Raw genomic sequence first — 60,948 nt, forward strand, 5'->3', positions numbered from 1 at the left:
GAGGCTGAGGCAGGAGAACTGCTTGAAACCAGGAGGCAGAGGTTGCAGTGAGCCAGAATTGCACCCTGCACCCCAGCCTGGGTGACAGAGTGAGACTCCATCTCCAAAAAAAAAAAAAAAAAAAAAAAAAAAGTTGTCTCAGTTCATAGCAGCTTGTTTCTAACTATTGAAAGCTGGAAACAACCCACAACCCAAACGTTCGAGTGAATGGATAAACAAAGTTTCACACATCCCTACAATGACTGCAACTCAGCAATAAAAAGAAGTCAGCTATGCTATATACAGCAACATGGATGAATCTCAAAATAATTATGCCAAATAAAAACAGCCAGACATAAAAAGAGTGCATACTATATGATTCCATTTATGTAAAACTACTCTATGGTGACAGCAGATCAGTGGTCGCTTGAGTAGGGGTTCTAGGATGCAAAGAGAGGATTACAAAGGAGTGTGGGGGAACTGTGGGGTAATAGATGTGTTCTACCTTGATTATGGTAATGGCTTCATGGATGTGTATAGGTCATGTGAATCTAATTGTATGCTTATAAAAATATACAGCATATTGCATGTCAATTATTTCTCTAAGGCTGTTTAAGAAACACGAGACACTACATCTTTGTGTTGGAACAGCTAAAATTAAAAAAACCTAACAACACTAAGTATTGGTGAGCATGTGAGCAACTGGAGCTCTCATAGCTTATTCACGGGGATGCTATGTAATACAGACATTTTGCAAAAGTTTCGCAGTTCCTTATAAAAGTAAACATACACTTACCCCACAACAGCAATCCCAGTACAAGGGAAATAAAAACAATTCACCCAAAAATCTCTATGCAAATGTTTATGGCAGCTTTGTTCAAAATTCGAATATTGGTAGATAACCCAAATATCCTTCAACTAGTAAATGGAAAACAAATTGTGGTATATCCACAGCATACTCAGCAACAAAAGGGAATGAACTGTTGATCTACTCAGCAACATGGATGAAGCTCAAAAGCATTATGCTAAATGAAAGAAGCCACATTCGGAAGGCTACATGCTCTGTTATTCCATGTATACAACATTCTAGAAAAAGCAAAACTATAGGGACAGAAAATAGGTCAGCATTTGCCAAAGTCTGGGGTTGGTGGGAATGGATTGCTACAAAATGCCATGAGGGAATTTTAGGGGATGATGGAATGGTTGTATATTTTGATTGCAGTGGTGGTGGTGATGGTTATAAAACTATGCGTTTGTCAAAATTTGTATAACTGTACACTAAAAGAGGTGAATTTTACTATTTGACTATTTTCTAAGTCACCTCAGAGGTAAAAATGATACCTTGTGGCTTGCAAGGGTTATGTACCATAAAATTAGTTCAAAAGATCTAATTTGATAAGGTATTAGATGAGAGCTTTCAAAACAATATCAACTTTTCTCTGCAATATATAGACTTGCATAAATATGCATAACTGTTACCTTGTGTTAAAATGAATCTAACCTTGGAAGTGTTATCTGAACAAATGGGTCAGGCAAGATACCCAGACTCCAAACACGATCCCCATGTCTTGTGAAAATAACTTCGAAAATGAAACTTGTAATTCTTGATCAATTGTTATGTTGGATGTAACTGACATTTCTATATTCTTAAAAGGTATAAATATTTGTAGGACTTCAATGTCAAATCAGTCAGAGATGTGGTACTTCCAGCTGTCATACACATGGCTGAACGATTAAACACTTATGACTGTCAGATTTTTAAACAAATATCTGGGTGTCTTAACCTAGGTCCTCTAGCAAGCAGAGCCCAAGGCAAGGATTAAAGCACTGGTATTTTATTTTATTTATTATTTATTTTTATTATACTTTAAGTTCTAGGGTACATGTGCACAACATGCAGGTTTCTTACATATGTAACAGCCCAAATGTCCATCAATGATAGACTGGATTAAGAAAATGTGGCACATATACACCATGGAATACTATGCAGCCATAAAAAAGGATGAGTTCATGTCCTTTCTAGGAACACAGATGAAGCTGGAAACCATCATTCTGAGCAAACTATCACAAGGACAGAAAAACAAACACTGCATGTTCTCACTCACAGGTGGGAATTGAACAATGAGAACACTTGGACACAGGGCGGAGAACATCATACACCAGGGCCTGTCATGGGGTGGGGGGATGGGGGAGGGATAGCATTAGGAGAAATACCTAATGTAAATGACGAGTTAATGGGTGCAGCACACCAACATAGCACATGTAAGCACTGGTATTTTATTTGGGATATGTAAGAACAGAGAGGTGAGGGCGAGGAAAAAGGTAAGTGAGGCAAGGAACAATGCATAGCAATGTGATGTAATGCATTACCTCACCGCAGGCTTCACAGTGAGCCAGGAAGACACACGCAGTGTTTGCCAGTGCATTTACTTAGCCAAACACATTTGCCAGACAACCTGTGTGTCTTCTCTGGAAGGCATGCAAGGCAAAACCATGGCCGAGAGGAGTTCACAGGAGGGAGACAGGAGGGGGAGTTTGCCTGCCAGGCTCCCTCCTGTCCTCTGCATTTCACTAATCAAGGCCCTCCAGAGGGAGCTGGCTCCTCCATACTTCTGGATCATTGCCTTAAACCTGTCAGCAGAAGCTCAAGGAGTTGATGGGGTTGATGGAATCTGAGACAGTGCTCTAGAATCTGTGTTTCATACAGGATGAGATATAAATGAAACAAATGCTAAATAATGACACAAGGTACCTTGCGAGAGAGGAATCATCCACCTGGAAGGGTAGGCTGTTTGTGAATAATGTAGGGTGGGAGAGAAGGCTTTACTACGGAGATGGGCTTAAAGAATGTGAAGGATGTGCTCACAGAGGCCATAGGAGAGAAATTATAGCCAGGAGAACAACCTGAAAGACAAAGGACATGGTGGCATAAGCGCATATAACACAATGTACTCAGGAAATGGCTGGCATCCTGAGATATGGAGTGGCATACAGTACAGGGCTTTGTAAACTCAGCTTGGAGTCCGATCACAGAAAGCCTTGACAAGGAACTGAAAATGGGTTCTGAAGGCCAGAAACCATTCAAGATTCCCAAAGGGAAAAACACAAATCAGCTTGTTTTCAGGACATAATTCTGGGGCATTTGCTAGAATTACATCGGAAAGGAGGTTCATACAGCATACTAGAAGGGGCCTCCCTTCCATAGTAGAAGTGTTTGTGGTGAACAAAAATTAAAATTTCAAAGATGGTAACTGTCAGAGTGGAGAAAAATAAAACTTAAATGTGTGCAGCAGGAGGAAAGTAAACAAAAACCAAGCTGACTAACCACCTTATTACAAGGCCACCATGACAAGACTAGAGCGTCCATCATCAACTTTTAGTGCCTCAATGTTAAGTATGGACAAATGAGCAGTAAATATGGTCATCGGGTATTTCAACAACACTTCTAAGAGCAGAGACAGAGGTATAAACAAATAGGGGATGGGGAAGAAAGAAAAAAAAATGTTGACTCAAGGAACAGAAGAAATGTAGAAATAATTGACATTAGAGAGATAATGAATTCATTTTCTTTTTTTATTATTATACTTTAGGCTTTAGGGTACATGTGCACAATGTGCAGGTTTGTTACATATGTATCCATGTGCCATGTTGTTTTGCTGCACCCATTAACTCGTCATTTAGCATTAGGTATATCTCCTAATGCTGTCCCTCCCCCCTCCCCCCACCCCACAACAGTTCCCGGAGTGTGATGTTCCCCTTCCTGTGTCCATGAGTTCTCATTGTTCAGTTCCCACCTATAAGTGAGAAGATGCGGTGTTTGGTTTTTTGTCCTTGCGATAGTTTACTGAGAATGATGGTTTCCAGTTTCATCCATGTCCCTACAAAGGACATGAACTCATCATTTTTTGTGGCTGCATAGTATTCCATGGTGTATATGTGCCACATTTTCTTAATCCAGTCTATCATTGTTGGACATTTGGGTTGGTTCCAAGTCTTTGCTATTGTGAATAGTGCCACAATAAACATACGTGTGCATGTGTCTTTATAGCAGCATGATTTATAGTCCTTTGGGTATATACCCAGTAATGGGATGGCTGGGTCAAATGGTATTTCTAGTTCTAGATCCCTGAGGAATTGCCACACTGACTTCCACAATGGTTGAACTAGTTTACAGTCATGAATTCATTTTCTAATAGCATTTTTTCCAGAAAAAAACGAGCTAGCTCTTGGAAATTAAAATCATAGAGCAGAAAAAATATATATAGCAGAAAATGTTGATAGTCAAAAGAAAGGTAGAAAATAAAGCTGAGAAAATCATCCTAAATTTTAAAAAAAGGCAAAAGGTTAAAAATGGAAAACAAGAGAAAAAAAAAAAAACTTAGAGGTACATTTCAGAAAATCCCACATTCAACTAATAAAACTCCCCCCCCGCCGCAAAGAAATGTGATTAAAATCGAAATATCCCAGAACTGAAGCACATAACTTGCCAGATTGAAAAAGCTCACTAAGTATTTAGTATTATGAATTAAAAAGCACCCACAATGGCTGGGGTCGGTGACTCACACCTATGATTTCAGCACTTTAGGAGGCCGAGGCGGACAGATCACTTGAGGTCAGGAGTTTGAGACCAGCCTGGCCAATGTGGTGAAACCCCGTCTCTACCAAAAATACAAAAATTAGTCAGGCGTGGTGGCATGTGCCTGTAGTCCCAGCTACTTGAGAGGTTGAGACAAGAGAATCGCTTGAACCTGGGAGACGAGGTTGCAGTGAGCCGAGATCATGCTACTATACTCCAGCCTGGGCGACAGAGTGAGACTGTATCAAAAAAAAAAAAAAAAAAGCACCCACTAAGGCATAACATGAAATTTCAAAACACCTGAGATAAAGATCCTAAAGCTGCCAGAGAGGAAAATTACAGGTCACAAATAAAAGCTCTGCAGTCAGGATAGCATAGGATTTCAACAGCAGAGATGAAATCTAGAACAACAATGAATAAATGCATTTAAAACTGCTTACCTACAATTCCACGATCAAACTATCAAAGGAGTGAAAGAGTAAAATAAACCCATTTCACTCAGGCAAAGGTCTTGAAAAGTTTATATCCCAATGACCTTGCCTGGGAAGCTGAAAGATATACTCCACCAAACAGGAAAGTAAACCAAAAAGCGGCAGCTATGGGATCCAAGAGACAGGAGAGGAAGAAATGACCAGGGTGAAGGTAAAGAGAAATCCCAGGGCAAAAGCTATGCCTGAGGTCTAGAGAATAACCAAGGTGCAGTGGCTCACGCCTGTAATCCCAGCACTTTGGGAGGCCAAGGCGGGCATATGACTTGAGGTCAGGAGTTCGAGATCAGCCTGGCCAACATGGTGAAACCCACTCTCTACCAAAAATAAAAAAATTAGTTGGGTGTGATGGTGCATGCCTGTAATCCTAGCTACTCAGGAGGCTGAGGTGGGAGGATCACTTGAACTCAGGAGGCAGAGGCTACAGTGAGCCAAGATCTCACCACTGAACTCAAGCCTGGGCAACAGAGTGAGACCTTGTCTTCAAAAAAAAAAAAAGAATAACCAAGGTGCCTGTTCTGGGCTGAGTTGTGTCATTCCAAAAGTCATGTTAAAGTTCTAACCACAGTATCTCAGTATGTGACTGTATTTGGAAATGGGCCTTTAAAGAGGTAAATAAGTAAAAGTGAAGTCACTAGGGTGGGCCCCAATCCAATATGACCAGCGTTCTTTTTCTTTTTTTTTTCTTTTAACATTCCAATTAGCATCTTTTTAAGGTAAGGAAATTTAGACATAAAGGGAAGACCATGTGAAGACACAGGAAGACGGCCATTTATAAGACAAGAAGAGAGGCCTCTGAAGAAACCAACCCTGCCGACACCTTGCTCTTTCCATCTCCAGAATTGTGAGAAAATTAATTTCTCTTATTTAAGCCACCCAGTCTGTGGTACTTTGCTATGGCAGCCCTAGTAAACGAATATAGCACCGAACCCAGAACAGGGGAACCAGGAAAGATTAAGAAAAAAAAAAAGAATCTGATGTATATACAAGATTACATTATGCTATCAGAGATTTGGGGGATGAATTCATCATCAATCCATAGGAAAAGGGGCAAACAAATGAAGTAAAAGTGAAGGGGGAAAAGTGGTCTGAGAAACACAATCATGGTACACTATGGCTCATGATGAATATTTAGCTAATAAATAACATGAACTTAGAACGCTGACTTAACCAAAGGTTGAGAAACAACTGTGGTGTGCTGTGGGTGGATATTATGAAAGAGCTAAATTCTTATCTACCACAGGAGGAAATCAACAGGTAATAACACAAATGGAAAAATCAAGAAGTGGTGATATAAGCACATTATTTAAATATGGAGGCAAATGACAATAAATAATGCAAAAATACTTAAAGTGGCTGCCTTTGGGAAATGATAACCAGGAGTAAGGTGGAAGACCGCCCCTTTTCATGATAATCTCAGTGGAGCTATTTGAATTGTAAACAACTCATAGGTGTTTATGAATAATAAAAGAATTTTAAAACCTAAACAGACCACTAAAGACCTTTTTATTATTTTTAAATTCTATATATATATATATTATTTTGAGACAGAGTCTCACTCCGTGGCCCAGGCTGGAGTGTAGTGGGGTGATCTCGGCTCACTGCAACCTCCGCCTCCCGGGTTCAAGCGATTCTCCTGCCTCAGCCTCCCAAGTAGCTGGGATTAGAGGTGAGCGCCATCACACCCAGCTAATTTTTCTATTTTTAGTAGAGATGGGGTTTTGCCATGTTGGGCAGGCTGGTCTCCAACTCCTGAGCTCAGGTGATCTTGGCCTCCCAAAGTGTTGGGATTACAGGCATAAACCACTGCGTCCGGCCTAAAGATATTTTTAAACAAAGAGTTGCTGGTCCTCTTAGCCAGACACAGAACAAGCGTGTTAAATAAATAAGACATGAAACATCTAATGGTGACAAGATTTTTTAACAGGCCATGTTAACTGAAATGAGGAGGACACAGAGGGGACAATAGGGTCAGGAAACTTTTTTGAAGGTGTAGTGTTTATATGATGGCACTTCTGCTGACAATGTCCTCCTCAGAAGTTGCCTGCCCAGGGGCTCTTTAAAACAGACTAGCTGGATTTCCATGTCTGCCCCTGCTTGTTCTTTTTGCCTCGCCAGTTGTCTTGCTCTGATTTCTTCCCAAGTGGGCTTCATGATGTATTCATGATGAGCCTTCATGACATACTCTACAAGACTAGCCTTTTAGCAAGAACTTTTATATCTCTGTTAAATGTGGCAAGCAGAGAAAAATTGTATAGCCATCACTTAGATGAAATATAGCAATGTGACCAAGCCTATGTTATAAAAATCATGTAGGTTTTACTTATTTTCCTTTCTCTTTGTCCTTAACTTCCTCCAGGCAGGATTGCTTGCACATAGTCCTTTTGGTAGAGGGTAGTCATTAATAAGTGATTAACTTCATATCCTAATCCCCAGGGGCAGCTTGCAAGATTAATGAACCTGTTTTTCTTGTAAAGAACAATGATCCCTGGGTCATGCTGACCTCCTTGATGGCACCCAGAAGTTTGACTGGCCAAGGGATGCAAGCAGCTTTGATAATCAGGGGATCTCACTTCCCATATACCTACCTTACTCATAAAAGCCACCGGTTACGTGCAAAGGGAGGCTGAATTTGAGAATTTGCCTCTCCCACCCTCATGCTTTGGTCAAATTGAATAAACCTTTCTCTGCTCTGAAGCACTGATGTGTCAGTGTTTGGCTTACTGCACATCAGGTACTTGAACCCAACTTTTGGGGTTCTGCAACAGATTTTGGCAACCATGCCAGGGCTAGCATGGCAGTAGGCCCCAGTCAGGTTAGGCGAATGAGTGCCACAGCAGCTGCCCAAGTGTGTTGGTCAGGGGGCCCCTAAAGTCGCTCTTCTAGGTCAGCATAGGCTGCTGTTGGTACTCCAGAAGCTTAGAGCAGAGAAACATCTCAGACTGCTATCTGGACTTCCGGTTTTTGTCTGAAGGGTAAGTCACTGCAGTGCACACAGCCATCTCACTCTCTCTGCTTGCATTGTGAAGCGGGCCCTTTTGGGGGAGTAATAGAATGGTAGACTATGCCCATTTGCTTGTTTGCTTTCCTGTAGGGAGTTTGGTTTTCTGTTTGTGATTTTGTTTTGTTTTGTTGTTGTTGTTGTTTGGTTTGGGGGATGTGTGTGTGTGTGTGTGTGTGCGGTGTGTGTGTTATGTGAAAAGACTGAACAGGGTAAATTTGGAATTGATCCCAGAGAGTTGCATCATTGGCTGCATTCTCCAGAATTGGGCCATTTTCAGCTATGAGCCCATGAAGAAAAATAAATTTTTTTTAATTGTAATGCTGCTTGGCCTCAATATGCCTTAGAATTTGGGAAAAAATGGCTGACAAACAGTTCTTTAAGTTATGCTACTATAATACAACTGGAACTATACTGTAAGAGCAGAGAAAATAGGATGCAATCCTACATGTCCAGGCTTTTATACTCTTGTATCAGAATGAACCTACTCAAAAGAGGTGTAATTTGATGCTGCAAAAGGAAAAACAGCCCAAACCTAAGGTTTTAGACTCCCACCATTAGATGGGGAAGACAGGGCACTGCTTGGTGCTTTGAATCCCCTGAATACTCATCCTGATCCTCTGCCCCCCAGTCAGCTATGGCTCCAGCACCTCCACCTCCTTATGGGATTGTCTGGAGCAGGAGGGGAACACTCCCAAACCTGTCCTCCCCATGGAATTAGGACAGGTTGTGGTCTCCCCTTCCTGCAACTGACAGGAAACCCAGTTTGGCCTGGGACCCACTGGTCCCTTAGTAGGGCAGTTTCCTCTGTGTCAATTCTCCACTGCAGGACTTGAATGGACAACAGGTTGGCACGATGTGGTTACATTTCCTTTTCCCACTTTGGAGCTGTTCAGGTGGAAAAACAGTAATCCCCCCTATCCCAACCCAAGCAAATGGCTGGGCTATTCTTGTCTATATCTACCCTACAAGGGCAGATACTCACTTTGCTAAAGTGCTGCTCACAGCAGAAGAAAGGCATGTAGTCACAGAAAGGCTAGGCAAGAAGCAAGGCCGGGTGCGGTGGCTCACGCTTGTAATCCCAGCACTTTGGGAGGCCGAGGCGGGCGGATCACGAGGTCAGGAGATCGAGACCACGGTGAAACCCCGTCTCTACTAAAAATACAAAAAAATTAGCCGGGCGTGGTGGTGGGCGCCTGTAGTCCCAGCTACTCGGAGAGGCTGAGGCAGGAGAATGGCGTGAACCCGGGAGGCGGAGCTTGCAGTGAGCCGAGATTGCGCCACTGCACTCCAGCCTGGGCGACAGAGCGAGACTCCGTCTCAAAAAAAAAAAAAAAAAAAAAAAAAAGAAGCAAACCGGCTCCATCTGGAGGTGGGAAACAATCACCCCTGGCCAATAGACTCAGTCCCTAACGCAGAGACCAGTTGGGATGTAAATGATGGGGCCTTTCCCACTTAGGGCACTATGAGAACTGCATCCTTTTTTTTTTTTTTTTTTTTTTTTTTTTGAGACGGAGTCTCGCTCTGTCACCCAGGCTGGAGTGCAGTGGCGCAGTCTCGGCTCACTGCAAGCTCCGCCTCCCGAGTTCACGCCATTCTCCTGCCTCAGCCTCTCCGAGTAGCTGGGACTACAGGCGCCCGCCACCACGCCCGGCTAATTTTTTGTATTTTTAGTAGAGACGGGGTTTCACCGTGGTCTCGATCTCCTGACCTCGTGATCCGCCCGCCTCGGCCTCCCAAAGTGCTGGGATTACAAGCGTGAGCCACCGCGCCCGGCCGAGAACTGCATCCTTGAAGGTTTGAAGAAAGGGGTTACTCAGGTTAAGAGCCTCAATAAGGTACAGGAAGTACAGCGGCAAGCATATGAGGACCCTTTGTAATTCCTAGAAAGACTCCATCAGACGTGGAAAGTAGGTTGACGCTAACTAACCCTGAGGCACCGGACAATCAGAGAATGGTCAATGTGACCTTTATCAGCCACAGTGCCCTGATATTCAAAGAAAACTGCAAAAGGTAAATGGGATCCTTGGGTTGCCAATCTCACATTTAGTGGACTTAGCTTTTAAAGTATGCTATGCTCAGGATGAGGCTCAGGAAAGTGCAAATTGAAGCAACAAGTAACTCGCTGGTGGCTGTGCTTGACTACCAACCTAGGGGAAAAGGAAGAAATCAAAGAGCGGTTCACACCCCCTTCAGAAAAAACAATGTGCCTATTGTAATAAGGAGGGACTAGGGACTAGGGACTTTCCAATTATTGCTCCACTTTGACCAGTTAAACATTTCCCCTACCCTTCTTCCCATTCACTCTATAAAAGTCTCCCCACACGCTCCTTCAAAGGAGCCCTGAATCATTCTGGCTTGGAGCGCCAGATTCATGAATCATCGTCTGCTCAAATAAACTCTTTAAAATGTTAACGTGTCAGAGTTTACCTCTTAACAGTTCCTATTCTATTTTTTTCAGCTTGGTAAAATTAGAGTTCATACTAGAGGAATCTAGTGATTAGTCTTCTCCAAAGAGGTTTTTCATCAGTGGAAACCCTCCCAGCCCTTCTCCATTATCAGTGCCCTTTCTCTTTTTACATTCATGGGTTGTTGGTCTAGGCTCACAGAGATTGGTCTAGGCCACAGAGGTGGCCTGTGGGCCAAAAAATCCAGCCATTTAGTATGGCTGGGAGCTATGAATAAACTTTTTATACTTTTAAACAGTTGTTATAAAAACAACAGAAATGACAAAGAAGAATATGTGACCCACAAAGCCTAAAATATTTCCTATCTGGTCCTTTACAGAAACTGTTTTCTGATCCCTAGTTTAGGAGAACCCCCCAGCAGGCCTGTTCTGTAGGCAGAGACCCTGGATGACCATCAACCCAGCCCCACTGTAGGCACCATGGCCATACAGGCACCACTGTTGCACACCTGCTCCATGGAGAGAGGGCAGAGGAGGGGAGAAGGGAACAAAAATTGAGTAAAGCCAAATTTGGTTTTACAAATGAATAAATATTGACAAACACCCTAAGCCCAGATGTGGCTGGAACAGAGCATACCACAACACCACCATGCATGGCTGGCACAAACATCCAGGCCCTGGAGTCCTCTCTTCCCTCACAGCCTGCCCCATCAGCAGTGCTTTCTCCAGTCTGTACATCTGGGCTCTCTCAGCAAATTGTAATGTCTTGCCTCTCACTGGGTGCTACAGAATCCCTCCTCAGGAAGAAGAGGCAGTGCTCCTCAGAGACCCCTTTTCATCAAGGAGGGCTAAGCATTGGGCTGAGGGCAGCAAGAGTCAGAGACCCTCCGATGGGTCTAAGATAATCAGGGGTCCTCAGCTGTCTGAAGGCCGCCCTGGAGTGCTGCGTCTTTGTTGGCAATGTGGACTGTTTCCAGAAGAGCTGTCTCCCTCAGGGTCATTGCTCCTGTCAGTCTCTGGGCACCACCTTCCACGCAGGGGGCACATTGGGAGAGTAGAGGTGAAGTGGCCATCCCTCCTCAGTGGTGCCCATTCTCTTCCTTCTCGCCCTCCATCCAGCTGGCCCTGACCCATGATCAGTCTCTGCATTTCAGTGACTCCCAAGCACACTGTGGCTTCCACTTTCCACATTCTGCAGCCTCTTCATGAGAACAATCAACCATTCATGTTCCATATTCACCATAAGCAAAGCAAGAAAGAGAGCCCTTGCCTTTCATGAGATTCTTGGTAGTCCTCTGGGAAATCTGCCTCCCCACACAGTCTCTCTGCATGTGCCCAGGGCCACCACATCTTCTCAGGGATACACTCACATGGCCAGGTCCTGGAATTGCCTTACATTGGCAGCTGGTTCTTGGAAACCCCATGGAATGTGTCACACCAACTTCCTCCAAACCCTACCAAGCAGAACTCAGGGATTTTAGCACTTTCTGTAAATCTCTGCCTTGGTTGACCATCCCTGAATTGACTGGTTTGTGCCTTAACTGGGGTTAAGTGAAGAAAGTCCAGTCAGAGCAGAGCATGGTTTGAGTTCATTGGACACAGAAAATGTGTCCAAGCTTCCTTCTACCCCAGCTGACAAAGGCAGCCTGCCTCAGTCAGCTCAAGCTGAGTTTCGGGGTTGGCTTGCAGTGAGTCTTATGTGGATGAATGAGAAGGCTCCTGAAGATCCGTATTTGTGAAGATAGGGGTCCTGGGTGAGGATCGCATGGGAGTCCCAGAAATCCAGACATCATCAGACCCTCCCAGCCTTCTTCCCAAAGAGTTCTGAGGAGCACTCCCAACAACGGGAGCCTGTGCATGGTAAAGGGCCTGCCTCCCTTTAAAGCTTGTAGGGGAAGTATGCCCAGCTCTCCAGGCCAAGGGAGGTCCCAGGCCACCATAGCTCTCATGCTCCCAAGGCAGGAGTTTTTCCTCCACCCACCTTCCCACCTGGAAGCACCTCCTGGAAAGTGGTGTACATATTGTGGTCCCAGGAATAAGCAGGTGGGCCCACTATTGTATATGTGGGCCATGATGGCAAGGACCATAAAGTAAATGCAGGTGTAGTTTTCAGATGGTGACCTGAACATGGCCTCCAGCCAGAAGATAAAGATCAAGAAGGGTTATGCATGGCTGATGGACAGCTCTCCACATGTAAGTTCATCCCCAGTGTGCAGCTGGATTGCTGTGGGCTTTTGGGTCATTGGGCCTCCAGGAGCAGTCATTAGTGATGTCCACTCACAGAGTTCAGCCCTAGGTACAAAGTTTAGCAGAAAAAGGTGGACTAACTAACTAGGGTTTGGTCCACCCCTTGGTTTAAAACTCCAGAGTCCAGCATGTCCCTAACCAGAAGGCCACTGGCTGCTCCCCTAAGCTCCAAACTGATGGAGAACATCCCCGACCACCACCAGTACCCACCATGGAAATTAGGGAACAATACAGGTGCAGGGAGAGGCAGACCAGGCGGGCTTCCAACAGAAGACTCAGTGTAGAATCAGCTGCAACAGCCAAATAAAAGTTCAGATGCCCTCCCCAGCAACTCACGTGGACATGAGCCCAAGAAACTAGCACAAAACATCTCCAGTCATGCCCCTTGAGGTCCCAGGGAGCTGGAATTTGGGGGAATGTCAGGTCACACCCTAGTTGTAATCAAGCAGGAAACTGCAATCAGTCACAGCACTTTGTCATAACTACACGCCAGGCTGAATGTCCAAAGGTTGTTTGCACAAGAAAAACCTTAGGAGCATCCTGCTAGGGGCTGGTGTGCCAGGCAGACATCATTGTGAAATCACACAGTGCGCAAGCAACCTGTGGCATCCTGTATTTGGGTTTGGGTTGCCAGAAGCAGATCCTGGTATGAGGGTTTCTGTGCAAGGGATTTATTTAAAAAGTTTTCCTAGGAGAGAATTATCAGGGTGTGGTGAGGCAGGCTGGAGAGGAAGTAGCCAAGCAAGGGTATGGACTTAGCACAGTCCTAGGTGCAGCCTGATCCTCAGGGGGCAATGCAGGGATTGTCCCTACTTAAATCAGGGAACTGAGCTTTCCTAGGGCATCTCACAGTCACTCCCTCTGAGAGGCCCCAGGGCAATGTCAGCTCCCATACTTGTGTTCTCTGAGCCTGTGCTCTCTAAGCCTCTGGGCAAAGCCACTTAGTCCCCAAGGTCCAGGCTCATAGAAGAAAGGGTAGGGGATGAGGTGAGGACTGGCAGTGGGGATCCAAGGGCATCTGGGCGGAGCACTAGGAACTCAGCTTCATTACCAGGGAGCATCAGTGAGGATGAACCCACTTTTGAATCCCACATGAAAAACCCACCACTGTGTGAGTGCCACCAAGAACCTTGAGCTCTGTGTGGTTGAAAAGCTTCCTTCTGAAGTTGGAGCTGAGTAGTCGTTGAATACAGGGTGCACATGGGGGCTGAGGATGGCGATGAACTACAGTGGTGGCACATGTGGGATTGATTGATCTGCCAGCTCAGCATTGATCTGTGAGCTCTGCCCTGGTCTTTGCCAGCCAAGCTGGAGGGCTTTCAGCCTTAAGGGGAAGTCCCCCTTCTTATCCCACCACACCCTGCTGCCCTGATATGGAGTGTGGCTACTTAGGTAGGAAACCCTAGAATTTGAGATACAACATTCTAGCCCCTTTCCATGGAGCAGGTGGTATGGGTCCAAGCCAGGGAGGTCCTAGGACAGGGTGTTTCCTACTCAGGGCAGCAGGCCCTCCTGTAATTGAGAGACCTGGAGTCAGAGTCGAAAGTCACAGAAACGAAGATGGAACCTGAGACCCAGAAGCTGGAAAAGACACTCTGGGGAGGGCCCGAGGCATGTCTCATGACTAAAACACAACACTGAAGGCATAGGGGATGCGGAAGGAACAGGAAGAACAGGAAAAGTAAACAACCAGGAAGGATTCCTGGGAAAATGCCTGACCACTGAGCTATGATGATGACAAAACTCATAGACAGACTTGCTCCACTTAAACTAAAGGGACAAAATAATGTTTGTTTTTTGGGTATATTAAATGGATCTTTACTTAATTTCTGAAAGAAAGCTGAAAATATAAAACTGTTATACTTTTCCACCTGACATTGAATATTATAATGAAATCTCCGTGATATATCAATGATAGATAGATAGATGATAGATAATAGATATAGATATAGATATATACAGACAAAGAACTGTTTTTCAGTGTATTTAGCTATGTAAGTACACCTTGATGCCTGCACGCCATGGGATTTCACAGAGATGTCTGCCTGGCAATCAGCCCCCAGCAGGATGCTCCTGTCTTCCAAGGGTTTGCCTTGGCAAGAAGCCTTTGGACATTCAGCCCGGTGTGCGATTATGCCAAAGTCAATCTAAAGCTGAAAAACTACTTGGAAATAATAAAGCAATCTGAACACAAGGCTTTACATAGTGTGCCTGAGAAGGTCTGTGATCAAAAGCCTTGAATTTCAGCCTTGTTTCTGGAATGTTGTCATAAATGTTAGTTGACAATCTATAGAAATGGAAGTCTTTCATTTCCCAGGCACAGGCACCTGACTCATGCTTCTCATGCACACTTAAACCTCCGTCAACCCATCCAAAGGTATTTCACTTTAAATATATTTCTGATTAAGAGATGGGGGTTCAGGCTGGGCGCAGTGGCTCATGCCTGTAATCCTAGCACTTTGGGAGGCCGAGGCAAGCGGATCACTTGAAGCCAGGAGTTCAAGACCAGCAATGGCCAACATGGTGAAACCCCATCTCTACTAAAAGAAAAATAAAAAAAATTAGCTGTCTGTGGTGGTGGGCACCTGTAATCCCAGCTACTTGGGAGGCTGAGGCAGGAGAATCGCTTGAACCTGGGAGGCAGAGGTTGCAGTGAGCCGAAATAGCGCCACTGTGCTCCAGCCTGGGTGACAGAGCGAGACCCCAGCTCAAAAAAAAAAAAGAGACATGGGGGTTCATTGTTTAAAAAAAAGAAAAAGAGAGAGAGAGAGATATGGAATATTATAAGCTTCCAACTTAGTGGGAGATGGAAATAAGAAAACACTGTAAGGATCCTTCCAACCTTGAGCCTATGAACTTGAAATGCAAATGTGAATAGATCATCTTCTCCCTTCAAAAGCTCCAAATGGAAACTCTGTGATTTGCTCCCACATCTAATTCTCCAGTTCCAAATATTCTGCAGGATTATTATGTTTTCAACTGCCTAGCAGATCTTCCCATCTCCACAAGTAATAACCCTCCATAGTACCTCAGTGTTGGAAATGTTTAAAATGACCCTCTTCGTGCTGCTGCTCCTTCTCCTCCTTAACCATTTATTCCTTGTAATTTCTAATTTCCAATTGCTGTTTATGAAAACAGTATTTTATTGGGTATCTTTCCCCTTGATGTCCAGTAACTTAAATACTATGATATAAAAGTAATAATACTTAAGCATTATAATTTAAAAGCAATACATCTTCTGTTACTTGATGGGGATGAGAGAAGGAAGAAAACAAGGACTTTGCTTAATATACATTTATATACACACATTCATAAAAAAATACTCATGACAATTACAGCCTTCATTTCTGTAAACGGTTATGTGGTCATACCTGATATTTATAACTACCTTCTTCCACTACCCATTCCATATTCCTATGCTTCCTACAAACACCTCAGCTAGTCATGCACCATTACCTGGTGAGGTTACCCAAGCCTTCATCCTGAAGGGTCTGGACCATAAGTAGTCCTGCCCGAATTCAACTGTAGTTTTCCATTGAACTTAATCACAAGGCATGGTATACAAACACTCAAAGTTATCTCCTGGATTCCAGACATACTCTTGCTGGTTTCTATTGTGGAGCATGGGGGCCATGGACATTTGGGACACTTCTTCATGTAACTTACTTGTGCCTTTAGGGCCTGCTCAAGCCCAATCATGTATACATCACTTCCATTTCATGGTGAGTTGCTGCTCTGCACGCCCAAGTTTATGGCTTTGTGGATTAGATAATAGTTCATGATGGGCATCTCAGGTCATATGGTAACTTGGGTGTCCATGGTTAAGCATTCAGTCTCTACCTAGGCCCAGTAGCAGGCCAAGAGCCGTCTCTCAAAAGGAAAGTAGTTATCTGTGGAAGATAGCATTGGCTTGCTCCAAAATCTTGAAGACCTGTGCTGAGATTCACCTGCCAAAGATTCCACACAGCATCCCTGTCTGCCACTGACACCTCAAGCACCATTGGATCTGCTGGGTCATGTGGCACAAATGGCAGAACAGCTTGTGCAGCAGCCTGGACTTATTGCAGAGACTTCCACTCTTCTGGGTCCTTCTTAAACATAATGAATTTTCAGATTGCTCAGCAAATGGGCTGATGTAAGACACACAAAGAGGAAGATGATGCCTCCAAATTCCCAAGAGGCCTACTGAGCATTGTGCCTCATTTTTGGTAGTAGAAGGGAAAAGATGCAAGAACTTACCCTTCACATGAGAAGGGATATTTCAACATGCCCCATACCACTGGACCCTTAGAAATTTCACGGAAGCAGAAGGCCCCTGAATTTTAGTCAACTTATTTCCTACCCTCCGACACTCAAATGTTGTACCAATAAGCCCAGAGTGGTTGCTACTTCTCGCTCACTAGGTCCAATCAGCATAATGTCATCAATAAACAGAACAGTGTAATATCTCATGGAAGAGAAAGGTAATCACATCTCTGTGAACTAAATTATGACATAGAGCTGGAGAACTGATAGACCCCCAAGGAACAATAGTGAGGCGTGTTGCTGGTCTTGCCAGCTAAAAGCAAACTTTCTTATGAGCGTTATGGACAGGCATGGAGAAAAATGAATTTACCAGATAAATAGCTACATGTCAGTTCTCAGGGATGTGTTAATTTGCTCAAGCAATGAAACCACATCCGGTGTAGCAGCTGTAATTAGAGTCACCACCTGGTTAAACTTATGATAATTCACTGTCATTCTTTAAGATTCATCTGTCTTCTGCATGGGCCAAACAGGAGAGTTGCATGGGGATGTGGTGGGAGTCATGATCCCTGCATCTCTCAAATCCTTGATGGTGGCACTAATCTCTGCAGCCCCTCTAGAAATGTGGATTTGTTTTTGATTTACCATTTTCCTAGGTAAAGGCAGATCTAGTGGCTGCCACTTGGCTTTTTCCACCTTAATAGCCCTCACTCCACAAGTCAAGGGAATAATGTGAGAATTCTGCCAACTGCTGAGTATGTCTAGGCCAATTGTACATTTCAGAACTGGGGAAATACCCACAGGATGGGTTTAGGAACACACTGGATCCACTGTGAGAAGGACCTGAGCTGAATTCCATGGCTCATCTGACCGCCATAAGCCGCTACTCTGACTGTGGTGGGCCACGGTGGAATTTTGGATCTCTGGAACTTGGTGTCAGTTCAGGGCCCACGTGTTTAGTAGTGCCCCAAGGGTCTGATTATTTTCTTTTCTTCAGTGCATAGTCACCCTGGTAAAAGATAATAAGTCCTTTTGAGGAAGGCTGGAAGAAAGATTATAAATTTTGGTGGTGTACTGAGGCCCATCCTCAAAGAAAGCACAAACAAAAATTAAAAATAAGTAAATGGAGCTTCATCAAAATTACAGACTTCAGACTTCAAAAGATACCATCAAGAAAGTTAAAAAAAACTATAGAATAGAAGAAAATATTCATTAATCCTCTATCTGACAAGGGACTTCAGCATAAAATATATAAAGAACTCTTACAACTCAAAATAAAAATGGACAAACAGCCAAATTTTTAAATGGGCAAACTTATATCAATCCTTCACATTTCTTTGATTTATGAAAGAAAAAATGTTGCAACATATAGAAGATCAGAGGAAGGAAAGGAGGAAGCAGAAGCTAGAAAAATCTAGATTGTCTTCATGAGCCAGAGGATGGCAGAAGCTGGCCCAAGTCTGGAGCTGGCTGAAGATGAGGCCAATCTCTTTGCAGCAAAGCCCCCGAAGCATGTGGATCGTATGGATGGATTTTTTCACTTTCTGCCTTGTCATTTAGTCTAAGAACTGAGACTCAGATGAGAGCTGAGTAAAAGGTCTCAGTCAGGCCACATGAACCACCTCCACCTCCACTAATTCAAGGAAGAAGAGGTGCAAAACCCATGCCCACCTGTGTAAGTGCTGCTGCAGGTTTGATAGAAAATCATGCTCAGTCACCAGCTATAGGCAATACATGTGTCTCTGTGAGCTCCACCCGCACACCTCCTCCACCACCTCTTCCATCTCCCCTGTCAATGTCTTCATTAGGAGCTTCAGTGACTTCAACTGCTCTCCACCAAGACCTCTCCCACCTCTGCCTCCACCTCCAAACACTGCCTTAGGAACTCCAGCAGTACCACCTCCTCCAGCTCCTTTCCACATTTTCCCCAGCTGTCTTCACCCAGCTCCTCCTCCAGCTGCTCCTCTACACATCCCTCTCTGCCGGGAACTAGTGCTGTCCCAGTTCATCCAGCCCACAAGACATCAAGGCTACCTCCAGCCCCACACTACCTTCTCTGGCTCCACTTGGTATTCAACCATCATCATCTGTCACAGTTGCAGTCCTGCTCATCCTCCCTCTGGCTATATCCAACTTCACCTACTGCTGTCCCAAGTCCCCAAGCTCCATGAGTGACCCCATCTCCTCCAACACAAGTTCCGTCTGCTTATGAGCCAAAGCGTCATCTCCCAGCCGTACCCATAGTCTGGGTTGCCAAGAGTGTACTTCTGGAAGCAGTAAGGAAAGGTGTTCACTTACACAAAGTAGAAGAGCAGGGTGAAAAGAGAGTTCACCATGAAGACATTGAAAATGATGTTGCCACCATCCTGTCTTGCCATACTGCTGTGGAATCTAGTGATTCAGAAAATGTTTCCAAATTTGATGAGGTAGACTGGTTGGAGAAATATGCATTGATAAATATTTAAAATTCAAGGTAAGTGACCTTTGTGGTGCTTGTTCTTTGAAAATGTTTGCTCATTCTAGTGTTTTACTTTATTTCCCTTATGATAAATAACTTTTCCTCCATAAATTTTTATTTCTAAGAAAAATATTTCAAACTAAATGCTTTACAGTGGTACATTTTCTTCCCCTAACAAAATCCAATTTGGTCAGATAAACTACTAAGCGTTGAGCGTGGACATCTGTTAGAGTAGCAGATTCAGTTTTTGGACACATTTTAATTGTACACTTCATGAATTTTAATTTAAAGAAAGCCACCGAGATTGAAAAGATTGAAATCTTGAGGGCGGCTATATCTGTTAATGAGCATTTGTCCATTTCATGATATTATAAAAGAATAAACTGCCTTGATTACAGAATCATTGAAAAAGTACATTTAGCTTGTAGTGTTGAACTCTCATATAGGAATCTTGAATTTTTTAAATATTATTTTGTTTTTAAATACTTAGCTCTTAGTTGAATGTTTTGTAGTACCCCCTTCCTCCTTATATACTGTGTAGTATGATGTTGCTAGCCCATAACAGTTAAAAATTTTCCACATTAAATGCTCTGGCTTAAACATACATATAATTATATAACTGTTAAAAATGATTTTTGTAATGGGCAAAGAACTTGAGTAGACATTTTTTCCAAAGAAGATATAAAAATGGCCAAAAGATACTCAGCTTAATGAGTCGTTAAGGAAGGCAAATTAAAACCACCATGAGACGCCACCTCCTACTCACTGGGATGGCTATGATAAAAAAGGAAGATGATAACAATCATTGGTGGAGGTGTAGAGAAATTTTATCCCTCATACACTGGGGGTAGGAATGTAAAATGATGCAACTACTTGGGAAAATAGTCTGGCAGTTCCCCAAAAAGTTCAATAGCGTCACATTTGACCCAGTAATTCCACTTCTAGGTATATACTCAAAAGAAATGAAAAGATCTGTCCACACAAAAGCTTATACATGAATGTCTATAGTGGCATTACTCCCAAAGCTAAAAGAAGGAAACAACCCAAATGTCCATCAACTGAAGGATACACAAAATGTAGTATATTCCTGGAACAGAATACTATTCAGCCATAAAAAGGAATGAAGTGTGAGACAGGCTACAACATGGATGAACCTTGAAAAGATAATCAAATTAAAATGTAAGACTGAGAATATTATGAAAGAAGCCTGTCACAAAAGGCCACATACTGTGTGATTGCATTTATATGAGATCTCCAGGCTAGGGAAATCTACAGGGATATAAAGTAGAATTAAGATTGCTGAGGGCTGGGAGCAGGAGGCTGGAGGATGGCATCTAAAGGGCACCGCATTTTGGGAGGGTGATGAAAATGTTCTAAAATTAATTGTGGCACAACTCTGTGAATATGCCAAAAGAAACACTGAATTGTACATTTTAAACGAGTGGGTGAATTGTATGGTGTGTGAACTATATCTAAATAAAGTTGTTACAAAAAGAAAAAATGATCAGCAATATGGAGACTTCAAGATGACATTGGCAACTCACATGAGGAGAATGATCACAAAGAAGCCAGAGGTGCAGGGAGGAAAAAGTTTACTGAAAGTGACTTTTATGTCAAGTTCAAGAGTTTCCTCTTTATTCTATACAGCAGAGTGGGCAAGCCAAAGCTCACTGCCTGTTTTTGTAAATAAAGTTTTATTGGAACACAGTCCCAACGATCTGTGTAATGTTGTCTGTGGCTGCTGTCACAAATCAGCGGCCGACTTGAGTAGCTGCAACTGACACCATGTGATTGACAAAGCTTGAAGCAGTCACCACTTGGCCTCTTACAAAGAAAACTTGCTGACCCCTGCTATGCACAGGGTGAAGCCCCTGGGATGTTTAGGAAGGTCTCTCTGCTGGCTACTTGGAGGGTGGTTTGATGGAGAACAAGGAGAGCACACCTGCTCTAGTACCATATTCTTTCTTCTCACAGGCCCCCAAAACTCCATCAGTCTCTTTCTCTTCCCCAGAGCTGTCAGCTCCTGCTGGAACCTCCTGTCTCTCTCTCTGCTGGGGACTCCACAAAGGGAAGCATGGCCCAGCATTCCACTTCCCCCAGCCCCTAAGACTGGGGTTGCAGACCCTTTCCTTTTGAGATTTTTGTATCTCATCACTATAAGGAAATAAAGAGGGAAGAAGCAAAATCCACAAGTGCTAAATTCCATAAATCATATAAAGCTCTTATAAAGCTCTTATTTCTTTGTTTTCTTAGTTCCTAATGCAGTGCCTGGTGATCAATGAATGGTGAATGAATGAATGAATGAATGAATGAATGAATGAGTGAATGAATGAATGGTGATCCTTGCTAGTCTACTATAGAAATCTCAGTATCTCTGTATGCCTTCTCTTTTATTTCTGAGGGAAGAGTCCTTTGTGCCCTTCTGCATGTTTTTATAGAATTCCTAGGCTCCCTCCAAGTTTCTGGCTTTCTGTAACAGTATCGTGATGCCAGCATCAACATTTAAACTAGTAGCCATCCCCATGAGAAGGATATTTAAGGGCAGACCACTTAAATCTCACAGGAACTGAGGAGAGCACATGGCCTTTTCTCTGTGGCGTGATTTTCACAGAAGCTGCTCACTCAGTGATTTCCTCCCACTCTGGAGAATGAATTCACCCTGGGTGTGCTTATCTCCAGAGGACAAAAATCCAACCCTGATTTTGTACCTAGGTGTGGCCAATGCTATCAAAGGTAAACTCATTAATCAGCATCCTGATAAGGTGATCCCAGAAAATGAGTTATTGGAGAAGAAAGCTGTACCAACATAGGAGCTGCAGCTCTGCCAGGATGTGGCCACACACCTTGATGGTGGGGCCAATGGCAATCGTGCCTTCCTGATGCCAGTTAACCCTGAGTCAGAGTACTCAGATAGCCCAAAAGCAAGACCTGACTAATGGCCCTTTCAGCAAAACCAGGACCTGGACCCTAAATTCCTCACCCGATGATACACCACTTGTCCTTAAATGCCGAGTGTCAGTAATCAGAGAGACAGAGAGACAGACAGAGAATGTATTTGTAACTTTTCTTTATTTTTTGTTTTGTTGGAAAAAATACATATGCATTTTAATGTTTTCAATCAGATTACCAAAGGCCCTTCAAACTGTACCATTTTATCTCTTACTAACAGTATTTTTTTAATACTTTAAGTTCTGGAATACATGTGCAGTACATGCAGGTTTGTTACATAGGTATACACGTGCCATAGTGGTTTGCTGCACCCATCATCAACCAGTCATCTACATTAGGTATTTCTCCTAATGTTATCTCTCCCCCAGCTGCCCACCCAGCAACAGGACCTGGTGTGTGATGTTCCCCTCCCTGTGTCCATGTGTTCTCATTGTTCAACTCCCACTTATGAGCTTTTCTTTTAGTCCTTTAAATGAAATGGATTAAAACATTAAATATAAAATATGCTATTAATTTGGTAAGCGTATGGGATTCTTAGCCCTTTGAAAGACAAGAATAAATTTCAGATGACCTTGGCTAGTAAGAAAAATGTCTCCAAAAAGTGATACTGCTCCACACCTTCAACCATCAAATTACCCTTTGCAGTTAACATGTGAGACCCCAAGGATGAGCGAACTTCCATAGAGGAGAGAGTGAGTTATAACTGTTTTAAACATGTGGCCAGAGCACCCTCAGGTATTTGGGGAGGGGATTCAAGGGATAAGCTCTGCCGTAAGAAAGTAGCTGAGGCCCTTTGCCTCCAGAAATCCAGCCTGGAGGCCTGGTCTTGAGGGAAACGACTCAGCAAGGAATACATCTCATGTTGGTGCCAATCCCACCACTCTACATTCACCAGGAAATAAAGCTATAGCAGGTGGCCTTAAAATGGAGAGTGATGTGGTATTCAAAAGCCTCAATTAGAGAAGCAGCCTGCTTGGGTTCAAATCCATGCTTTGCAGCTGTGATGTGGAGCAAGGTATTTACCCCTCATTGTCATCATGACAGGGGAATAATAATAGCAGCTACCCCACAGGGTTACTAGAGGTCTACATGAAGTAATAAAAATGTGAAATTCCTAGAATTGTGCCAGTTATAGAGTAAGACATATTATATCATCATTAATATCATACATAGATATTTTGACTTAAAGAAAAGGTACTAAACAATAAAATGCAGAAGTGTGTTTACTGAAACATGGATACCTTGAAGAACAATAACTATAGTGTCAAAATAGCCCACTTGGATTGCCTGACATCTATATCTGGTACATAGACCTACAGATAAAATACTGGACTGTATGAGCCCACTGTGTACTTGGATGGCCAAGAACTATAACAATTTCTGGAGAGAAGCATATTAGAGTAGGAAGTCTTGGAAGAACTGACGCAGAAGAAATAGGCTTAGCCACCAAGACCCTGTCATTGGCCCCTTAAGACTATTACAGTTCAGTGGGACAGTGAGATACCCAATGTCACAGTCATCTACACTCTACCTGCTGAGATGCTGCAACCCAGAGTCTGTTCCTGCTGAAGTTCTTTTCAGACGTCAAAAATTCTGCCCCTTAAATTACCCTCTATAACCTGGTTCTGTTAATTGCCCCATGCCCTCTAAAGAACCAGTCTAAAACCTGCCATATTTATTTGGATAGATCCTTCAGTTCTGCCCATCTTTTAGTTTTAGTTGCTGAGCTGGAAAACATTAAGAAAACAAGAATCTGCTCTGTAGAAAAATATCATTATAATCTGATTGGAGAAGAACATAAATTGAGTAGAAAATGTGGAAAACATAGAAAGACAGAAGGAAAAAGCAACTGTAATTGGATCCTAGTTTCGCATCATCACTAAAATTTTACATATCCTGACCTTGTGATTTTAGACATTCTGGTGGTTGGGTAGTACTATTGAATTGTGATAGAATTTTCAATTGAATTTATTTAAAATAGCATGAGTTGGGCACAGTGGCTCATGCCTGTAATTCCAGCACTTTGGGAGGCTGAGACAAGCAGATCACTTGAGGCCAAGGGTTCAAGACCAGCCTGGCCAATATGATGAAATCCCGTCTCTACCTCTAATACAAAAAAATTAGCCAGGTGTGGTGGTGCACACCTGTAATGCCAGCTACTCGGGAGGCTGAGGAAGGAGAATCGCTTGAACCCAGAAGGCGGAGGTTGCACTGAGCCAAGATTGCACCACTGCACTCCAGCCTGGGCAACAAAGTGAAACTGTGTGCAAAAAATAAATAAATACATAAATAAAATAGCTTATTTAATTACTTGATTTGATTTATTTCTCTGGTAATTACTGATGTTAGCATCTTCATGTATTTATTGGTCAGATCATCATTTGTGAAGTACCTGTTCAGGTCTCTTGCCCACTTTTCTATTTGGCTGTCAGTCTTTTTCTCATAGATTTGTAGGAGTTCTTTATATAATCTGGATACAAATTTTTTTTAACAACTTCTATGTTACAACGGAAGAATCTTCTTCCACCCTGTGGCTTGCCTGGTGAAAGGTAGTTGAATCATGGGGGCGGGTTTTCCCCATGCTGTTCTTGTGATAGTGAATAAGTCTCATGAGATCTGGTGATTTTATAAAGGGCAGTTCCCCTGCACATGTTCTCTTGCCTGCTGCCATGTAAGATGTGCCTTTGCTCCTCCTTTACCTTCTGCCATGATTGTGAGGCCTCCCCAGCAATGTGGAACTGTGAGTCCATTAAATCTCTTTTTCTTTATAAATTTCCCAGTCTCAGTTATTTCTTCTTAGCAGTATGAAAATGGATGAATGCAGTCACATTCGACAAGTGGTTCCCACATCCTTCCCCCATTCCCACCCCCAGTGACACATCTCATCCCAAGAGATCAGTATGGCTAATGCAGGGGTAGAGGCTTTGGTGTATCTTTTTCCATACAGTTGTTGATGGACAAAACATTTTTTACAAAGACAGGATCACGCCAAACACATCATTCTGTAATATGCTGTTTCACTCACTATACGATCAGTTATTCAGTGTCCTAACATATGTATAAAACATTATTTATTAATTTGAGAAATCCTAAAAGTGTGTTGGGACTATCATGGGTCTACTTTCCTGTGTTTTTTAAAGGTTCAATTATCACATATGATAGACCCAGAAACTTGCACAGGAAGCCCCCAGTTAAAAATTGACTGTGCTCAAAGTATACTTTCAGTCTTTTGAAACTTGAAAGATATTTTCCCAAGAAACAATGCTGAAATGAGTACTAGGTTCTCAAGATTAGAGTAATATCTACAATGAACTCACAAGGTAGCTGAAACACCAGGCACTCCAAATGAATCATAAGTAAAAAGATAACACTACTGCAAAACTAGCTATTAAATGAAACAGATTATTGTATTTACTTGAATGTCTGTGCCTTAAAACAAACTGCCAATTTAGCTGGAGAAAATGGTAAATGAAGTTGAAAACTACCATGGAATTTTGAAAGAAACTTCTATTTTTTCAAAGTTCCAAAAACTGATAGTGTGTTATGGGTTGAATTGAGTCCCCCTCAAAAATGTTTAAGTCTTAACTCCTAGTGCTCGTGAATGTGACTTTATTTGGAAATATGATATTTGCAGAGGAGATCATTAGGGTGAGCCTTAATCCAATATGACTGATATCCTTATAAAGGGGGGAAATTTGGACACAGGCACACACAGTGAAGACAGAGACTGGGGTGGTGCCTGCAAACCACCAGAAGCTGGGAAAGAGGCATGAAACAGATTGTCCCTCACAGCTCGAGAAGGAGCCCATACTGCACCTTGATCTTGGACTTTTACTTATCAGAGCTGTGAAACAAGAAGTTTCTGTAGCTTAAGCCACCCAATTTGTACAGAAACCCTGGGAAATTAATGCAATGTGATTCTTCATTATTTCTAACTTTGCGTCAATCACATCTCAGGATTCCTCTCTTCCTTAATACAAATGTGCCACATCCCCATGCCAACAGCCATCAGCCATGGCTGGAGTGGGGCCAGGGTCAGCAAATGGAAGGATGAGTAGGAGAATATGAAAGAAAGGAGACAGTAGAAAGTGAGGGAGAAAGAGACTTGTTCTGTCTTTCCCTGGGTGACTGGACAAGAATTAGACAAGAAAAGAGAAAGGGAGAATTAAAGCCAATGATCATTGCAAAGTAAGAAAAATGGCTTGAGAAACACGTAATTATGTGAATTGCGGATGGTCAAAAACAGAAGGAAAAAAATTTAAACGACAAGGGAGCACAAGCCAGGAGAATGCTTAGCCAGTTTCCTGGACAATAAGCGAGATCCATGAAGTTACAAAGGAGTCAGAGTTTGCCCACCTAGTACCACACGACCTGCAGGAAACAGCTTGTCTGCTCACTTGTGGACTTGGTCAAAGGATCTGTGTGACTGAGGCAAGTGTTACAAAGCTTGCCCGAAGCAGTTGCAGCTGTAGGAGGTAGTGCACCCAGAAGGAATGGCTATGTCCAAGGGGGAGACCTTTGCTCCCGCTGCTCCTCAAAGCCAGCCTGCTGGAACACAGGCACCTTCCACTTTGTGCCAGTGGCACAAAGCAGCTTGGGTACTTTTCCCAATTGAAAACCACGATCAGATCCCTCACAAAACTCTTCCAGGAGGCAATGGTGACTTTGGTCTTTCTAGTGGGACAGAGGCTGCCGTGTAGACACTCCCCTAGCTCCAAAGAGGGCACACTTTACCTGGTTCTCAGAAACAGCTCAGAAAGTTCCTGAGGCACATGAATCACAAATCAGGGAAAAATCCATGTGGATGGATTATGTACAAACCAGGGCAGGGACTAGGGTGAGGTAAAGGAATAGCATTGAAGGAGGCATTCATTCTCTTGCACAGCCCTGGAGCGAGTGTCTCCTTAACATTTTGCACCTTAGTTCCCTCATTCAAGTCCCAGTCCTGATGAAAACTAAAGTTTTTGTTTCATTCGTTTATTCATTCAGTAAGTATATTAATCCAGTTGAATGGGTACATGGTACAGGTGGTCTTAGAGATAGGCCCCAGTCGACACACTGGGAGAGTAGTTAATTTCCTCATTAAAGTAAAAAGAGAAAATTGCTGTAAGAGAAGGCCAAATTAATCCTATGGACCACACACTGTATGATTCAATAGACATAAAATGTCCACAATAGACAAGTCTATAGAGACACAAAGTAGATTTTGGTTTCTTAAAGCTGGAGATGGGGGTAGGAGGAATTAGGCATGACTATTAATAAAATGGGGTTTCATTTTGGGTTGATGAAAATATTCCAGAATTGAGTGTGATGAGGGTTGCACAACTAAAAACATTGAACTGTACACTTGGGTGAAGTGCACAGTATGTGAATTTGATCTCAATAAAACTTATTTTTAAAAAAGCATATGGTAGTTCACGGTAGAGATTGCTTCCAGCTATAACCTAAGGAAAGGCTTCAAGGAAAAGATGGGTTTGAAGCTGAAGAATTTGACTCTATGGAAACAGAGTAAGAACATTTTTTTAGAGATGGGATCTCACTATGTTGCCCAGGCTGGACTCAAGTAACTGGGATTACAGTTGCACAGCAGTGTGCCAGGCTAAGAGTAAGAGCATTTTTGGCAAAGAGAAACAAGACGGAAGCAGGGAGGCAGGAAATTATAGGATGCATACAGGGGACAGTAAGTCATTCAGTTCACCTGTTATGTGGGGCCCATGGTGGGGATGGTGTTATATTAAAGAAGGCCTTGAGCCAGGCATTCAGGAGGCTTGAAGTGGGAGGATCACTTGAGCTCAGGAGGTCAAGGCTGCAGTGAGCTATCATCATGCCTCTTCACTCCAGCCTGGGCAAAAGAGTGAGACCCTGTCTTATAAAAAATAATAATTAATGAATTTAGAAGGTCTTGAATTCCAAGTGGAAGTACCCAGAATTTGAGGCATAAACAACCAAAAGATAGCCTGATCTGAGCTGAGCTTAATTTATATTTTGAAAGTATGAGAGACTAGTAGCGAAGAGACCAGAAATAAGGAGACTGCTAGAAGATTGTGCAGCATCCCAGTTCATCTGCCACAAATGTGGAGGAAGCAGATACTAGCAGTGGTTACTAACTGCAAATTCTGGGATTGTAGAAACTGTGACCCATGCAGACAGCAAAGGCAGGGAGATGCAGCATGCAGTGCAGCATGGCACCAATACTGGCAGATACTTTAGTAGACTTAGGGAATTTAACTGCAGAGAAAATGTGAGGTTGCACTAAGAACTGTGAATCAGCCCTATGGGGCTGAAAATTGACAGCATTGGGATAAGTGGAACTGGGAAGAGAGCAGAAGTAGAAAAATAAAGTTCAGCCGGGCACGGTGGCTTACGCCTGTAATCCCAGCACTTTGGGAGGCCGAGGCGGGCAGATCACCTGGGGTCAGGAGTTCGAGACTAGCCTGGCCAACATGGTGAAACCCCATCTCTACTAAAAATATAAAAAAAAAATTAGCTGGGCATAGCGGCACATGCCTGTAATCCCAGCTACTCAGGAGGCTGAGACAGGAGAATCGCTTGAACCCAGGAGGCGGAGGCTGCAGTGAACCGAGATTGCGCCATTGCACTCCAGCCTGGGCAACAGGAGTGAAACTCCATCTCAAAAAAATAAAAAGAAAAAGAAAGTTCAATTTATTTGAGAAAAAAAAAAAGAGCCCTTTGGAAACAAGGAGGAAGAAGAAGTGTCAACAAAGAAGCATTAGGAGGTACAGGGTCAAAGAAGACAAGGAAAGCTTTGGCAAGAAAGGCAGATGGGGTGCAGAATTATGCTTCAATTCCAGAAAGAAAAGCACTGGGGTAGATACAAGGTTGGGGCTGGCAGAAGAGTAGCAGTTCAGAGATCATTAACACTTGATCCATTTAATTTCCCAGGTAACCAAAGACACCATGAAATATAATTGGCCTCCACTAAAATGTACCTTTTGTACAATAAGGAAAGGTATAAATAAGTACACACCTAAGCTCTAGACTTTTGTTCTTTTTTTTTTTTTTTTTTTTTTGAGACGGAGTCTGGCTCTGTCCCCCAGGCTGGAGTGCAGTGGCACAGTCTCGGCTCACTGCAAGCTCCGCCTCCCGGGTTCACGCCATTCTCCTGCCTCAGCCTCTCTGAGTAGCTGGGACTACAGGCGCCCGCCACCACGCCTGGCTAATTTTTTGTATTTTTAGTAGAGACAGGTTCACCGTGGTCTCGATCTCCTGACCTCGTGATTCACCCGCCTCGGCCTCCCAAAGTGCTGGGATTACAAGCGTGAGCCACCGCGCCCGGCCCGAGACTTTTGTTCTATCCCTCTGCATTTCGGTGTGGATGAATACAGCTTGGGAAGAAAGGAAAGAAGAACCAGCAGTTTTAAGCACTTACTATTTGCTATGCAAAGTGTATTCATTAACATTATTGCTTTCAATCTTAAAGCATGGATTGGAGACAGGCAGTATTACCCACACTTTATAGATGCAGAAATTAAATCTCAGACTAAGGAGGAAGGAAAAGGGAGTTCACCAAATAAGCAGGAGCCTATCTGAAGCCTGATGCATCGGGGCCTAGAGCCAACCTTCCATTTCCCCCCAGCCCCCACCTGTTTAAGCTTCTAGGCCAGTGAGAGGAGGGAGGCGCCAGGCAGCTGAGGGCCAGGAAAGATGTGAGAAACTAGCTGGTGACCAAGAGGAGTAGAGTGTGCCCTTAGTTCCTATGAACTAGAAGGAGCTGGTATTTGCACAGCAGTCAGGGTCACATGAGTGATCATGGTACAGTGAGAAGTTCTCCCTCCCAGGGCGAGGTCACAGGGTTTGTTCCTGTTCAATCCGGATTTTTCCAGTAAAAGCTTCAACTTCCCACACTGAAGCTGAGAGCCTCCCAAAGTGCTGGCTACCTGCTGAGCGCCCCTGTAACTCTGACACAGTCGTAATTTGAGCCTCTGCGATTGCCGTCTGCTTCCTGTGAAAGTCCTTTCCATGCCCCCCGACCCTTGAGTGGGCCTTTCAGCTGCTGACTTTCAGCTGGAACTTGAAGGTAGGAATACGGCTTAAAACAAATTCTGTACCTAACTCGTTAATTGATTTTTTAACCTTTAGCCACATAGGTGCGACTTTATAGATGCATTTACTCAAACCAGAAAAGATCGTAAGTATCTGATAAAATAATATAAAAGAGCTTTGTAACAGCTTCCAGCCAAAAATTCAGACCTAGAAATTCAGGACCCCCCTCAATCACCTCCAAAAGCTCTCTCCCCTGTAATACTATCTCTGTCTTCCACCCTGATCTTTTCCCAAACACCCTCCCTGTCCCATCCTCCTCCAGGGCCAGCTCGACTTATCTGGCCAAGACTATTTCTTTTTTTTTTTTTTTATTGTACTTTAAGTTTTAGGGTACATGTGCACAATGTGCAGGTTTGTTACATATGTATCCATGTGCCATGTTGTTTTGCTGCACCCATTAACTCGTCATTTAGCATTAGGTGTATCTCCTAATGCTATCCCTCCCCCCTCCCCCCACCCCACAACAGTCCCTGGAGTGTGATGTTCCCCTTCCTGTGTCCATGTGTTCTCATTGTTCAATTCCCACCTATGAGTGAGAACATGCGGTGTTTGGTTTTTTGTCCTTGCGATGGTTTACTGAGAATGATGTTTTCCAGTTTCATCCATGTCCCTTACAAAGGACATGAACTCATCATTTTTTATGGCTGCATAGTATTCCATGGTGTATATGTGCCACATTTTCTTAATCCAGTCTATCGTTGTTGGACATTTGGGTTGGTTCCAAGTCTTTGCTATTGTGAATAGTGCCGCAATAAACATACGTGTGCATGTGTCTTTATAGCAGCATGATTTACAATCCTTTGGGTATATACCCAGTAATGGGATGGCTGGGTCAAATGGTATTTCTAGTTCTAGATCCCTGAAGAATCGCCACACTGACTTCCACAATGGTTGAACTAGTTTACAGTCCCACCAACAGTGTAAAATTGCTTTTTCCACGAGAGCCCTCCTCTTATGCCAGCCATTGACTAAGACACATGCTGGGCCTGCAAGGGGACTGAACTAGATCCTGTGCTCCAAGGGTCCAGACTTATAAGCAAGTAATTGTAGGACGTGGAGTAAGAACTATAAAATTTGCACACAAAATACTATAGGATCCCATGGAAAGGAGTGATTACTTCTGTTTACAGAGTCAGGGATGCCTCCACAAAGGAGGCCATAGTGATCTGTCCTGATAAGATGAAAAGGTTCCTGCTGGCTGCTCAAGGGGAAATGTGTGTGTCTACATGCCTGACTCTCCAAGGGCAGGAACCAGGTGCTGATGTGGCCCAGCAATGAGGGGCCTGGGGAGGGTGAGAAGGACTTGGGACTTCTCCTGTGGGAACTGGCAGATCCCTCTGCTCCCACTGCGCTACCCAGCTGCCTCAATCTCTTGCTGCATCTCCTTCTCCCAGCTTTAGCCAGGTTCTGTCACTTCCCGTGCAAGCCTCCAACAAGAGCAATACAGTGGGATCCACAGTTCACTGGACAGCCAAGCCCTTAACCGCCCTGGTCTTCAGCAGCAGCAGGTGCCCTTACACACATGCTCATAGCCATGCCCAGGCCCTCGATTGTCAGCTACCTGCCCAGAGCACAACACCTACTGCAGAGTTGGTCAATGTGTTGCATGAATGATTCTCAGGACATTATTTCGAGGCCAGAGCCCTAAGCTCACATGTACACCTGCCTACAGGTGTACATTGGGAAGTCCCATAAATACACCAGACTCAACCCCAGAATTGGACTCACCATCCCCTCACCCCCACCCTATGGAGGACCTTCTCACTGTGTCCTTACATGGTCTTTCCTCCATGTGCACACATCCTTGGTGTTGCCTTGTGTGTCCTAATCTCCTCTCATTACAAGGATACCAGATTGGAATAGGTCTCATCCTAGTGGCCTCATTTTAACTTATTCACCTCTTTAAAGACATTATCTCCTCTCTATGCTAACATACTATGGATTAGGACTTCAACATACGAACTTAGAGAGACACAATTCAAACCATGATTATGTCCGTCTTAGTCCATTTTGTGTTGCTAAACAAAATACCTGAAGCTGGGTAATTTATAAATATAAGAGGTTTATTTTGAATCATGATTCTGGTGGCTGAAAAGTCCAAGAGCATGGTGCTGGCATCTGCTCAGCTTCTGGTGAGGGCCATGCTGCATCAAGACATGGTGAAGAAATAGAAAGGCAAGCAGGCATCTGTAAAGGGACCAAACTCACCCACTTCTGGGAGATGGCATTACTCTACTCATGTGGAATCCACCCTTATGGCCCAAACACCTCTCACGAGACCCCATGTCCTAGCACTGCCACACTGGCAGTTAAACTTCAACAGAGAGTTTTGGTGGGGACTAACTACATCCAAACCACAGCAGTATCCAAAAAGTGTTTTGTAGTTTTATGCTTATATATATATGTATACTTTTTGTTCATAACTATGTATAAATAGTTTTCTATCACTATCACTGCCATAACAAATTATCAAAAATTTAGCAGCTTAAAACAATACAAGTTTATTATCTCACACCTCTGTAAGTCAGAAGTCCAAACAGGTGTCTCTGGGTAAAATCAAGGTGTTGGCAGGGCTGTGTTCCCTTCTGGAGGCTCTGAAGAAGAATCCCTTCCAAGCTCATTCTGGTTGTTAGCAGAATTCAGATTCACGTGGCTGTAGGATGGAGGTCCCATTTGCTTGTTGGCTGAGGTTCATTCTCAGCTTCTGGAGGCCATGCCTTGTCTTGTGTTCCCCTTTGTCTCTAAGCCATCAATGGCAAGTTGAGTCATTCTCATGCTTCCAACCTCTCCAGCCACTTCTTCTGCCACATGACTCTCTGACTGACCCTTCTACACCCTTGTCCACTTTTAAGTGCCCTTGTGGTCACATTAGACCCACCTAGATAATACAGGACATGCTCATTGCCTTAAGGTTCTTAACCTAAATTCCATCTGCAAAGCCCTTTGCCACACAATGTAATATATTAGGAATTAGGACGTGGACATCTTTAGGGCCATTATTTTGCCTACAACAATATACATTTGAAAAAGACAGATAGAAATACATCAAAATAATAACAACTCTTGTGTGATAGATGTTTTCCTTGTACATTCGGACTTTTTCTGAAGTTTCTGCAATGTATAACTTTAAATTCACAATAAAAAAAACAAGAGGCAATTTTTAAAGAAGGAACATAGGATTCGTATACAGGTGTTGGCTGTGATCCTGGGCAAGTTATTGATCATGTGACTGTCAGCTTCCTCACATTTATGAGGCTGATAATTATTCCTTCCTAATAAAATTGTCATATGAATTAAGAGAGAAGAAAAGTCCATGAAGGACCTAACATAGAAGGCCTGCAAGAAATGTTTGTTCTTATCCCTCCTCTCCTGAATTTGATCATACCATAATCTCAGGAGTACTGTCCAAACTCCACCTTCTTTGATATATTATAAATACAGCTGCTTCTCATATTTGAAAATTTTCAGAAATAATTTGTCTTTCATTTTCCAAAAATTGTCTTCATCTTATAGGGCTCAGCTCAATCTGGAAGCAGAAGCCACTGTGAAAACTGGCCTCGCTAGTTTTCTCATCCATTCCATGAAGCAGCTGGGCCAGATTATTTTATTCAACCTCTAGCAAGCAGGTACTGTTACATTTTCTGTAAGGACCCTTTCAGCTCTGAAGTTCTATCACTCATATTCAGCAAAAGTTAAAATAAATTAATGTATACAAGACACTCAGCCCAGCATTGGCAAATTGACGTGTTTGATAAATGTTAGCTTTTAACTACTATTTCATTAGTAGTAGTAGTAAGAAATGTCTTCTGGAACCCCAGTAGCCAGTTATCCTTGAGTAACAGTGATTTACATCTTCTGCCTTCTCCTTTTGGTGCATTTAAAAGTGTTCCCTCAATACAACAATCACACACACACACACACACACACACACAATGCAAAACTGGGCAAAGCAGATATTTCTCCTACAAATGGCCAATAAGCACATGCGAAGATGCTCAACATCATTAGTCATTGGGGAAATGCAAATCAAAACCCCAATGAGCTATTTATCACCCCACAACCATTAGGATGGCTATTATCAAAACCAAAAAAACAAACAACACAAGAAACAACAAGTGTTGATGACAGTTTGGAAAAACTGGAACATTTGTGCACTGCTTGTAAAAATGTAAAATGGTGCGGCTGCTGTGGAAGATGCTGTAACATTTCCTCCAAATATTAAACATAGAATTACCAGATGATCTAGCAATTTCACTTCTGAGTATATACCAAAAAAAATTGAAAGCAATAATTCAAAGAGATATTTGTACATTGATGTTCATAGAGACCTAATTCACAATAGCCAAAAGTTTCCATCAACAGATGAATGAGTAAACAAAATATAGGCTGGGCACGGTGGCTCACACCTGTAATCCCAACACTTTGGGAAGCCGAGGTGGGTGGATCACCTGAAGTCAGGAGTTCAAGACCAGCCTGGCCAACATGGCGAAACTCTGTCCCTATTAAAATTACAAAAATTAGTCAGGCATGGTGGTGGGCACCTATAATCCCAGCCACTCAGGAGGCTGAGGCATGAGAATCACTTGAACCCTGGAGGCAGAGGTTGCAGTGAGCCAAGATCATGCCATTGCACTCCAGCCAGGGTAAACAGAGTGAGACTCTGTCTCAAAAAAAAAAAAAAAAAAAGTATATATCTACAGTGAACTAGGGAAGGAAATCTTATCACATGCTACAACACGGATGAGCCTTGAAGAGATTAAGCTTTGGATCAAGCTTTCAATTAAGCGTAAGATTAAGCTTAATTAATAAGACATTCACAAAAGGACAGATATTATGTGATTCTACCTAAATAAGGTATATAGAGTCCATAGAGACAGAGAATAAAATGGTGGTTGCCAGGAGCTGAGGGAGGGGGAATGGGAAGTTATTGTTTAATGGATACAGAGTTTCTGTCTGGATGATGAAAAACATTCTGGAAAAGGATGGTTATATTGGTTGCACAACAATGTGAATGTACTTAATGCCTCTGAACTGTACACCTAACAATGGTTAAAATGATCAATTTTATGTTATATGTATTTTACCACAACTTCTTAAAAAAATCTCCTCTATTCTTTTCCCATAGGGACCCCCAACCCTGAGACACTATGGCCCTGACCTCAGAGCTGGGGAAACAGATAAAACTGAAAGAGGTGGAGGGGACCCTCCTGCAGCCTGCAACTGTGGACAACTGGAGCGAGATCCAGAGCTTCGAGGCCAAACCAGATGATCTTCTCATCTGCACCTACCCTAAAGCAGGTGATTGCAGGGCAGGAAGGACAGCAAAGACCTGCTGAGCCAGCACGGGCTCATCACTTAAGTTAGAATTCCCCTTCATAGAAAACCTGCTCCTTCTTATTGTTCCACAACGGGTTTTGGAGCTCAGGGCTCACGCAGGATGCCTGATATCCCTGAGTTTTCCAGGAAAGCTGCCATGCTTTACCATGCACTGGTCTTGGGTGGAGAGACCCTTGCCTGTGCTGCTCCACTCCCTACAGAGATCCAAAGTCCATCCCTCATGGACTTCTATCACTCATGGCAAACAGGATCCTGACCCAAGGGGAGGTTGATGCAAACACCAAGCTCTACATCCTCTTCGTTTACTCGGGACTCTTCAGGGAAGATTGTCTAAAAGGTTTCTGCTTCTTATCCTTCCTTTCTGAGCCTCAGGGACAACGTGGATTCAGGAAATTGTCGATATGATTGAACAGAACGGGGACGTGGAGAAGTGCCAGCGAGCCATCATCCAACACCGTCATCCTTTCATTGAGTGGGCTCGGCCACCCCAACCTTCTGGTGAGAGCACCTCCCTCTTTCTTTCTTCCTGCTTTCTTTCCCTCTCTCTTCTGTTTTCCCCTGTCTTTTCTCACGTTTCTCCTCTTCTCTCCTCTTTCTCTCTCTCTCTTCTCCCTCTCTCCTTCCTCTTCTCTCTCTCCCTCCCTCTCTCCTTCCTCTTCTTTTTCTCCCTCATTTTCACTGTCATATGTTTCTTCCTTTTATCTTCCTCTCATCCTCTGTCTACATATTATTTAAGATTTTTTACCAAAAGTGAATCACCAAGTGAAAAGGATGTGTGCTAGGGTCAGATTCTGCCTTATTTTCTCCTTAAGCCCTCCCTCTGATCATGTGCAACTGTAGATCACACTGAAGATGTGAAAAACCGTAAGCCATTTATTCCTTCTTCTATCTGTACCCCAACCTGATAAAACCCAGTGCAGCCAGGAGAGTATCCAAGAATCGATAATTCACACACACACACACACACACACACACACCATTGCATTTGGAACCAATTATTTCTGTTCAATAGAGAAGACTTTTCAGGTAATGCTCAACCTGGAAGTGTTTCTCTTCACAACAAAAAATAAAAGAAGCTAAAAATTATAACCAGAATGCTATATTTCAGGTAACTGGAGCTGCTGGAACTATTTTGCAAAACAAGGATAGGAGGAAGGCCTACTTCCCTAAGTTACAGCATTGCAGAGATCCATGTGATAGAAAGCTGGGAGCACAGTAGCTGAAGCTATGAAAATGTAGTTAATGCAGCTCTAGCATGAAGTCTAGACTTGGAGCAACTGTAGACAGAGGTCTGATAAATCCCCAAAAATGTCCTGAGATAGAAATTCCCTGATCTGATGCATACAAGACACTTGTAACCTGTGGAAGGAGGTGTCTCCAAGTCAGAATAGCCTTAAAGGATGTTGCTTTCCCCTATGATCCTACCATCCAGCCCCTCTGGCTCCTCTGGCTCTCGAAGAAGAGAAAATGGTCACTAGGTAGGTAACCACTGGCTTTGTAACCCAGTGCCTGTTCCCGCCCTGCTCTGATATACCTGTGGGGCTCTGACCCCATAAACAGGCCAGCCTCTGCCTGCTTAACCACAGTCTCACTCCATCTGCCATCAGGACCTGCTGTTTTGTGTGTGTCTGGTCTTCTGCTCCTTGAGCAGCAGGATGGTATAATAGTTAAGGACTATCAGGGTTTAAATCCTGTCTCCATCACTCACCTCACGATGTTTAAATCCTGACTCTGTCACTCACCTCACAATGTTTACATAACCTCTCCGTGTTACAGTTTCCTTAGCTGCAAAGTGTCGATAGAATCAAGGCCTATCTCAAAGAGTTGTGAGCATTAACAAATTCAATATAGGTAAAAAGCTTGAAGCAGTGCTTGACACTCAGAGGATACTATCTACGTGTTAGCTATCTTTACTAACCACTACTCCAGGCCCCATGACCCCGTGTGTTCCCTGATTATCTAAGACCAGCATTTTTTGTTTATTTAAAGATGGAGGCTAGCTCTGTCACCCAGGCTGGACTGCAGTGGTGCCATCATAGGTCACTGCAACCTGGAACTCCTGGGCTTAGGCAATCTTCCCACCTCAGACTCCTGAGTAGCTGGGACTACAGGTGAACACCGCCACACCTGGCAAATTTTTTGTTTGTAGAGATCGGGTTTCACTACGTTTCCCAGATTGGTCTCAAACACCTGGCTTCAAGCAATCCTCCTGCCTTGGCCTTCCAAGCCACTGGGATCACAAACATGAGCCACCACACCCAGCCCAAGAACAGCTTTTGATCTTTGTTCTACCTCCTGCCCCTGCTGCTGCCCAACGTCTTACCTCTGACAATTTGAGAAATTAAAGAAAGAGGAGAGGCCTAAGCAAGATTTCTAATGAAGTATTCTCAGCAGTAGAGAGCAGAGTGTTCAATCACTAAATCAGCATAAAAACCAGGATAGAGCTGTAGAATCCAGAGAAAGGATGGTAATCAATCGGCCAGCTTCGCATGTCATACAGAGGCACCCTGGCCTCTTTAGGAACCAAGGTGCCCTGTGTGAGAATAACAAACAGTCTCAGGCTTTATGATCTGCCCAGTCATAAACAGCTGAATGCTGGCTGGAGACTCAGCTGTGCAGTGGTTGTTTGGTTTTTTTTGGTTGGTTTTTTTTTTTTGAGACAAAGTCTGGCTCTGTTGCCCAGGCGGGAGTGCAATGGCGTGGTCTTGACTCACTGCAACCTCTGCCTCCCGGGTTCAAGCAATTCTCCTGCCTCAGCCTCCCAAGTAGCTGGAATTACAGGCACCTGCCAGCACGCCCAGCAAATTTTTGGTATTTTTAATAGAGTCGGGGTTTCACCATGTTGGCCAGGCTGGTCTCAAACTCCTGACCTCATGATAAACCTGCCTCGGCCTCCCAAAGCGCTGAGATTATAGGCATAAGCCACCGTGCCCAGCCAGTGGTTTTCTTTCAGAGTAGATAATCCCTGCCAGTCGAGGTGAGGAGCACCACTGGGAGGAGACCAGTTGCTGACATAGACTCCTGGCTGTCGGCCAAAGGTCTCAACCACCCTTCGAGCATTCTGGAGTGGTCAGGCACTACTGGACAATGGACGAGCTTGTGCCCTGCATGGTCAGTCTCCCTTCCAGGCCCCCTTCTGCTCTCCCATCAACTCCCAGCCTCATAGCCATTCTGTGACAAAAGGGATTACATCTGTGACCCACAGAAAATTGGTTTGGAAAGACTTTGAAAAGACCTGTGTGCATGTGTGTGTGCATGTGCATGTGTGTGTGCACGTGCATGTGTTGGCATGCATGTGTGTGTGTGAACTGTATATAGGTGAAATCTAGGAATGACCCGCTCAGTTTCAGCAACATCTATGCTCAAGGGCCTATACTGCTCATAAGACTTCACACCTACTTGCCCTCAATAAGTTATAGTCCCATGGAAGAAACCAATGCAGATGATACAACAATAAGCGTGGAGTGCTACTGGCAGGGTGAGGGGAACATGGCCAAAGAACAGTTCCTGGAGGTGACACCTGAAATGATAAACTGTTGTCATTACTAATTTTCTGCCTTTGTCTCCTGCCAGAATGCAAACTCTTTGATGACAGGAAACAAGTTCTCTTTAACTTTGTACTCCCATGGGGCTGTTTCTACAGTATTGGCTGAATTGATTTATCCCACACAGCCACATGCAATTTGGCTCAAATCCCAAGGCTAAAATCTTAGTGCAGCTGATGAAGGCCAAAAATGACCTCTTTGCCCCCTTCTTCCCCACTAGTGGGCTTGGGAATGGGCCCTGCAGCCTGGGCTGTCATGCACATTCTCCATGCTGTGCTTCTCCACCCTGAGTCTGAGCAACCATCGTGGTATTCCTGGCGGGTGAGGCAACCCCATGGGGCTTTTCTGAATCATTGATGAGAGAGAAGTGGGGCGAGGGTGTGGGGGGGCAGAATGTACAATGTACCTATGTTCATAAAAGAAAACATTGGTCAACTGCTTTATGTAAAGCTGCGACTCCACAGTATCTCTCTCCTGTAGGGGATTTTTGGCAGAAAAATTTGGAGTTGGAGCTGGGCTGAGCCCACCAACAGGGCTGGATCAGGAGTAGGAGTGGGCCTTCTTACTTGTCATGGGCAGGAAGGATGACTGTGAGCCATCTGAGGACCACAATGACTGAGTACAGATTTCCCAATTAGAAGACTGGGTCTCTTTTAGGCATTAAGTGGTTACTGCCCACAGGGCATTAAATCAGGTATAATAGGAAAGAGGAGAGCCGTGAGTACCAGGAAGGAAACCAACCAGCCTGCAGATCTCACTTTCTGGCAGATTCCCTGAATTTGCTCCCCAGCTTGGGACTGACAGTCCAACTCCACCCATAACCTTCCCTTCTGTCCTCTATGTCTGCTAAGGTTTCTTATAGTTTTCATCTCTGTGCTTCTCTACATTGTGCTTCTTTAGCTCTGCCACTATTTTTCTTTTCAGCTATATAAGCTCTGCTATTTAACCCTACTCATTGTAGGTTTTCATGTCCAAACACTTTATAAATCTTCCCAGTCTTTTTAGTAGTCTCTTGTTTCCTTGCTCATGTTTTCAACTTTCTCTTTTATTCCTTTGCACTTTTTTTTGAGACAGGGTCTCACTGTCACCCAGGCTAGAGTGCAGTAGTGCAAGCACAGCTCACTGCAGCCTCAATCTCTCAAGCTCAAGCAATCGTCCCATCTCAGCCTCCCAAGTAGCTGGGACTACAAGTGCGTATCACCATGCCCAGCTAATTTTGGTATTTTTTTTTTAGAGACAGGATTTCACCATGTTTCCCAGGCTGGTCTCAAACTCCTGAGCTCAAGCAATCCACCTGCCTCAACCTCCCAAAGTGCCAAGATTACAGACATGAGCCACTGCCCCTGGCCTTCTTTGCATATTTTAAACATAGTTATTTATATTCCCTATTAGGTACCCAATAACTGAGGTCACTAGGTGTTTAGTTCTTCCACCTGTTTTTTTCTAGCTCTTGTTCATAGGGCTTTTCCCTCATTTGTTTTGTAATTTTGTATAAAAAGCTCTTTTCTCCCTGTCTTGATCTCACACCTACATTGGAACATTTCCAATCTAGAATAGTTTAAGTTAACTTCTGGTCCAAGCTGGTAGTGTGATTTCATATCCATGCATGTAGTATGAAAACAGGATTGTGGTTATGAGTTCTCAAGAAAGCCTCTTTTTCTGCACCCAGAGGCGAGGCAAAGAAATTACCTTACCTCTCTTTGTCAGTAGGTGATGTTTTTCTCTCTCACCTTTCACTGAGGTAGCAGACATTTGAGTTTCTCCGGCTAATGCATGGGTCTCTGTTCCTAATCTGTGCCTCACTAAAGTCCAGGCCTACCAGCCTCTTCCCTGAGCAGAGGTCACTGAACTGAACACTGGGTGTTTAGGGGGTGAACCCACTCAGGGCAGCTGTCATCAAAGCCTTTGCCCACTTCTCCATCTTGCAGCTCCCTCCCTCTTCACTTTGGTCCCTGGAGGCTCCCCTTATTTTCTTATGAGCCTGATTATGCACTTAAATGATATGTTTGGTGTTTTAATCAGAATCTGCAGGTGTGTGATTAACAGGAAAGATCTTCGTAATGTTCAGGCCACCATGTCTCCAGCAGTGAAAGTACTTGGAGAGACCCTAGAAGAGTGAGTGGGACTGTCCAGATGTGTAGAAATGAGGGCCGGGGGGAGGCACAGGGGCGTGGGACAGCAGGACCAGGGCATGTGGAAGGACAGAGTATGAGCTGACGTAGAGGTGGAGCTGAGGAAAGAGACTAGAGGCAGGACAGCTTTGCAGTTCTTCTAAGGAATATGGACTTCAAAAATGGTTAAAGGTGGTTTTCCAACTTTTCTTTTTAGTACCAAAACACTTTTTTATTTAACAAAAATTACCATGACTATATGATCCGGCAATTCCACTTCTGGGTATATATCCCAAAGAAATAAAAACAGGGTCTCAAACAGATACCTGTACATCTACATTCAAAATAACAGTATTCACAATAGCCAAAAGGTGGAAACAACCCAAGTGTCCACCAATGGATGAACTGATAAACAAGATGTGGATATATATACAATGGAACATTATTCAGTCTTAAAGAGGAAGGAGATTTCCAGCACTAACTTGACCCAGCTCCTCTGACATGATTTGCATGAGCCTCTGATTCCCACACTAGAGTGGAAGCTCCTTAGGGAGAAGGTCTGTGTTTTTCTTGTCTTTGTTGCCTTTTCCCCCAACCTCAGCTTAACACAATGATTGCACAAGCTGCTCATTAAGGCTTTTAAATGAGAGAGTAGAAATGATGACTCACAGGCCAGCAAGTACATACGTTTTTAGAAATGAAACAAGTGATTGCAAACAGGCCAGGTACATGAGACAGCCTGTTGCAGGCACGTGGGGGTCATCTCTGGCTGGCAGGAAGGTGAGGGAGACCTCTGCTCTCTGGTCCTGGCTGACTCTGCCTCAGCAAGACATCACTTGCCCATTCTCAGGTTCTATCACCTCATCCTTAAAGTGGCAGAGTAAATTAACTCTAAGGCCCCATCCAGGACTCAAGCTGTGTGATTCCACAAAAATGAGAATTATATCAATAATCCTATTGTAAAATCCCGAAAGAACATCAAGAGACTAGCAGAAAGATAGGTGGGTGATGCGATATCCTGAACAGAGCCTGGATCATGAGGTCCCCGTGTAGTGCTTGTACTGCGTAGATGTTTCCTCTTGAACTATTTTAAAGGTGTGGAAAAAGCCAAAGCAATGCCCTCTCCACGGATACTAAAGACTCACCTTTCCACTCAGCTGCTGCCGCAGTCTTTCTGGGAAAACAACTGCAAGGTAAGATACCAACAGCTCCCTGTGACAGAAGGGAGAGTAAGCCAACCAAAGCGAGTCCTGCAGACCCCAACGCAGAGCATTCGTCATCACCTTTGCCTCTCCACTGTCTCTGATGCTTACCAGCAAAGAGAAAACGTAAAGTTCTACACTCAGCAGGACATTCACCTGAACAGTTTCAAATAGGACATGAAGGCAGGATCCAGACTGAATTTTTGGAGGGAACTAGAGACATGGGGAGGCAGTGAGTACAGTAAGCGTAGCTGTGAAATGAAGGGGAGAAGGTGGTGGTCCCAGGCTGCAGGCCATGGGGAGGTGCTCTAACAGACCAGGGAGGGAAGACTGAGAGGAAAAAAGCTAAAGCTCTCCCCAAAGGGGGCCGGGCGCGGTGGCTCATGCCTGTAATCCCAGCACTTTGGGAGGCCGTGGCGGGTGGATCACGAAGTCAGGAGATCCAGACCACAGTGAAACCCCGTCTCTACTAAAAATAAAAAAAAAGTTAGCTGGGCGCGGTGGTGGGCACCTGTAGTCCCAGCTACTCGGGAGGCTGAGGCAGGAGAATGGCATGAACCTGGGAGGCGGAGCTTGCAGTGAGCCGAGATCACGCCACTGCACTCCAGCCTGGGCCACAGAGTGAGACTCCGTCTCAAAAAAAAAAAAAAGTTCTCCCCAAAGGGTAAACAGAAGAACAAGCAGAGCAACGCTCTTGAGGACACCCCACCTCAGCCTCTGGTAGACTCTGAGTTCTTCATTTTATTTATTCTGTGACTTTATTTGTATGCACCCTGGTGCCTAATAAGTTCCTGGCATGTAGAGGGCATTAGACACGTCCTTGATGAGTAAATACAGAAGTGGCTGTAGAGCAAGTGGAGTCAAGGGTACAAACTGAGCTGCCAGCCTTGGTGAGAAAGTGGGGCACTGTTTCCTTACAGACAGGAATGAAGGGGAAAGAAGGGCTAAGAAAGATATGTTGCTAGGGGACTGGAGTGAAGTTGGAGGACTCAAATAAATGACTTCAGTCCTTTCAGCAATGTTGGATAAAGGGACAAAAACTTCCATTTCCAGAATTACGGCAAACGAGGTATTCTGAACCTCTAAAGCCCTTATATGTAAAACATCCAGGATTACTGCATAAAAAAATCGCAAGTTTCCTTTTAAATGTGTAACTGAGATAAAAAATAAAGTCCCTAAGTTTATAAACTGCAGAGGAAACTGAAACTCAGAGAGGCAAATTGAGACTGGGACTCTCCTGGGGAAATTTGATGACCTGGATAATCCAGAAACTTGAGTTTTAATGGCTGCACAGGGACAGGGCCAAAGCCCATGGCACAAGGAACCAGAAGAATGAGGAGCCAAAGCTGGGACCACTGAAGGGCTACATCCTCAATGGATGGGTGGGGGAGGCAGAGGAAGACCTTAGGGAACCGCTCTGCCTTGACCTAGGCTCTCAGCTCCCTTGAGAATGTGTAGCCACAGGTTTCCTCTCCCAGGGTTTGGGATTCAAAATTGCACTCCTTGCATTGTCCAAGAAACTACAAGCAAAGAAGTTACACAAGGTGGTCCCCACAGCCAGTGTTCCCAGGTCCTCTCTGTAGTGACACAGCTGCAACTCAGACCCCCATAGGATCCCCACTTGAGCTCACCATCCCACATTACAAAATATACAAAAGAACAAGCCACCATGAGATACAGTCTTCAGAAAGAACCCGTGGAAGAGTCAGACCTCAAGAACTTCAGACAGTATAATTATCAGCTTTAGAAATAAAAGAAGGTTCAAGTTGTGTGAATAAATGAAAAAGTGAATAAAAAATAAAATAAAGAAATAAGATGCTACTTTTAGACACAGAAGTATTAAGTAAATAAATGGAATTTCTATAACAAAAAATATAAAATCATGGAAATTAAAAACTCAAGCATAGGATAAAGTGCAGAACAGCTGCACAGAGAATTAGTGAACTCAGACAGGAAGGTTTGAGGGTAAAGGTTTGAGGACAGAGGATAGACCTGTGTCTTGAGCTAAGAGCCAAGAGATGGAGCACAGGAGGGATTAATAAAAGGATTATCAAGCAGCAATGAAGAGGAAGAAAACTGAGGATAAAAAATTTAGAAACTCGGGGAATTTTTTAAATCAGCATTTCTTAAAACCTTTTTTACTGGTGCTTGGCAGCTTGGTAAGTTGGAGAAGAGAAGATGGGCAGTAGGACTTAGTAGACAGTAACAGAGTCAACACTTTCAGGAGCAGGGTTTCTCAACCTTAGCACTTGTTCTAAAGGGCCTGGGACTTGATATAATCAAGCATGGCAAGACACGCAGGTACAGTGGTGACTGTCATAAGGAAGAAGTGTGTCCTCGCAGATCCCTAGAACAGGAGGCATGGCACACAGAGCCTCACAGGGAAGCAATGGGATAGGTCAGGAGGAAGAGTGAGTGAGTAGGAGACACAGGCAAGAGCCTTGATGTGGTTTCTTTGGGAAGGAATAGATGAGGCGAGGTAGGCAGGCTTGGGATTGGCCAGTTTGAACCACTGCAGCAGGCTTTCAGCCACAAGGGCTGGGCCTAGTGGTCTGGTATCTGACCCTGGGGTGGTCAGGGCAGGTGAATAGTGGCCCCGTGTGTAAAAGCCCAAGAGTGGAAGTGTTGGGGGTGTAGGCTCTGGGATGATGTCGGCAGTTCCTCCAGAGTCAGCAAAGCCCCAGGATGTCAAAGCATCAGATACAGAATACAAAAGACATAATTAATACAGCACTCCTGACATTTGAGGCAGATTTCTTTCTTGTGGGTGGTAGCAGGGGACTCTTCTGTGTACTGTAGAATGTTGAACAGCATCCTTGGCCCCTGCATGGATGCCAGTAGCACCACCACTCCAAGTTGTGCAATGAAAAATGTCTCCAGACATTGCCAAATGTCGCCTAGTGGACACAATCATCCCATCATCCCCAATTGAGAACTTAAAAGTGAAAGAATAAAAAAGCACAGCATTGAAATAGCTGGTCATAGATCTGAGATGCGTAGTCAAGAGGTCCATTTGGGATTGATGCCATTAAACTGTGAACTGAGTACTGGATAAAAGGTCAGATTTGGTAAAATGAAAGGTTGGGAGGGTAGAGGGTTGTGAAGTTGTGGGCAAAGTGGAACTTGAAAGGATGTCTGTAGGGGCAGAGCTGAAATGATTAGAGATGGAAATCATTCAAGCTGAGGAGGCCAGAAGAAAAATAGGAGCTATTTTCTTGCTGTGTGGCTCAAACTCTTAAACATGAAGCTTCTATGCATCTTTGGGAGGGTGCGGGAGGGGTCATCAGTTTACGCTGATACTGTAGAAGTCTCCTATTCACGTGGCAGGTCATAGTTTATAGAGAAAGATTTTGCTCCTGATACCAAAGGGGCAGTCAGGCAATCTAATCCTCACCAATCCCTAATTGATTAGCTAATGAAAAGCACTGAGTTTGAAGTAGAGAGCAGACTTGGTGATGAAGCAGAGACAGAAAGAAGAGAGAGGTCACATGGCCAAGTCGCAGGGCCAGCACTGCAGAACTGAGCCAGAGTGCACAGCAACCCTCAGGACGGCTCCGCCTAGGGGAACTCTGTGAAAGTCCACTTTTTATACCATCTTTTACCCACCTCTTTTCTTACCCCAAAGTTCCTTTATGTAGCTCGAAATGCCAAAGACTGTATGGTTTCCTACTACCATTTCCAAAGGATGAACCACATGCTTCCTGACCCTGGTACCTGGGAAGAGTATTTTGAAACCTTCGTCAATGGAAAAGGTATGGGAACATCCTTCACACGCTTGCATTCTCACTCCAGCTAGGCTGGGGCTAGGGAACCACAGGTAGCATTTTATTCCCTAGAATGCCTGTACCTCATCAGGTGTGTCCTACCACAGACTGGGACTGGGCAGAGCAAGCTGGCCACTTTCTGAGTGTATGCCCACAGCCCTCAGCAAACATCTTCCACCTGATTCAAAGCCTTTAATTAGAGCCATCCTCTTCCAAACGGTGTCCTTGTCCCTATGTGATTGCACATAATAGACAGGAAGCCACTTTAGGGAGGATGTTGGGGCAAGTAACCCCAAGGCTGTCCCTATCTACATCACCCTCAAAATCAAACAGATCAGAACCCTTAGGACATATCTAATCCAGAATTTGGGTTTTCTCCCTCTAACTCACTTCAGGAAAATCCCTAATACTCAGAAGGTTTTGTATGATGCCTATGTAGACCATTCTGTTTCCTGTGTCTGTTTCAGTGGTTTGGGGTTCCTGGTTTGACCATGTGAAAGGATGGTGGGAGATGAAAGACAGATACCAGATTCTCTTCCTCTTCTATGAGGACATAAAGAGGGTGAGTGAAGGCTCTGCAGAAGAACCATTTTAAAGTGGTTCTTCAGGTGCAGAGAAATCCAAAGTTGTTTCAAAGGACATCCCAGAGAATTGTAGTATTTCTTTATGATACTCTCATTCACTCCAGTCCAATGTTACCCTTGCCGCAGGACCCAAAGCATGAAATTCGGAAGGTGATGCAGTTCATGGGAAAGAACATGGATGAAACAGTGATAGATAAAATTGTCCAGGAGACGTCATTTGAGAAAATGAAAGAAAATCCCATGACAAATCGTTCTACAGTTTCCAAATCTATCATGGACCAGTCAATTTCCTCCTTCATGAGAAAAGGTGTGTGGTGCCGCTTTATCATACGTTCAGATTGTCTCATAACATCCTGCCTGCCTCTTAGCAGACAATATTGAGTTTTATTAATTCCAAGACAATGCACTTCAACTATTCCTAATATGTGTTTCTAATAAAACCAGGGATTTGATCCTGTTATAGAAGAGAGCTTTCTAGGGTATTGCTCCAGTATTTGGTTGCAAGAACAGAGAGTCCCTCAAACTAGCCCCAAAGAAAGGGGCTTACTGTGAGGATTCACACTGGACAATAAAGGAAATGCAATCACATAGAAAACTAGGAAGAGGAGCCACCACTGGTCCAGACCTCCCGGGGGCCCCTGGATCTCAGGGTCCAGGACTCAGCAGCAGGAGGGAGGTGTCTTTGCTCCAAAGCTCTACCACTTACAGGACTCAGCTGCTTTTCACATATCTTTTAGGCATGGCTTCCTCTGCTGACCAGCTTCCCGTCTCTGCACCCGTTACAACTTTCTCCCACTTTATAACTTCTGATGACTCAGTTTCTGCACATAACTTGGTCTTGACCCTTGCCCAAACCTTCTCTACTTCATGAGTTTCAACTACAACTACTGTTGAGAACTGCGTCATCCTCAGTATTTCTTAGTTCCAATTCCCAAAGGAGGAATTCTAATTGGCCCATCTAATATTTTTTAAGAAAAAATTTTATCACTTTCTAATTTAAAAATCAAAACATGTCATTGTTAAACATTAAATTGGGCTGGGCAGATTGGCTCATGCCCATAGTCCCACATCTTGAAAAGCTGAGGCATGAGGATTGCTTGAGGCCAGGAGTTCGAAAGTAGCCTGGGCAACACATCAAGACCCCATCTCTACAAAAAAAAATTAATTAGCTGTGTGTGGTGATGCATCCCTGTATTCCCAGCTTCTCAGGAGGCTGAGGTGGGAGGAGCACTTGAGCCCAGGATTTTGAGAATGCAGTGAGCTAGGACCTTGCCACTGTACTCCAGCCTGGGTGACAGAGGAAGACACCAGCTCTTCATAAAAGTAAATTAAATTAGCTGGGCACGATGTCTCACGCCTGTAATCCCAGCACTTTGGGAGGCTTAGGCAGGCGGATCACGAGGTCAGGAGATCAAGACCATCCTGGCCAACACGGTAAAACCCTGTCTCTACTAAAAATACAAAAATTAGCTGGGCGTGGTGGTGCACACCTGTAGTCCCAGCTATTCGGGAAGCTCAGGCAGGAGAATCACTTGAACCCAGGAGGCGGAGGTTGCAGTGAGCCAAGATCATGCCACTGTACTCCAGCCTGGTGACAGAGCGAGACGCTGTCTCAATAAATAAATAAATAAATAAATAAAATCAATATAAAATTATATTTTTTAGAAGTCTCTCCACCAAAACTCCACCCCCAAGAAGTAATTACCAACAGTATGGAAGTCCCTTTCTCCCTCATTTATAACATACAGACTTTTTATTCACAACAGTGAAATCATGGTATACACACTGCTTTGAAACATCTTTTCTTCTTCCTCTTTGGTTTTGCATGTGCTTGAATTTATGTTGTTGCATTTTCCGATCTACAACAGTATTCCATACCAATGAAACAAACCAAGAGAATTCTACCCCTTTTCTCTTTGGATAACCAGTGGTAATGATTTGTCAAGGTGCCCTTCTTCAGGCTCATACATAACCGTCTTTCTATACACCCTCCTTCTTCAGACTCATAGAGACACAAAGATATGTAAACATAATGAAAGCTTGCTCCCTAAAATGCAGACTGGGGTCATATTTTATACATTTACTTACCAGGATATGAGAAACCCCTCTAGGGCAAGGCATATAGACTCATACACCTCATTGATTTTTTGGTCCCATGTTATACCAAGCTAAGGATACATCATAATTCATCCAACTACTCCCTTAATGATAAACACTATAGTTATTGTTGTTTTCAATGTTTGTTTTTATGCATAATGTTACAGTAAATATCTTTGTGCATAAATTATTATTTCCTGATGCTTTTATTTCTGTTGCATAATTTTCTGGAAGAGGCATTGGTGAGGGAAAGAGAATTTCCCCTGTTTAAAATTAGTTTAAGTTGTTGTTTGGTAAAAAATAGTATCTCATTCATATTTTTCCAAAATTGTTTTTTGTTGAGATATAATCAAAATACCAAAAATCCACAGATCTTAAGTATACAGTTCAACCCATTTTGATAAATGTATACACCCACACTACCAGCACCCCAATCAAGATATGAAACATTTTCATCACCCCAGAAAGTTCCCTCCTGTGCCCCTTTTCAGTCATCTACCTCCAGGGACAACCGTTTTCCAATTTCTATTACTCTAGATTGATTTTGCCTGTTGCTGGACTTCACATAAATGGAATTTCACAGTATTTACTTTTTTGTGTCTGGTGTCTTTTGCTCAACATAATGTTTTGAGATTCCTCTATGTGGTTGTGTGTCTGTAGTTCATCCTTCTTTTATGTCTATGTAGTAATCCATCAGGTAAATATACTACAGGTGGGGCCAGGTCATGCAGGCCACTAGCTGCCTTGGGTCAGTTGTCCAGCTGACTTAGAAGTCCATCCCCCTGCACAGAGTCTCCTGGGACTGCTTCTTAGAGGAGAGCTGCTCGTGGACAGGTGTCCACTGAAGGGGGAGTTGGGTGAGCCAGGTATGTGGACAGGCCAGATTCAGTATGGGCACTACACCAGTTTACTCAGGGATACCACATTTTTCAATCAGAGAGTGACACTCCTGTCTGGCCTTCCTTTTTCTAGGAACTGTAGGGGATTGGAAAAACCACTTCACTGTTGCCCAGAATGAGAGGTTTGATGAAATCTATAGAAAAAAGATGGAAGGAACCTCCATAAACTTCTGCATGGAACTCTGAGCAAGATGTAAATAAAATTAAAAGGTGGATGGCAAGAGTGCAAATACTATCTTCAATCCTTCAGTCCCAGCCAGAAGAATCTCTGAAAGCATATTGTGAATGTATACAATGTAGTATAAACGATCTCTGTGATGATTAACAGTATGTCACCACTTCATTTTTTAAAAAGGATCATGTCTAATGCCCATTTTCCCAACTATTCTTTCCAAAGTAAGATATAAGATACCTTAATAAACTAAGTAAAACATAGGACTTGAATACAAAAGGACTGTTTTAATCCCCGTTCTTCTGGAAAGTGTGTCCTAGTCTCCCAGTCTAGAACATCATAATACCTTGAGTATAAGTCCAAATATTAGGTTATATCTATATTAATAACAAAATTTCTGGCATCTGTCCTGGCCATTCAGGCAACTCCCAATCCTGGAGTTCTGTCTGGTCACTATCAGAAGGAACACTTTGAGGGAAACCCTGGTGCAGCCAGCCCTGAGGAAGCATGGCCTGAGTGCCCTCACTGGTGGGTGGGAATAAAATGGAAGTGCACAGAGGAGATGTCAGAAGACCAAAACCTGGTTAATAGTCCTAGTGCTAGGTCATATAGGAAGCAGAAAGCATGATAGTGGCCTTTTGGGAACCCAAGTTGTCCTGGTGAAAGCAGAAAGGAGGAGACAGGATGGCTGTCAACAGTGTCAGCATGGGCATGGCTCCCAGGTATGGAGGTAATTGGGTCTTGGCTTCAATGCCACCCTTTTGGGAAGCCCTAAACCAACTGAGGTGTTCTTTTCCCTTGCTTCCCATATTTGTCCCAGTTGCAGCCCTGCTGTTATGTACTTACTCATCAATTTCTTATCTATACCTCTCACTCAATTGTTAATTCTTTGGGTTCAGTCTCATGCCATATTTACTCCTAGTACCTAATGCAGTGCCTGGCACACAGCAAGTGCCCTTGAGAACTTGTAGAGGGAGTAAAAAAATGCATGGATAAATGGCTGCAGCAAATCACAAGCTTTCAACTTTGACCCTTTTAGTCCCAAATAGTGGCATTCCATAGCTGAGGGTGGTAGGAACAGTTCACCCTGGGAGCAGGCAATAAGAGGAAGAATGAAGCCAACTAAAATTCGACTGCTTTTTGTTGGAATTTGTAGGGTATTTTTTTTTAAATAGGGTCTTGCAATGTTGCCCAGGCTGGTCTCAACTGACTGCTTTTTATTATTGCCATGCACTGGCAGTTCCAAACAATGTCAGTGTTAAAATATTTCTCCCTGAAAAAAAGAAAAGGAAAGGAAAAAAGGAAAATAAAAGTGAAAAGAAAAACTCCTATTGGCCTAAGTTCTAAATAATAGCTAGGTTACCACTGAGTTTTAACTATATGCATGTAAGCTTCAAATAAGCACCTTTTTATTATGTAAATAAATAAAAGTGATCTGTATCCCCACTACATTGTAAAATTTTTGTTGCTTGGTTTCATGTCTTATTCACCTTTGTATGGAAATTAATTCAGAAACCCCAGGCATAGAGTCTACTTCTATAATCCTAGCAGGCAGATGTAGCTCTGTCTGCTGCCTTCCAAGGTTAAGTTCATAACAGTTCAGAATCCTGCAAGCTCACTTCAGGTATAACCTGTGTCTCCAACCCTGCAGTATTTGGATATTGCTGTTTAAACAGTAGATTTGGCATAGATGATGGTGGCACAATGGTTGTAAACAAAAAGAAGCAGAACACCTGAGTTCGTTCAATTCTCTCATTGGGGTTTTCAGTTGTATCCAGAATTTAAAACAGTAAAATGTAAGAGTGTGAACAGCAACATTCACACATTTGTTTAGTAAGTACAAAGTTGTGCTCATACAGGAAGTTTACTGACTTTGAATAATAACTTTAAAAACAAAATTTACTCTTTTCTAGGTGTGAATTATTTGTTTTAAAATTTAAGAATGAATCAAGAAAATAAAACATTACACCAGTGGTATGATTTAGTAATTGTCTGACTTATACTTTTTGTAGACATTTTAGTTTTATTAAAATTGGCATTCTGATTTTTTTTACTGGCGTTGAGTCTATACACAAAGTTGAATAAAAGAAAAGTTTCACTGACGACATTTCTTTACTATTATTATTATTTGTCTCTATTCATGATTAACACTGAAAATAATTTTGTTGTATAAGGAAGTAATGTTGATATGGCTAGGCTGTGTCCCCCCCAAATTTCATCTTGAATTGTAGTTCCTATAATTCCGACATGTGGTGGGAGGGTCCCCGTGGGAGATCATTGAATCATTGAGGTGGTTTTCCCCATACTGTTCTCATGGTAGTGAATAAGATCTGATGATTTTATAAGGCGCTTCCTCTTTCACTTGGCTCTCATTCTCTCTTGTCTGTCACCAGGTAAGACATGCCTTTTCACCTTCTGCCATAATTGTGAGGCCTCCTCAGCCACGTGGAACTGTAAGTCCATTAAACCTCTTTTTCTTTATAATTTACCAAGTCTTGGGTATGTCTTTATCAGCAGTGTGAAAATAGACTAATAAAGTAAATTGGTACTGGCAGAGGGGGGTGCTGCCATAAAGATACCCAAAAATGTGGAAGTTGCTTTGGAACTTGGTAACAGGCAGAGATTGGAACAGTTTGGAGAGCTCAGAAGAAGACAGGAAAATGTGGGAAAGTTTGGGACTTCCCAGAGACTTGTTGAATGGCTTTGACCAAAGTAGCTTATAATAACATGGACAATGAAATCCATGCTGAGGTGGTCTCAGATGGAGATGAGGAACTTGTTGGGAACTGGAGTAAAGGTAACTCTTGCTATGTTTTAAGAAAGAATGGTGGCGTTTTGTCTATGCCCTACAGATTTGTGGAAGTTTGAACTTGAGGGAGATGATTTAGGGTATCTAGCGAAATAAATTTCTAAGCAGCAAAGCATTCAAGAGGTGACTTGGGTGCTGTTAAAAGCATTCCATTTTAAAAGGGAAACAGAGCATAAAAGTTCAGAAAATTTGCAGCCTGACAATGCAATAGAAAAGAAAAACCCATTTTCTAAGGAGAATTTCAAACCAGCTGTAGAAATTTGCATAAGTAACAAGGAGCCAAATGTTAATCACCAAGACAATGGGGAAAATATCTCCAGGCCATGTCAGAGAACTTCTTGGCAGCCCCTCCCATCATAGGCCCAGAGGCCTAGAAGGAAAAGATGGCTCCATGGGCTGGGCCCAGGGCCTTCCCTGCTGTGTGCACCCTAGGGACTTCATGCCCTGTATCTCAGCCACTCTGGCCATGGCTGAAAGAGGCCAATGTAGAGCTCAGGCCATGGCTTCAGAGGGTGCAAGCCCCAAGCCTTGGCAGCTTCCATGTGGTGTTGAGCCTGCAGGTGCACAGAAGTCAAGAACTGAGGTTTGGGAACCTCCACCTAGATTTCAGAGGATGTATGGAAATGCCTGGATGTCCGGGCAGAAGTTTGCTGCAGGGGAGGGGTCCTCATGGAGAACCTCCTCTAGGCCAGTGCAGAAGAGAAACGTGGGGTTGAAGCCCCCAAAAAGAGTCCCCACTGGGACACTGCCAAGTGGAGCCATGAGAAAAGGGCCACCATCCTCCAGACCCTAGAATGGTAGGTCTACTGACAGCTTGCACAGTGCACCTGGAAAAACCACAGGAACTCAATGTCAGCCTGTGAAAGCAGCCTGGAGGGAGGCTGTACCCTGCAAAGCCAAAGGGGTAGAACTGCCCAAGACCACGGAACTCACCTCTTGCATCACAGTGGATATGAACATGTAGTCAAAGGAGACCATTTTGGAGCTTTAAGATTTGACTGCCCCACTAGATTTCAGACTTGCATGCAGCCTGTAGCCCCTTTGTTTTAGCCAATTTCCCCCATTTGGAATGGCTGTATTTAGCCAATGCCTGTACCCTCACTGTAGCTAGGAAGTAACTAACTTGCTTTTTATTTTAAGGCTCATGGGTGAAAGGTACTTGCCTTGTCTCAGATGAGGCTTTGGACTGTAGACTTTTGAGTTAATGCTGAAATGAGTTAAGACTTTGGGGAACTGTTGGGAAGGCATGATTGGTTTTGAAATGTGAGGACATGAGATATGGGAGGGGGCAGGGGAGGAATGATATGGTTTGGCTGTGTCCTCACATAAATCTCACCTTGAATTGTAGCTCCCATAATTCCCATGTGTTGGGGGGAGGGGACTGGTGGGAGATAATTGAATCATGGTGCAGTTTCCCCCATACCATTCTCTTGATAGTGAATATGTCTCACGAGATCTGATGATTTTATAAGGGGTTTCCACTTTCACTTGGCTCTCATTTTCTCTTGTCTGCTGCCATGTAAGACATGCCTTTCATCTTCCACCATGCTTGTGAATCCTCCCACCTCAGTTTCCCAAAGCACTGGGATTACAGGCATGAGCCACTGTGCCTGGTCTTTTTCATTTTAATTGCAGACACAGTTCTTTAGTACTTGCATGCTTCTGAGGCCTCCCAAGCCATGTGGAAATGTGAGTCCATTAAAGTCTTTTCTTTATAATTTACCCAGTCTTGGATATGTCTTTATCAGCAGCATGAAAATGGCCTAATACAAAGATAGTTTTTAAAAAAAAATCATTCACTCCAGGGTCAGCTATGATCCCAAATGAGTTCTGACTTTTAATTGGTTGGTTGGTTGGTGGGTTGGTGGTTGGTTGATTGGTTGGTCCTGTTAAAGAAAAAATTATTCAATGACACTTATTAAAGCACGGTAGGGCAGATTTTAGTCAGGACCACCTCCATAGGTGTAGGGACCATGGCAATGGAGTCTTGCAGTGGAAGAGATTGTGTTCAACTCTTAATATAACATGGGCAAGTGGGAATTTATAGCCTTGCAGAAGGGTGGAGAAGGAGGGATAGAAAATTCCTAAGAGGAAACATCATCGGTAAGGAAAGGGATGGGTTCTGGCTACAGTGATCTAACAGGCTTCTTGCTAAAGATAGGCCAGGGTGATTAGGTATTACCTGGGTGGTGGAGGAGGATGAAGAACCTGATCAGATGTTGGGGGTAGGGAGTTCCTACTACATTGACCTAATAGTTTTCTTGCAAAAACTGGATTTTTCAAAAAATTACACAGAGGGGTATAGGAGATATGTTAAGAGCCTTACTAAAGTTTGGTCAAGAAAATAATCTTTGTCATTTTGTTTAAACTCTTTCTGCTTCCTTTTTCTCCACTCACTAGGACCTAAACATGCCAAATTTGAGGTTTAGTATTTCAAAGAGCTTTGAAGTTTAATGCTGTGAGATTACATGGGACTGTGAGTTTTTCAAACACCCACAAATCACATTTAAATTCAGGCTTCCAACAACCAGTGGAAACTACATGGCAACTGGAACACGTTAGAATCAGGGTCAAGAATGAAAAGCCACCATGATGGCTTTTCACATGTAAAGCACAGTGTTTTGCAACTCGACCAGTTGTCCACAACTTAAGCAAGGAGGGACCAATCTAACAGGAACAGAGATGCAAGAAATAGAACTAGCCCCAGGAAATTGAGTATTCAAGCTAAGATGCAAAGGGCCCTAGCACACCCTCTCCCCACATATACCTGCACCATAAGTATGTACCAGCAGCTAAAAAGAAATGATTTTATGTTTCTTTCCTCTTAGAGTTACAGCCATTCTTCATTTATTCATTCGTTCATTCTCAATTGTACACGTACTATGGCCAGGTACTGTGTGAATAATGGGGATACAGTGGTGAGCAAAGCCCTTCCCCTATGGATTTTATGGTCTAGCATGTGAAGCAAAAGTCCACTAAGTCATGACACACGTCACCAACCGAGGAGAGTGCCATGTGAGATGGTTTCAGGCTTCAAGAGGTCAGAGCAGATCAGCTGAGACTGGGGCCTGCGGCACAGCTTTCCTGAGAGGACATGGTCCTTCCTAGGTGTGAAGCATGTGCTGGCTTTAACTAGGCAAGAGACTGGGTAGAGAGAAGGAGACCCAGGAGCAGTCTTGGTGACGGGGGCTATTTCAGGGCAAGAAGGAAGGGCTATGAGGTGAAGAGCCACAAGCTCAGGGAGAACTGACAAGATGCCCCAAAGAAAGATGGGCATGTCACACGGGGCCTTGATGATCATGGCAGAATGTTAGACTTTATCCTAGGAGCATCAGGAAGCCCCTGCAGGCTCCAAGAAAGATGGTGAAATACTCAGACTACCATGTCAATATGTCAACTGTGTCTGTGCCATACACACAGCACAAGGGTGGAAGCCACACTGTTCCAGTTGAGAGGGCTGGGAATTGTTCATGGGTGTGGAGACTTTCAGGATTAAGGGTTAAGGGGGCCTCCTCCCTCAGCCTCTCACACCTGGTTACAAAAGCAGGAAGTAGAATTTCAGGTTGACTAGCAGGATACTCACTCCTTATAAAAAAAAAAAAAATTTAAGACAAGGTCTCACTCTGTTGCCCAGGCTGGAGTGTAGTGTCACAATCGTAGCTCACTGCAGCCTCAACCTCCTGGGTTCAAGCAATCCTCCTGGCTCAACATCCTGAGTTGCTAGGACCACAGATGTGTATCATCATACCTGGCTAATTTTTATTTCTTACTCTGTAGAGATGGGGTCTCACTATGCTGCCCAGGCTGGTCTAGAACTCCTGGCCTCAAACAATCCTCCCACCTTGGATTCCCAAAGCACTGGGATTACAGGCATGAGACACTATGCCTGGTCTTTTTCATTTTAATTGCAGACACAGTTCTTTAGTACCTAGTATGCTAAGTACCACTGGAGATTCATGAGAAGAGAAAGAGTAATAGGAAAAGATTAGGGTGACCAAGCCTCAGATCAGCAAGCAAACTATCAGAGATTCACAGATCTCTCTGAAAAGAAAAACGTGGCCTGAGATATTTAACAGATTCTCTATCAGGACTGTTTCTCATATGCAGCAATATATCCGACCCAAAGGACACAATTTGGTTAATGTCTTAATAATACAGAAGTAAACATACCCAAGCAGGTTGCTGCAAGTCAGAGATCTCAGAGATTAGCCCAATGCTGGTCAGGTTGTCAAGTGTTTGTGAGAGTGACTGGTGTAGTATTCTCTGCCCTGCCTGTGGCAGGCCAGGTCTCATTAACAGTTGAACAGGCAGCCCTCCCTAACAAGTGTTTTAGCACTGACTGAGTGGTTAAATATTAAAAGCTGAAAGAACCAGTGCCCTTATACAAAGGCTGGAATGTAACAAAAGCCCACAAAGAGTTTCGCCTGGGCCTTTCCTGGACCTTGAAGCATGACAAATAATGAAGGAATTCTTAACAGGACCCATAAAGGATTAAACAAGTTTTTATGGGTGGTCTAAAGAAACTCCCCAGACCTCCACAAACAGGTTTTATTGGGGGTCTAAAGGAACTCGATAAACCTCCATGATTTAGCAGGAGACAAGATAAGGGTTATTACCCTAGCACCTGGACCCATCTGGATTAAGTAAATTTACTGAGGCTCCAAAGGAAGGTCTTCAAAACTCAGACCTTAACTATAGATTAGAAGACGTTAATCACTTATGTCTTTGGATGAATGCACACTTGCATGTAGACATATAGCTTAGAAGGTATATAATCCCTGGAAAACTGTAATTTTGAGTTGGTGTGGCAATATTTTCCAGGCCTTCTCCTTGTACCTAATTACAGAATTAAACTCTCTTCTTTCCTAGTTCATCTGCATCTCATTACTGGGCCGTGAGAATAAGCAGCCTGACCTCCGGTTTGGTCTGGGAACATGCCTAGTCAAGGGCATCAATAGGGTCACAGAATAGAGGTTGGTCCGTGGCCATTCAGCCTTGCCCTTTCCTGCCTCTCTTCACCCAGCCACACCTTTCCCTCTCCTTCTTCCCACCTCTCCCACTCATCAAAGGACGAGCTGGCCAATCATTTCCAAATGGGGAATACTAAAAACACAGGGGAAGTGCAGATAACTTCTAGCATTTCCTGTCCCCTCAAGAGGATACTTAACATAGATTTTCAACAAAAGAATACCATGGCCTAACTGTGTGAGGTATTAATGGAGGTTAATTTATAAAAAAGGAGGAGGAAAGCTGTGCTTGCTTTCTCAGCAGGGAAGCCTATGGACTGAGCCAGGTCTGAGTTCTGTGCCTACGCAGGCTGCCCGGATCTAAACTAGGCACTGTAAACAGGGCACTGCAGGAGAGAGACTGACCTCACCAACTGCGTGGGAGCTGGGTGAGGCCTCTCGCTACCGGCTATCCCCCACTCCCCCACGAATTCTGCTGCACAGCAGAGACAGCCATACTCCCCTCTGGGTCATAATCCCATTGGCCTGAGAACCACCCCTGCATCCCCCACAGTGGCCATAGCAAGCCCCGGCCGAAAGCTCAGACCAGCCTAACCCTGCCCCTAACAGATGGTATTTCTCTACCAGCCCTGGTAGCATAACACAAAAGACATAAACTCTTGGGAGCTTTATGGTCCCACCTACGAGCTGAGAAACAAGAATACTTACCCTGGTCAACTTAGAGCAAGCTTATGTCCCACCACTACTACTGCAGCAGGAGCTCTCTTGCAAATTCCACCTCCGGGCTGGTAGCCATTCAACTCAGACCATTACAGCAACTCTTGGCAGAAAAACACTGCTCCCAGAAATAAGAAAACAACAGCTAACACCACTGCCTGCAACACCACGGTCCTGAGTCTGCCCACATGACAACTTCGCTGCTAGCATAACCAACATTTGAGAAAGCTAGCACACTAAATGTATTCTACAGCCAAGGAATCTCAGAGCCTACATCACTTCCCTGCCACTTCCACCCCTGCAGGTGCTGGTATCCACTGCTGGGAGACGTCAATATGGGTCACATCACAGGACTCTTTGTAGATATTCCCCAGCACCAGACAAGAGCCTGGTAGCCCCACTGAATGGCTAGACCCAGAAGAGCAATAATAATCACTGACGTCCAGCTCTCAGGAAGCCCCATTCTCAGGGGAAGGGGGAGAACACCACATCAAGTGATCACCTTGTGGGACAAAAGAATCTGCACAGCAGGCCTTGAGTTCCAGATCCTTCTGCTGGTGGGAAGTTTCTCACATCAGAGACACAGCTGCAGTGCTGGGCACAATAGGTAAAGTTTAGGTGAGCAAGATCAACTATATCACAAATATCGAGATGAAGAGAACTGAAATAACTTTTCCCAGATTTGTTTTCCTTGTTTTCCCTTGTTCTCTCACCCAAATCCCCTAATGACTGCTTGTGGCCCTTCCCCACTCCACAGAACCCAGAACATGAAGTTCAAAAGGATAATGGAATTTATGGGGAATAAACTAGAGGAAGAGCCTGTCAAAAGAATTGCTCAGCACACATCTTTTGAAAGTAAGAAGAAAAACCAGATAACCAACTACATAATGATAACCTGTGACATCATGGACCACTCCATCTCCCCATTTATGAGGAAAGCTGCCTGCCAACCATCATGAATTTCCTTGAGAAGACTATTACTACATAACTAGTATTTTGGGAAAGAATATTAATATGTTTATTTCCTTTTTATTCATTTTTTAAAAGATAGAAACTCACTCTGTCACCCAGGATGGAGTGCAGTGGTGCAATCACAGCTCACTGCAACCTTAAACTCCTGTGTTAAGGCAATCCTCCCACCTCCAGCCTCCCAAGTAGCTGAGACCACAGGTACACACCACCATGCCCAGCTATATTTTTTATTTTTTGTACAGATAGGGTCTCACTGTGTTGCCCAGGCTGGTCTTGAACATCTGGGCTCAAGCAATTCTCCCACCTTGGCCTCCAAAATGCTGGGAGTTCAGGCATGAGCCACCATGACCAGCCTTATTACCTTTTTAACTAACATGATGCTGCCAATAATTTTGAGGTTTTCTCAAAATATTAATAAGTCTTTGAAAGAAAATAGATTGTGATGTGTACCTGTAATAAGAATTTATACTTTTTAATTATCTCTAAAGTTTCACTTTATGGAAAAAGTATTCAGAATAGACTTCCCGTCCAATCTCTCAAGCACAATTGTACTGCTTTTCAGGGACCATTGGAGGGTGGAAGGATTACTTCTCAGCAGCACAGAATAAGAGATTTGATGAAGACTAGGGAGGAAAATGGCTGACTCTTCTCTGACCTTCCACACGGAGCTCTAAAGAGAGAGACAAAGTCTATACTACACAGGGGCAATTTTATTACCCTATCTTCCAGTTTTTATTCCCCTTATCACTGTTTTTCTCTAGAAATGAGCTTGCTCAAATGTTCAGGCAAGAACTGTAAATTACCCTTTCCTCTCTGCATGCCCCTGGAAAATAAAATCGTTTTGTTAGCTAAGGAGCTGGGCTCAACATTCTTCACAAACTGACTGAATAGTTGTAAAAGAAATTTGGAACCTTGTCAAAAGTCTGGTGGTTAAGTCTCCAAACCAAAGTTTCAAGGTCCTGAGGTCAGCTGGCCACGTTCTTCCACCTGTCACCTGGCCCTGTCCTTCCCAGGAAGAGTATCTTCTCTGATGGGTGCTTGGCAGGAGAACCCCCCGACAGCTTTGCTAAAGTTTTCTGAGAGCTAAACCAGTCTAAGACTTTGCCTACCCAGTCTTCCTTCCTTCCCTCTTTCCTGCCCTTCTCCACAGGGGTTACTACTACACCAGGCTCTGACAGCCCTGCTCATTTATAAATCCCTCACAAGCGTTGTCCCTCAATAAATCTCTTACTCTTACTCTCTCTCAGTGATAGGCCAAGCATCTGCCTATCACTGAAAAGGGAGCAATATTCTCCCTTTGTTAAAGTGACCATTATATTTATGATTTACTGTTAAATTCAGATGTGCAAATACTAGGT

The 60,948-nt window shown here is 43.7% G+C and overlaps 1 protein-coding gene across 1 annotated transcript; it reads left to right on the forward strand.

Annotated features, from left to right (window-relative positions):
* Positions 1-30,343: 30,343 nt before the first annotated feature.
* On the forward strand, positions 30,344-50,534 carry LOC116483970 (sulfotransferase 1C2). The gene is made up of 8 exons (XM_032178550.2): positions 30,344-30,388; positions 35,540-35,712; positions 36,124-36,249; positions 42,461-42,600; positions 46,235-46,361; positions 46,841-46,935; positions 47,084-47,264; positions 50,027-50,534. The coding sequence occupies exons 2-8, from the start codon at positions 35,562-35,564 to the stop codon at positions 50,137-50,139; spliced, it is 933 nt and encodes a 310-aa protein (XP_032034441.1). The 5' UTR covers positions 30,344-30,388; positions 35,540-35,561; the 3' UTR covers positions 50,140-50,534.
* Positions 50,535-60,948: the final 10,414 nt, after the last annotated feature.

The sequence above is a fragment of the Hylobates moloch genome, unplaced genomic scaffold, assembly GCF_009828535.3.
Source record: "Hylobates moloch isolate HMO894 unplaced genomic scaffold, HMol_V3 SCAFFOLD_15, whole genome shotgun sequence".
In the NCBI taxonomy this organism is placed as follows: domain Eukaryota; kingdom Metazoa; phylum Chordata; class Mammalia; order Primates; family Hylobatidae; genus Hylobates; species Hylobates moloch.

Excerpts from the sequence above, each read along its gene's own strand:
- LOC116483970 (XM_032178550.2), top strand. The coding sequence starts at position 35,562 with ATGGCCCTGACCTCAGAGCTGGGGAAACAGATAAAACTGAAAGAGGTG. Across the intron at positions 35,713-36,123 it reads CTGCACCTACCCTAAAGCAG|GGACAACGTGGATTCAGGAA; the intron begins GTGATTGCAGGG and ends TCTGAGCCTCAG. Across the intron at positions 46,936-47,083 it reads TCTATGAGGACATAAAGAGG|GACCCAAAGCATGAAATTCG; the intron begins GTGAGTGAAGGC and ends CCCTTGCCGCAG.